Below are 72,089 nucleotides of genomic sequence, written 5' to 3'. Positions count from 1 at the left end.
CATGGATTTTTTGATTTGATACAACTCTTTGGCTTCAGACTAGACTGTTCTACTCTCATCAACTTGATGAGGCAGTAGGCCCATACTCAATGAGCCTAATGCTGACTCATTAAGTATGGTGCCTGGGTTAGGGAGAGTGCACACACACAATTATGTCATTTGGTTATAATATTATAGCCAAAACCATAGTGCTCATGCTTTCCCCCCTCCTAGGCAAAGTCCTCACACCTCACCAACATAATTCTATCAAGGGAAGGTCCATATATGATAACATTTTGGCAGCAATGTCGGTATTGAATATGTTGCTTTTACTAAGCAACAGTGTATCGTGCTACAATTAGATCTAGATAAGGCCTATAAAACATGATCACTTGGTCATTCATTGAGGACATCATGAATGCACTTGGCTTTGGGCCCCGGATGTGCCAACTCATCAGTACCCTATGTGATGTAGCCATTTGGAGCGTCTTTTCAATGAAAGGATTGTGGGAGACTTTGAAGTTAAAAGATCCATTAAGCAAAGCTGCCCTCTTGCCCCTCTGTTATTTGTCATTGGATCCCATCCTCTAGGAACACTACTCAAAGATAGTGCTGCTAAAGGGGAGATTCAAGGACTAACTTTACTTAACAATGACCATCTGTTGGCTAAGCTCTTTGTGGATGACTCCCTACTTTTCCTCAAAGTGTTCCCTCAAGTCATAAAGAATCCTCTAGAAATTGTGTAAGCATACGTCCTTGCCTCAAGGTCCCAGTCTAACATTGAAAAGTCAAGATTGATCTCTCTCTCTCTCTCTCTCTCTCTCTCTCTCTCTCTCTCTCTCTCTCTCAGAACGACACATTTGATCCATATTTGTGGACAAGGGAGATTGTGTCAAACAAGGAGATCTTTTGGGAGATTGTGAAACAAGGAGATCTTTCGGCACTTGGGAGCCCCTTTAGGGGTGGGTATTCTTGTGGAAGGTGTTATGGGGTGCTCTGCCAACAATAGGTGTAAATATTCAAGAAAGAGATATTGGGTCCGATCGATGCTCATGCTGCAGGATGGCTATAGAAGACCCTGCCCACCTATTCATGGAATGCCAATCGATCAGAGGCTTGGTAGGGAAGATCTACAAGTGGGTTCAAAAGACATGGAAGATCAGTTTCTTCAAGACTGATCTGTCCCTTCGTGGCAAAAAGATCAGAGTTCATGCTCTTATTATTTGCACCCAAACTTTCAGATACTTTTTTTTCTTCCATACATGGTCGGCGAGGATTCGCCGGGTGTTTGAAAGAGACCTTGCATTGGTGAGCTTCTTAGAGATCATTCAAGAAAGTAAAGTCACCATCTGTCTGCTTGGAAACAAACAAGACTCAAACAATTGGTCTAGGGTTACCCATGTTGTGGTGCAAGATGCAATATGTAAAAGATTGTTAGTATAGTACACTTTTTGTGGTCTTGTTAGCCTCGGGGAGAGGTCACCCAATTTGTAATCTTCAGTCCCTCAAGGCTCGGCTTGAGATTGAGGTTGTTGTGTAAGTTTTTTGAGATCTTAATACACTCACTCACCATTGTGAGTTTGGAAAAAAAAACAAGACAATAAATAACCATCTAGTGCTATTAAGTATGTATCCATAAGGCATTAATTTGTCAAATATTAGAGTAGGTCTGCCAAAAAAAAATTGTCCTGTGCAAATCTCAAGAGATCTTCTTGAGGCCTTAAGGGGAAAAAGGAGGGGGGGGGGGGGGGGGGGCGCAACAATGAAATTAATAGTTTTGGGTTTGGAGAATCTAAGCAAATGCTCGTTGGGGGGTTTAATACGAGAAGGCAAATCCTAGAGATCAAGGTGTCTCTCTCTATCTTTTTGATAAGTTCTTTTAGCTTGTTACTTGGTGAGCCAAAGGCTCTCTCTTCCATATCTCGACGCTGAAGCCACCACATGGCCAAAAAAACCACTAAAAACACTGGCGTTAGAAGCTATCGACATTGCCGTCAAAAGCACCCTGCATTAATTATAAAAGCACCCTATGCTACTTCTTTGCACTATGTGCTTAATCTTCTCCAGAAGCAGGTTTGGACCAGGTCGAAGCAGTTTAAAGCTTTTTTTGGTAGGTGCCAGTTTAGAGTGGAGCTTTTTGTGTAGATTACAGCTCGAAGAAGAGATTTTTGTGCAGGTTTGTCTCTATGAGAGAGAGAGAGAGAGAGAGAGAGAGAGAGAGAGAGAGAGAGAGAGAGAGAGAGAGAGAGAGAGAGAGAGAGAGAGAGAGAGAGAGAGAGAGAGAGAGAGAGAGAGAGAGAGAGAGAGAGAGAGAGAGAGAGAGAGAGAGAGAGAGAGAGAGAGAGAGAGAGAGAGAGAGAGAGAGAGAGAGAGAGAGAGAGAGAGAGAGAGAGAGAGAGAGCATGACCTTACACGTCTAAGCTGCACGTTGTCCTCACGCTGTGTATGGACATTGATTTGACTGTAGTATTTAGATATTTAGCAACAACAGTATACTGCAATGTTGCTCTTTAGGAGCTGCATACGAAGCAAGGAATGCTACTAGTGTGGATTTGAACCCACAACAATTATTGCTTCGAAGCTCCATTCTTGCCAATAACCACAATTTGGTGGCAGATCCTATGAGCAAAGGTCCATGTACACAGAGCTATCGGATCAAGTTCAGATGGTTGTAGATGGCAGACATCAGTTCGGTAGCCAACACAAACCCTCATTTTCCCTTGGCGAAAAGCTGCTCTAGGGCGGGCGGTGAAAATCTATTCATATCTTCTCAAAGGTCTTCTGTGCAGCAGGCGATCGAGGTAGAGACTCCATATAGCAGCTACAGTATGTCGAACAATCCGAGTGCAATTATCGGGACAAAGCGACTTAACATTACATAGCACAGGGCATGCTGCTGTTAATTTTTTGTCTAAGCACGAAACCAATTTGAGCGTCAAGAGGATTGCACAAAGTTTTTCTACTGTTGACTGCATTTTGCAACCTCAAGATTCTAAAATTATTTTATTTAGTTATACACTCAATATATCATATATATTGTGTTTCTAATGGATGGTTGTTGTGCCCCCTGCACACAAAAAGTGGTTATTGGAGGCCCAACATCGATAGATCTTTAGAGTTGTTTTTGTTGGAATTAGGGTTGCAGAGAAATGCACACAGCTTGGAGAAGATGAAGGAATCTCAAGGCACACAATAGAGAGCGTGTTACTTAATGTTCAATGGAAAGATAGATAGCCCTAGAGTGATGGGCGTATATACAATGCTCGGAGGAAAAAAACTCTTAAAGAGGGAAAAAATGCAGTGTGTTCACACGCATCACTACCACATGTATATGGTAACAAATCCCCCCTGGAGTGATGCGGTGAACGAGAGCTGGCACATGAGTAAAGGGAAGTGCCATGCCCTGAGGACATGATCACTCCACAAAGGGGAGTAAGCCCAAAGCTTTGTGGAAAGCTTCAAGCTTCTCACGAGACAATACCTTTGTGAAACGATCTGCAAGGTTGCCTATGTTGGAAAATAAGCCAAATTGATCTCTCCTGCTGAGAGCCTCTCCCTGACATAGTGGTAATGCACCTCAATGTGCTTTGTGCGAGCATGAAAAACTCGGTTCCTCGCAACTGCCAATGTGCTCTGACTGTCACTGTAGATAGTCTTGGTAGTGTCCTGTCCAACACCCAAATCAACCATAAGGCGTCTGAGCCATACACACTCAACCATAGCTGTGAAGACTGCCCTATACTCAGCCTCACAACTCGAAGTGGCCACAGTAGGTTGCTTCTTGCTCAACCATGATATACATGAACTGCCAAGCATGAAACAAAAACCACTTATGGACACTCGTGTGTCAAAACAACTAGCCCAATCTGAGTCCGAAAAAGCATGTAAGTCTGGCGGCAATGATCCCCCCTTGGGATAAAACAAGCCAAGATGTAAAGTGCCACTAAGGTAGTGAAAAATCCTCTTGACAACCTGCCAATACTTATACCCTGGGCTATGCATAAAATATGATGACCTGTGAGACTACAAACTGAATATCCGGCCTCATGTTGCATACATAAACGAGGCAGCCAATAGAAGTTTGGTAAAGAGTGACATCAATAGGATCACTAGCATCCTGTAGACTAAACTTCAAACCTATTTCCATGGGAGTGGCAATAGGTTTGCAATCCTCAAGTCCAAACTTACATAGCAATGTCTCTGTGTAACTTTTCTGACACAAAGCAATACCACCGTCACACTGCTTAAACTGTATACCCAAGTAATGATGCAACAGCCCCAAATATTTCATCTTGAAAGTAGCATTGATCAGCAAATCATCGACATAAAGAAAGGGTGGTCAGTGATCAGCAAATCATCGACATAAAGAAAGGGTGGTCCAGTGATCAACAAATCATCGACATAAAGAACCACAATGAGAAGTACATCACTCTCACGCTTTACATACAATGTGTTTTCTATTGGACTTTTACGAAAGCCTCGTTTGACCAAATGAGTGTCAGCTTTCTCATACCAAGCACGAAGATATTGCTTCAACCCATACAAAGCCTTCTTACATCTCACACTTTGTCCTCTTGTCCTTTTATGACAAAACCGCGAGGCTGTGTTACATAAACTTCCTCAAATATGTCACCATTCAAGAAAGCAGTAACAATGTCTGATTGATGTACATCCCAACCAAAATGAGTTGCCAATGCACATAGAAAATGCATAGTAGTCATACGACAAGTAGGAGGAGAACTCTCTTAATAATCTATGCCTTTTTGCTGTGCATAACCCTTTGCAACAAGTCGAGCCTTATGGCGATCGATCTCACCATCTGGCTTGTGTTTCAACTTGTAAACCCACTTCGTACCAATGGCCTTTTTGCCAGGAGGCAAATCACATAAAGTCCATGTGTCATTTTCTTTAAGTGCATCATATTCTGATTGCATGGTAACCATTCAATTTTCTAAATTCTGTGCTTCATCAAAAGACAGGGGCTCCTCAACATCATGTAAGCTAGACACAGCCAAAGCATAACAATCTGATGCATAAGATGCATGGCGAGATCCTGAATGAGCTCGACTAGACAAAGGTGCATCCAATTTACTATCACGCAAAATGTGAACCAGCCATTTTGGCATACCTCTAGCTTGCTTATTTTTTGCCCTTTCCTCATCAAGTACATCATGTACACCTGCATAAGTAATAGGCTGATCTATAACATTTTCAGAAACCCCCATAGGCTGTACATTTGCCTCATTGGAAATTACATTCGTATTTCCACCACTGAAAAGAGGCAACAAAGTGTCATAAATGTCTTGTGAGCTTACATTACTGTCTCTAGTACATGACAGCAAGGGCTGAACAGAATCTTCCACAAACACTACATCCTGTGAAACCAGAATACGTTTTGTTTGTGGATGATACAACCTGTAAACTTTGCTTTCAGCGCTATAACCAACAAAAATACATTTGAGAGCCTTATCATCCAATTTTCTGCACTGTGTTTGTGGCACCAAAGCATATGCCAAATAGCCAAAAACATGCATCTGCGCAATAAAAGGCTTTGTATCATGCCATGCTTCATATGGAGTAATAGACTGCAAAGATTTTGTAGGACACCTGTTTAGTACATAAGTGGCACACATGATGGCCTCAAGCCAAAACGAATGCGGCAAAGCTTGAGTTTTGACCATACATTCTGCCATTTGTGTAAGTGACGTGTTTTTCCTCTCAGTAACACCATTTTGCTGAGGTCTTTAAGGCATTGTACATTGGTGTTTTATCCCACGACTAGCTAGAAATGCATTGAATTCATGAGACATATACTCCCCCCTCTATCGGAACGGAGGGTGCCCATAGTACATTTCGAGACATTTTCTGCCGTAGCCAGAAACAGTTTGAAGCACATAAAAACTTTGGACTTTGCTTTAAGCGAAAATACCCATGCATGCCTGGAGTAATCATCAATGAAAGTCACGAAGTATAGGTAATTGCCCAAGGACGGAGTTTGCATGGGCCCAAAAACATCACTATGCACAAGCTGCAACCTGCATGTGGCCCTAACTGAACCATCCTTTGGAAACTTAGAACGCTACATTTTACCCAGAATACAATCTTCACAAACATGTTTGATAGGTGCTTCAAGAGGCGGCAAAGAAGCAACCATATCAGATTTCTGCAAACGCAGGAAACTGGCAAAATTCAGATGACAAAAACGTGCATGCCAAAGTTTTGCATCTGAAATAGCCCTTGAATCTGCAACAGCATTTGCAAAATTTTATCCACACTTGTCATAAAAAGTGAGCTCATACATCCCACGACACAAAAGGCCAGATGCAACAATTCCATCACCAAAACGGAGATCATGAACTGTACATCTGTCATCCACAAATTTGACTACAAGTCCAAGTCTAGCAAGTGCGGATATAGTCAAAAGATTTTTCTTGATCCTAGGTAAATAAAGTGCATCAATAAGTGTGAAAGAACTACCATTAGCAGTAGTAAGCACAATCTTTCCAACTCCCTGAACCGGATAAGAGGCATTGTTGGCACAAGTGACTCAATTCCCATGAGGGACAGACTCGAGAGAGGTAAACAATTCACGATGTGAGGTAATGTGCTTTGTAGCACCACTGTCAAAATACCACACATGTGAATCTGTAGCAACTACGAAGCATGCATCATGGACAACAGGATTGTAAGTGCACTCTGCACTAAAAGCCCATTCTACATCAACATAAGCATTACAGTCTCCTTTTACAGAAGACTCAACAATGGCTGCATGTGTAGTGGAACCAGCATTTGCAGTGGAACATCCCTCTTTCTTCTTAGCCTCTTTGGCCTTCAACTTAGGACATGACTTGATCAAGTGATCACTAGCTTTACCATAATGGAAACACATCTTCTTTTTGCCCCTATCACCAGAATTACCAGACGAAGTGCTGCCAATAGAAGCATTGGGAACATAAGTTTTGCCACTTGCAACAGAACCATAAGAAGTGGCTGCATTGCTGTTACCACCCTTTCTTTGAGAAGCAATAAAAGCCTAATCAACTGCACGCTATCTAGTCCTGTTTTTTTTGGAAAGTGACTCTTGCATCAGCAATGTGCATAATGCATCAAACTTGAAAACTTCTTGATTTCCTTGGGTCATAAGTCTCCAAGTCTGGTAGAAATCTAGTAAGGCATGAAGAACAGTCTGCACAAGGGAACTGTCTAAAATGACTTCACTTGGAGAAATAAGTTGCTCATTGATATCCGTGACGCTAGCAAGGAAAGTGTCCATATCATCTTCCTCATGCATAATCTTTGACTCCAACTCACTCTTTACGCTGTGAGCGGGATGAAAACACACACAACGCCTCTATAATGACCCGACACACACTCTTGGGAGGATACACACACACACACACACACACACACACACACACACACACACACACACACACACACACACACACACACACACACACACACACACACACACACACACACACACACACACACACACACACACACACACACACACACACACACACACTATGGGACACCACTCCGCTTACACAACCCACCTGGCCGAGACAGGGAACAGACTGATGGAGTGAGAGGAGAGAGACTACCCATTTACCCACTCCACACAGAGAGACACACACACACATACACACACAAAAAAACCTCAGCTCAAAAGAGGAAAATTTCTGATGTTTAGATACAACCGAGCTTGGGCCAACACCAATGGGGAAAATAGCTCACACAATATGGGGTAAAATATGCCAGATACAATCACAAATTGGAGCAGAAGCTTCGCTCATAGGAGAAACTTACACAACCAAAACAACAGAAAAACACTGAGGAATTTGGCAAAATGGACAGCGCCATCGCGTTCAGAACGGCCCAAAACCCCAGTCTACAATGTCAAAGTGCTCAAATCCGACCTCGGATGAGCAGTTTAAAAACAGGCTCCAAAAACAGCAAAAACACAGTTGCGGCTGTTCCTCTTCTTTTCTCCATGTTTTTTCTGGTATTCTCTCAGGTTTTTCAGTTCCCACACTTAGCTTTATTACTTGGGCACCCTTGGCCTTTTAGTTGACCTGAAACGGACCTCGAACATGCCAAAACCTGGCCTCGCAGTGCATAGTTGTCAACCTACTGCATTCATCCGCACACCTGCTACTCAATTTTTTTCAATAATGCATCCTACCACCACGTAAAGTGGCCCCAAAAGATGGTCCTCAAGATGACCTTTTACATAATTCATCACAAGAAAACATCCACGTTGTGCCCGTACTTATCCACGTGCAAGTATTGACCCCATTCGACCTCCTGACGCCACTAGATGCCATCTGACGCACCTGCTTACCTCATGTAACACCATAATGGTTTTTCATAGCTCTGGCTTCAACACTCTCTTCCCAAATGCTTGACACCTATTGCAATACCTACACCAATGGTGAACATCCTTGTGCAAACTAGGCCATACATACTCCTCTTGCAAGATCTTATGCAAGGTGATCTTTAGAGCAAAATGTCCGCCACATGCACCTTCATGATTCTCTTCCAACACTCTATAAAGCTCCTCCCACCAAGGTACACATCTCAACACGAGATCAGTCCCTTTCATGTACAAGACATCACCAAGAAATTTGTACTTGGATGCTCTACGCACAAAACCATACTTCTTAGACTTCTGAATGTCCTTTGGGATGACTCCTGCTAGCAAAAACTCCTCTTCTTGAGCCAAACTTTCCCGGCCATGATAAAGAGGTAAATTGGTCCTCAACACAAATAGATCCCCAATCATACCTTGAGCTGCTTCATGTGCCTCTCCATTTAGAGCACGTTCAATGTGTCTGATGCTCCATGCTTCGAACTTTTTTAACAGGCCTTTAATTCTGAAACACATTTCCTTCAATGAGGTGTTCTTGCTCTTCTACACACCCAACACTTGCTTCACAACTAACAAGGCATCACCTTTTATGCTCAACCTTCTTATCCCATGCTTCAAACAAATGTGTAATCCGCCTTCCAATGTAGCATATTCAGCCTCATTGTTACTATGTGCATCCAATTTGAACCCTCTCTTGCATACTAGCTTCCCCTCTGGATCATAAAGTGCTATACCCCCTTAATCCGCATCATGGCTCTTTCTGTATGAGCCATCAAAGAACAAAACATGTGCATTGCTGATCTGTGGCACTTCTTCAACTACCTTTCTCACCGCCTCTTCCTTAACAAGGAGGGGATTCTCCTTGTAGGTCAACAAATCAGCTAGGGTAGCTCTTGTACTGTCTTCCACTAGAAAAGAGAACTCAAACTCTTGCAGCTCAATTACCCATTTCTTGACCACATTTGACATGTTAGTCCCATTAATTAACTGTGGCAAAAAGGCATAACTCGTCAAGAAAACAAAAGGTCATGGTAGCAAGTAATGACGAAATCGTCGACAAGCAAATATGACACAGGCCATCACTAGCTCTACTTTCGAGAACTTTCTCTCTGCTACCAACTTCACTCGGCTTGCACAATACACTGGCCTCATATAATGGCTGCCCTTCCCATTTTGCAATAGCATGGCTCCAATGGCATCATCTCCTACTGATGGATTTACATAAAACACTTGCTCCCAATCAGGAGCCTGCATGGTTGACAACCCCCCTACACCTCTTTCACCTCTTGAAACACTTCTTCGAACTTGTCATCCGACTGCAATGGATCATGCTTTGCCACTTGTTGTAATGGATAAAGGAGCTGTGAAGAAAATGGAATAAACCGCGCCATGTACTTCACTTTGTGTATAAAGGTTGCCAATTGCTTTGTACTCGTAGGCGATGGAAGAAGAATAATAGACTTAACCTTGTCTGGATCAGCCTCAATGCCATTTTCTGACACCACATGGCCCAATAACTTCACCCTTGGCTGTGCTAGATGACATTTCTTTGGATTTAGTTGTCCTCCACATTCATCATATAGAGCCAATACCATCTGCAACTTCTCATGGTGTTTAGCCCTGCTGCTGTAGACACAGAAGTCATCCATAAAAGCTTTAACACAATTGCCAATGAATGGTTCCAATACCCAATTTTCTCTCTCTTGATAGAAAGATGGTCCATTTGACAACCCAAATGGCAATACTGTGTAGCAATAGCAGCTCCATGGAGTAATGAAAGTTGTCTTTGTTCGGTCTTTAAGAGCAATCTTCAATTGAAAATAGCCTGAAAAACCATCACACACATTGTACCTCTCATAACCAGCCACTGAATCCAAGATCTAATCGATGAATGGAAGAGGATATGGGTTCTTCTTAGTGGCTGAATTTAAGGGTTTAAAATCTACACAAATCCTCCACTTTCCATCCTTCTTTGGGCTGACTACTACCGGACTCACCCATTCTGTGGTCTCCACTAGGACTATGAACCCTGCCTTCAATAACTTGTCTACCTCTTCCCGCAAGGCTGCCATTTTCTCTTGACCCATCCTTCTTAGCGGAACAGATAAGGAAAACTAGCTAGCATGTGCAAATATATATCCTTCTCCATAGCTGAGAGGCCTCCATTGATCATTTGTGTCATCAATTACTACTTCTTTGACAATTCAACCTTGGTTAGCATCAGCCCTTCAATCACTTCATAAGGCCCTTCACTTTCATCTTCAACCTCATTTGCAAATGCAACGTCTAAACCAGACTCCTGGATTCCTTTGTCCATCAAAAGAAATGCAACATCAACATCCTCATCGCTGCTGGTAGTGCTATCACTGTCCTCATCAGACACTGTGGAATAGTCTTCATCACTAGACTCATCTTCATCTTCATAAAGCTCTTCCAATCGTTTCCTTATATCCATATTATATAGCTTCTTGGCACCTGTCTTTCCATAGAGGCTAATCGTACCACGTCACCAATCTTGAACAGCTCCCACTGCAGGTAACCATGGTCTGCCCAGGATAATAGGGTATGCTCCCAACCCCGCTGGCATCAAATGAAAATCAACCACTGCCTTTGCATCATATGCCTCCACTTCTAAGCTCTTTACAACACCCAAACATTTTACTTTTTGATGGTTTGCCAATCTGATCCGAAAGCCTGACACCCCAGTCACTGTAAGACCCATCTTTTCAACGCATGAGTGTGTTATGACACATATTTGGGCTCCACCATCCACATAACCTTGTCCCAAATTTTTTCTTTTATGTCACACATCTACTATTGGACAAATGTCTGGTAGCTCATCCATCACCAACACCTTCACTGAACCTTTCTCTGGCTCTTTCTCCATTGGGTTAACCATCCTCTTCCACTGTCGCTTCAGCTTAGGCACCATCTCTATAAGCTGCCCAAAAGTAACATCTACCTTCTTGCTTGTCAGATCCTCGTTCAAGTCATAACTTAATTGCCCATCCCCTAGTGGAAAATCTAAAATATGAAACTTGCTACGAGCCCTTCTTTTCCTCTTGGCCTTGACATCCTCGCCTTCATGGCTCTTTCCCTTCTTCTTACTAGGACCTGGGGCACTTCTTCCTTCCTTGTCCTCTGTAATCCTCTTCCCAATAGGCATCACTAATGTATCCTCTAGCTTTGATGCCTTCTCCAAGGTGACTACACTTAACACTTTTGTCTTTCCCTTTTCCTCCTGGGTTAATCCACTGGTTCCTTCTTCTCCTTTAATTTCGATGCCATAATCATTTGACCTAGTTAGCACCTGTCTTGGCAATGGATACATGTCTCCCCCCATCCTTGGTGGCTTATCACATTGCGGGCTGATGTGGCCCAACTCTCCGCAATTATAACATGTGGGCGTCTGCCTCCAGAACCTACCATTGCTTTGTCCAACACCATTCCTAGGTTTTTCTTCACCTCCTGGCTGATTTGCAAACCTCCCTCGACCTCGATTATTTCCCACTTGACCTAGCATGTTTAGGCTGAGATTCTTCATTAAATCTACCAGTTGCCTCATGTCTTGCCTTAGCCCATCATCTTGCACTGTTGTAGTGACCACTGCTGGCATAACATGAGGAGTAACATAAACCACTGGTTCATGATGAACCCCTGGCATGCGACCTTGTAAAGAGTCCATAGGCTGAAATTCATACCTCATGGGCAAAGACTCTACCCCTAACTGGCTCATTTTCCTCAGCTTCCACTCTTTGTTCCTTGCTACCTCTAGTTCATCTTCATATGCCCTAGGCTTCTTTAGCTCCACTCTCCAATGTATATTCTCCCAAAGACTAGCCAAGAACCTCTCCTTCTTCATCATGTCAGGCGGGGGTACTTGTGGTGCTAAGGCCTTGAACATCCACTCCCAAGCCAATGAAAACTTAGGTATGTACGCATCTACTGGCTCACCTTCCTTTTGCACCAAACCTTGTACTTCTTGCCACACTTTGTCAGGATCTTCTGTCTTCACAAACTCCACTTTCAATCCATGCCTTAATTTGTCCCAACTCAATCTTACAGGTGGATCCACCGCATGCAACTCCTCTTCAAATGCTTTGAACCAAACTCGTGCATCACTCTTCAAATAGATTTGGAGAAGACGTAACATCTACGCTAGGTCATGAATTTGGTTGCTAATGCAAGCAACCTCCATCTTTTCCAAAAAGTCTTCCACATCCTCATCACTTCTTCCATGAAACTCCGGATAAGAGAAAGCCATGGCTAACCAAGTTACGATGCTTTGAGAACCCCTTCGAATACACATGCAAGAACCAAAAAATTTTGATTGACTCAATTCCCAGAAACTTCAATGGAGCTCAACTTTAGATAAGGACAAACACATGCACATCAAATGAGTTTTCATAGTTAATCATCGGAATTACAACAGGCAAAGGACATTCCAGGATCTCTCTTAATCTTCTTGGCCCGAACATAAAGACTATGCGCTACTGGAAAAAAATCTTCCTAGACACATGAACATTTATCTGAATTCTTTGAGTTAAATGAAAAGGAGTGAATTGAGGGCCATTTTGATCATCCATTAAAGTCAACCATGTAGCTCCCAAGAAAGCACACCTGTCTTATCCTCTGATTTTGCCAAAATTTCAGCAGCATAACAACATAAATGGCTACAAAGACCAAAAAACCAGCCATCATAACTTGGAAAAATTTTGACAGAGTTTCCCCAGAAGTAGAGCAATAAGAACCCAAAATATAGACTGTATATGTACGCATAAACTGCCAACAATAGAACCCGAGCATCAAGTAGGAATCACTAGTACAGAGCCTATGGCGAGGTCACAAAAAGGGTGCTCCAGCTACCTATACCTGTGTGAATCACATGTACCTGTCCCTCTCCCTATAACTTGTAACCTGTAATCCCGAATCTCGAAGCTTGAAGCTCGAAGCAGAAGGCACTCGAAGAAGATCCTCCGTGGGGGCGCCAAAAGAATGTGAGCGGGATGAACACACACAACGCCTCTCTAATGACTCGACGCACACTCTTGGGATGATACACACAGACACACACACACACACACACACACACACACACACACACACACACACACACACACACACACACACACACACACACACACACACACACACACACACACACACACACACACACACACACACACACTATGGGGCACCACTCGGCTTACACAACCCACCTGGCCGAGACAGGTAACACACTGATGGAGTGAGAGGAGAGGGACTACCCATTTACCCACTCCACAGAGAGAGAGAGAGAGAGAGAGAGAGAGAGAGAGAGAGAGAGAGAGAGAGAGAGAGAGAGAGAGAGAGAGAGAGAGAGAGAGAGAGAGAGAGAGAGAGAGAGAGAGAGAGAGAGACACACCCAAAAAACTCAGCTCAAAAGAGGAAAATTTTTGATGTTTAGATACATCTGAGCTTGAGCCAACACCAATGGGGCAAATAGCTCACACAATATGGGTAAAATATGCCAGATACAATCACAAATTGGAGCAGAAGCTTTGCTCATAGGAGAAACTTACACAGACAAAACAACAGAAAAACAGTGGGAAATTTGGCAAAATGGACAGTGCCATCGCGTCCAAAACGGCCCAAAACCTCAGTCTACAATGTCAAAGTGCTCAAATCCGACCTCGGATGAGCAGTTTATGGCCAAAACAGGCTCCAAAAACAGCAAAAACACAGTTGCGGCTGTTCCTCCTCTTTTCTTTGGTCTTCTCTTAGGTTTTTCAGTTCCCACACTTAGATTTATTACTTAGGCACCCTTGGCCATTTAGTTGACCTCAAACGGACCTCGAACATGCCAAAAACTGGCCTCGCAGTGCATAGTTGTCACCCTGGTACATTCATCCGCACACTTGGCACTCAACTTTTTTCAATAATGCATCCCGCCACCACGTGAAGTGGCCCCAAAATATGGTCCTCATGATGACCTTTTACATAATTCATCACAAGAAAACATCCACGTTGTGCCCGTACTTATCCACGTGCAAGTATTGACCCCATTCGACCTCCTGACGTCACTAGATGCCATCTGACGCACCTGCTTACCTCATGTCGTCGGCCCGCGGATAGCTTCCTTGAGAAGTTTTACGTGCTACTAAATCCTCATTATTATAGAAAAAACACTCTGGTACTGGTAATAGTGAAAATCGATGCACTATGTACACCCTGTCCTACCTATACACATGTGGGCCCCACGTATTCACCTGGCTCTAGAAAATGGGCAATCCTTTATTCGATGCACCATGCATGGGTATGTACATATGCACAATCCCTTGCTCAAAAAAATTCCTAACAACGCAGTAAAGCAATTTTAGCCTCATTGCGACTTGCATAAATACCAGCCAAAATATCCCAAGTCTGTTTTGCAGATTTTACTGAACGGATGTGAGGAACAATGGTGCGCTTCACAGACAACACAATCAATGCATGAGCCTGTGCATCCTTTACATCCCAACGAGCTTGTTCTGCCGTAGGCAAAACAACTCTTATAGTAGCAATCCTTGCAGCAAGACCTGCAACATCCTCAACATCGCCTGCATCCTCAGAACCAGGACGTACATCAATGCCCTGCACAAAGAATATGTTGCATCATGTAAGCCCACATAGTGTAATTGTCCCCATCCAACCTGTCCTCAACAGCAAACATCTTGAACACATCTGTGTTGTTGTCAGCCATAGTAAATGTTGCACCTGATGTGAAAACTGCTCGAAAAGAAGAGAAAGGAAGCGAGAACAACACGTGCTATTTAACACAAATTGTAGAAGACTGTAAGGCACATGTTATGCAGAAAATGGCACTGACAAAAATTTTGCACAAAATGAGGAAATAGCCTGTGCAGGCCTGCCTGTAGTGGAAACGGAGGCCGAAATGAGCCCGAATCAAAAATATGAGCAGACTATGCACTATGAGCTGTCCCGAAATATTTGTTGACTTGTGAACGCTCGCCAAACCTCACTGTAATCGGAGAAAGTGAGCAGGCGTGTGCTAGAGCAGCTGGCGACTAAGCTCGGGAGGACGTAACCTGCTCTGATACCAATTGTTGGAATTAGGGTTGCAGAGAAATGCACATAACTTGAAGAAGACGAAGGAAGCTCAAGGCACACAATAGAGAGTGTGTTATTAGTGTTCAATGGAAAGATAGGTAGCCCTAGAGTGATGGGCGTATATACAATGCTCGAGGGAAAACACCTCCTAAAGAGGGAAAAAATGCTTGGGCGGTCCTAGTGTGTTCACACACATCACTACCACATGTATATGGTAACAGTTTTTTGCTCATTACTGCTCAAAGCACGGACTCATGGAAGTTCAAAAGCGGACGCTCAATGCAGAAAACAAATCTACTGCTCTTGAAAGTGGCATCGTTGTCAAAGGCATCAATAGATCTTTTACAACTGCTGGTGACAAGCTTGAGTATATTGTCTCTATGGCCAAAAAAACACACTCATTACACCTTCACCTTCGAGCATTATTGAAGAGAATTGCTACTTGATTGAGACCTTTATTGAAACCCCTTGGAAATAACATATGTCAAACGGACTGACAAATTTGGTGTCATGTTGCATTGAACCGCAAGTTGATGTGTTGAGAAGTATAACGTGGGGCATTTACAACTTCTAGTTGCTCATAGCTTGCCACTATGCCTAGTAGGCAACTGAATGCAAGGTAGTATGGGCTTCATAATTGCTAAATATGACAACGTCCTTGTCAATTTTTGGCTCTATTTTGAATGTGAATGATATCGAGCAAAATGACACCCATTCTAATGCTCATGAGCGTCACATGATAGTAGTTCGCCAGCTGTGTGTTTGGATTATTGATTAGCGGAATGAATATGGTGCCTTTCACTATGGGGACGTTGACCTCAACATGCTTATTATCATATGTAGTTAGGAAGCACGATATATAAAGGGGGTTAGTCAACAAGGAGGCAAGAAGATAGAATTGATGACCGACGCAGCTTACAGCACACACACACACACACACACACACACACACACACACACACACACACACACACACACACACACAAAAGGTAACATTGATTAGAGGACATAAAACATAAAGTTACATCTGTGTGTTTTGTGTATGGTAGGGAGGACATATATTCACAACATCGCATGTTGTAATTGCACAAGCGCGACTCCAGCTCGACAACACTGCAAGGTCCGTTATCTGCATCCAATTTTCCATGCGCATGCGTTTGCTTCGCGCAACACATAAACGCTACGGGGCAGGGCACAACTTCCGTTTCTTATAAATTTTTGGAGAGACCACAGTGCCATCTCTCCACCATACTTTTGTATGGCACCTCTGTATGACGTGCACTGTATACTTTGCACTTTCAGTTTGTGACGTTTCATTGCAAGACGATATGTTTAACTATTCACATTGTTTTTTTGTAGCTTGACTCAAATATTGGCTTGTACTAGATTGGACAATAAAAAAGCAACAACACAACATTGCACGTCAGTAAAGCACCTCATTTATTGTTGCAGTTTATTCATGCTTTATCTATTTACTTGTTGTAGAATTTTTCACATTACTTCCTTTGCTTCGGTTTCTTTGGATCTCTTTTTTAGAACTATACACTCAATGTCAATCAACATTTGTACATTTTAGTTACACAAGCAACTCTTTGCATATGGTTGCTAGCCAATGCATGTGATGTATTACAATAGTGGATACACAAGTAGTGAATGCATGTGGTGTATCACAGTAGTTGAGTTTACCTTGTGCATCTTTACTTCAGCTCTAAATTATTGATACCATACTAGATGTCTAAATAATTGATGCCATACTCTACATGTCCTCATTTCTGGCATACTAGGTGTCAGTACGAAGTTCTCAAGACTAGAAGATTATAGTCCAAGCATCAATAAGCTAGAGAGCAACCTGTAGCCAACTAGAAACTAGCTTATTGTCCATATGCTAGGTCATGGTTTGAAATTACTGCATTGTATAAAGATTGGAGCATGCAACATGACACCTTTGCTCGCAATCTAGAAATATTTTCCTCCTGCGTGGTGGAATACCTAACATATATAGCAATAAACCAGGTTGACAGACACATGATATAGACACTCTTGTTACCCTCACTTTTGTATTATTATTGGGCGCTTTGTACCATTGGAGCAGCAACAAAAAGATTTAGTTGCAGCATTGCATCTATAGTCCATTACTACTTCAAGATACCAACCACAAATCAACAATATCCCCTCTCTATCCATGAGACCGATGAGCAATATTTGGACATAAAAGAGGCATATATTAAAATTATAGACGAGCTACCAACCATTCGATGGAAAATTTATTTTTGAATACTTTTTGTTTGCAACAATTTACATGTAGCATGTATACTAGAAAAAACATTCATTAGTAGACATAGTAGTACAACCTCACTTGGATATAATCTCAACTGTAACCATCCCTATTATCTCTAATAATAGATGCACTTAACTTTCTCTCCTCCCATAAACATTACAACATTTTTCAAATGTATATCCCTTTCACGCAATGCCTTCAGTGCTAGATGCTAAATGTCAATTTCCATATGTCCTCTTATGATCCATAGATGTTGTATAGCAAGGCCACCAAGCAACACTAGTTCCATGTCTCTGTCTCTCTCTTTTCATCGCACACAAGGAGGTTGGTGCAGGGAACATAGGTCTCATGACTCGTGAGGTGGAGAATAGCGAGGCTATCCCTCTCTCATCTGTCCCCTTGCCGGAGTGTAGAGCGTGCATGAAGTGAGGCTAGGAGTGGAGCTCACAACTCTGGCAATCGCGAGTTGGACGCTGGAGGAGGGAGAGGGTAGACAATGTGCTGCCATATGAAGGAAGGTTGCGACAAATGCAGTTGGTGGAGGTGCGTGTGTGGTAATGCAGTCTCTCACTTGAAGTTTTTTTGGGAAGCGTGCAGGGACGTAGTGGAGGGCCATGGCCTACAGGACGGCTAATAGAACGATCCCACCGTCTTGAGCACGAGGGAAAGTGAGCAGCAAGGGAGAGAGGGGAATGTGTCAAAACGATCAATCGACTACCTGGCGGCAAGCCTGTGGAGCGCGTGTTCTCTCCACGGGGGGTGCAAGCAGTTGCAAGGGGTGATCGCTTCTGCAGGGCAGCTCTCTACAAGCCGTTGTAGGGCACAATAGCGATGCGCAACAGAGCAACCGGTACAGATCAAGGGGTACCGCATTGAAAGGGGAGACACAGGAGGACCACACGCATGAACAAGAAGGAAAGGGGCTTCCACGTGAACTTTTGTTGGTTTTGTAGCATAAGCAGGAGGAAATATGCTACATTAATTATGAGTAGTATGTGACCCATGCGTTGCTGCGGCCAAGAAAAGCATGGCCATTGGGTCACACACATACACATATTTTTGTGTATGTGTGCACATTGACACGCAAGCATGCAGAAGTGAGGAGGGTGGAATATAGTCTCTTTAATCACTCCACAAAGATGTGAATTTTCTCTCACACAGGTCTTGAGATAAAGACTTATTGACGAGATCTTTGATATCTATTTGGATTTTTCTTCTTACAATAAAAACACTCTTCTTCTTAACCCTCCCTATCTCTCTCTCTCTCTCTCTCTCACACACACACACACACACACACACACACACACACACACACACACACACACACACACACACACACACACACACAGAGTTTTGAGTTCAAGACTTGTCGAGATCTCTATCAATGAATAAGAAGAGGAAACTACAATAACCTTTGAGTGTGGTAGATTGGTTATCAGAGTCCCCTCTTAAATACTAGGTCTTAAGTTCATGACTTCTCAGATGGAGCTTTGATGTCTCTTGATGTGTTCTTATGACATTAAACTTCTCTCTCTCTCTCTCTACAACCTCGAATCTTGGCTAAGTGGATCTTTAAACTGTGTTGAAATTCTCTTTTGGTGGGTGGAATTCTTTTTTCTTTCTTCCTTCCCTCTCCCCCCCCCCCCCCCCCCCCCCCCCCCCCCCCCCCCCCTCTCTCTCTCTCATTCTCACACACACACACACACACACACACACACACACACACACACACACACACACATACTCACTCACACTCACATACACCTACTCACAAATGTTGGCATTCAACCCCTAGATTACCTCTCTCTCTCTCTCTCTCTCTCTCTCTCTCTCTCTCTCTCTAAGGGAAAGTGCAAGCTCATAGAGAGCTGTAATTATCTGTGTATGTGTGTGTGTGTGTGCACGTATACATAAGCGAGGAAATTGGACTATAGTCCCTATAATCACTCCATGTAGATAAAAATTCTCTCTCTCTCTCTCTCTCTCTCTCTCTCTCTCTCGATCAAGACTCGTCGATTAGATCTTTGATATCTAATAGAATTGTTCTTATAACATTAAATATTATTTTCTTCTTCCACCCTCCTTCCCTCCCTCTTTGTCTCTCTCCCCCCCTCTTTCTCTCTCTCAATGTCATCAGGTCATTATTCAAGACTCTCTCTCTCTCTCTCTCTCTCTCTCTCTCTCTCTTTGTGTGTGTGTGTGTGTGTGTGTGTGTGTGCAGGCGTGCATGCAAAAATCTTGGAATGTGGGTAATTCACCTTCAACACTTCTCATTGCAAGTTCTCAAATTTTACGGTATAAAGGATTGTGTATCGATCAGTGCTAAAAAAAACCAAGGTTGTGTAATTTCAACTACAATTTTTTAGGTTTACCTTTAAGTTCTAAATTTAAAGGCGAGAGAACCTAAAAAGCCAAAATAAACTAGCATAAAAACCTTCAAATTACCTCTAAGTTTCTCATATCTAAGAGCATGTTTAACAATAATAGTGATTTAGTATAACCCTATATGCATGGTTTCCAAGTTTGTGATAAATAGTATCGGGTGCCCTCAAAAAAACCACGCTTAGTATAATCCCAACTACAATTTTTTAGGTCTACCTCTAAATTTTAAATTTGAAGGCGAGAAAATCTACAAAGCTTACAAAATTTACGGTAAATACCTTCCTCTAGAACTTCTTACATCTATGAGCATCGTTCACAAAGAAAAGGATTTAGTGTAATCCCAACTAAATTTCTTTAGGTTTACCTCTTGATTCTAAATTTGAAGGCAAGTAAGCCAACAAAGCTTAGAGAAATTTAGTGTAAAAACCTTGAAGTCACCTTTAAAATTTCTCATATGCAAGAACGTGGTTAATGTGAGAACGTGGTTTATAATGGAGGTAAACGAATGTGTGCTCACCTTGCAAGGAATATGCATGCAGTGGAGATTGTCATGTTTCCCCAATGTGATTTGTCTTTTGTCAGCTATGGTCGGCCAACACAAACCGTCGGTTGTCTTCGAACACGACTTTGAACCTTTCTATCTACTGCGTATGGGAGCAAGATCTTGACGGGATAATTTTGCTTCCTCTCTCTCTCTCTCTCTCTCTCTCTCTCTCTCTCTCTCTCTCTCACCATACTACGTCTCAACCTCTCTTGCCTCTCTCCCTCTTTGTGTCTCTGTGCACTTGCAACATAAGTGGTCTTGCGTCCCTCCCCCCCCTCTAGTACTCCTAACAATGCACAAAAAAACCTAGGTTTAGTGCAATCCTATTTAGAGATTTATTGCTAAATTTTAAATCTGAAGGTGACAAAACCTACAAAATTTAGTGTAAAAACCATTGAAAAGAGTCAATTTACCTCCAAAAATTCTTCTGTAGGTTTTTTCAAGTTTTTGGAAAACGTATTTTTCGAGCATTGACTCTCTCTCTCTCTGTGATCTCTCTCATGCACTATTGACATCAGAATAGATGCAGGAGCACTGTCAATCTGTCACCTCTGTGTGTGTGTGTGCGCACGCTGAATGCTCTTCCCTGGGCAAGCCTTACCTTCTTGATTTGCAAACGTGGAAGCAGTCATTTCTATGCTTTATTTAAGGCCTCACCCACATTAATCGTGCAACTCATCTCACCCTACCACAAAAATGATATGCAACTATAACTCTCTCTCTCTCTCTCTCTCTCTCTCTCTCTCTCTCTCTCTCTCTCATAAAAGCTAGTATGTCACACTTATCTTCTATACTATAGAGCAACTGCACTTGGGACTGTTGGAATTAGGGTTGCAGAGAAACGCACACAGCATGGAGAAGACGAAGGAAGCTCAAGGCACACAATAGAGAGTGTATTACTTAGTGTGCAATGGAAAGATAGACATCCCTAGAGTGACGGGCGTATATACAATGCACGGGGAGAAAAACCTCCTAAAGAGGGAAAAAATGCACCGGCGGTCCTAGTGTGTTCACACACATCACTACTACATGTATATGGTAACAAATCCCCCCTGGAGTGATGCGGTGAACAAGAGCTGGCACATCAGTAAAGGGAAGTGCCATGCCCTGAGGACATGATCTGTCCACAAATGGGAGTAAGCCCAAAGCTTTGCGGAAAGCTTCAAGCTTCTCACGAGACAATGCCTTTGTGAAAAGATCTGCAAGGTTGTCTTGTGTTGGCACATAAGCCAAGCTGATCTCTCCTGCTGAGAGCTTCTCCCTGACATAGTGGTAATGCACCTCAATGTGCTTTGTGCGAGCATGAAAAACTGGGTTTCTCACAACTGCCAATGCGCTCTAATTGTCAGTGTAGATAGTGTTGGCAGTGTCCTGTTCAACACCCAAATAAGCCATAAGGCGTCTGAGCCATACACACTCAACCGTAGCTGTGAAGGCTGCCCTGTACTCAGCCTCACGACTCGAAGTGGCCACAGTAGGTTGCCTCTTGCTCAACCATGATATACATGAACTACCAAGCATGAAACAAAAACCACTTGTGGACACTCGCGTGTCAAAACAACCAGCCCAATCTGAGTCCGAAAAAGCATGTAAGTCTGGCGTCAATGATCCCCCCTTGGGATAAAACAAGCCAAGATGTAAAGTGCCACTAAGGTATCGGAAGATCCTCTTGACAACCTGCCAATGCTTAGACCCTGGGCTATGCATAAATTTGATGACTTGTGAGACAGCAAACTGAATATCTGGCCTCGTGTTGCATACATAAATGAGGCAGCCAACAACAGTTTGGTAAACAGTGACATCAGTAGGATCACCAACATCATGTAGACTCTACTTCAAACCTGTTTCCGTGGGAGTGGCAATAGGTTTGCAATCCTCAAGTCCAACCTTACATAGCAATGTCTCTATGTAACTTTTCTGACACAAGGCAATACCACCATCACACTACTTAAACTGTATACCCAAGTAATGATGCAACAACCCCAAATCTTTCATCTTGAAAGTAGCATTCAAATCAGCCTTAAATTCAGCAATATGTTTCTCATTTGGTCCAGTGATTAGCAAATCATCGACATAAAGAACCACAATGAGAAGTACATCACTCTCACGCTTTACATACAATGTGCTTTCTGTTGGACTATTACGAAAGCCTCGTTTGAGCAAATGAGTGTCTGCTTTCTCATACCAAGCACGAGGAGATTGCTTCAACCCATACAAAGACTTCTTACATCTGCACACTTTGTCCTCTTGTCCTTTTATGACAAAACCGCGAAAGCCTTGTTTGAGCAAATGAGTGTCTGCTTTCTCATACGAAGCAGGAGGAGATTGCTTCAACCCATACAAAGACTTCTTACATCTGCACACTTTGTCCTCTTGTCCTTTTATGACAAAACCGCGAGGCTGCGTTACATAAACTTCCTCAAATATGTCACCATTTAAGAAAGGAGTAACAATGTTTGATTGATGTACATCCCAACCAAAATGAGCTGCCAATGCACATAGAAAACGTACAATAGTCATACGACAAGTGGGAGAAAAAGTCTCTTCATAGTCTATGCCTTTTTGCTGTGCATAACCCTTTGCAACAAGTCGAGCCTTATGGCGATCGATCTCACCATCCGGCTTGTGTTTCAACTTGTAAACCCACTTCGTACCAATGGCCTTTTTGCCAGGAGGCAAAACACATAAAGTCCATGTGTCATTTTCTATAAGTGCATCATATTCTGATTGCATGGCAGCCATCCAATTTTCTGAATTCTGTGCTTCATCAAAAGACAGAGGCTCCTCAACATCATGTAAGCTAGACACAGCCAAAGCATAACAATCTGATGCATAAGATGCATGGTGAGAGCCTGAACGAGTACGACTAGACAAAGGTGCATCCAATTTACTGTCACGCAAAGTGTGCACCAGCCATTTTGGCATACCTCTAGCCTGCTCATTTTCAGCCCTTTCCTCATCAAGTACATCATGTACATCTGCATCAGTAATAGGCTGATCTCTAACATTTTCCAAAACCCCCATAGGCTGTAAATTTGCCTCATTGGAAATTACATTCGTATTTCCACCACTGAAAAGAGGCAACAAAGTGTCATAAATGTCCTATGAGCTTCCATTACTGTCTCTAGTACATGACAGCAAGGGCTGAACAGAATCTTCCAAAAACACTACATCCCGTGAAACCAGAATACGTTTTGTTTGCAGATGATACAACCTGTAACCTTTTCTTTCAGCACTATAACCAACAAAAATACATTTGACAGCCTTATCATCCAATTTTCTGCACTATGTTTGTGGCACCAAAGCATATGCCAAACATCCAAAAACACGTAGAAGGCTTTCTATCATGCCATGCTTCATATGGAGTAATAGACTGCAAAGATTTCGTAGGACACCTGTTAAGTACATAAGTGGCACACATGATGGCCTCAAGCCAAAAAGAATGCGGCAAAGCTTGACTTTTGGCCATACATCGTACCATTTCGTCAATGACCTGTTTTTCCTGTCAGCAACACCATTTTGCTGAGGTGTATAAGGCACTGTAAATTGGTGTTTTATCCCACGACTAGCCAGAAATGCATTAAAGTCATGAGACATATACTCCCCCCCTCGATCGGAACCGAGGGTGCCCATAGTACATTTCGAGACATTTTCAGCCATAGCCAGAAATTTTTTGAAGCACATAAAAACTTCGGACTTCGCTTTAAGTGGAAATACCCATGCATGCTTGGAGTACTCATCAACAAAAGTCACGAAGTACAGGTAATTGCCCAAGGACGGAGTTTGCATGGACCCACAAACATCACTATGCACAAACTGCAACCTGCATGTGGCCCTAACTGAACCATCCTTTGGAAACTTAGAACGCTGCATCTTACCCAAAATACAGCCTTCACAAACATGTTTGATATGTGCTTCAAGAGGTGTCAAAGAAGCAACCATATAAGATTTCTGCAAACGCAGCAAACTGGAAAAATTTAGATGACCAAAACGTACATGCCAAAGTTTTGCATCTGAAATAGCCCTTGAATCTGCAATGGCATTTGCAAAATTTTGTCCACACTTGTCATACAAAGTGAGCTTATACAGCCCACGGCACACAAGACCAGATGCAACAATTTCATCACCAAAACTGAGATCATGAACTGTACATCTGTCATCCACAAATTTGACTACAAGTCCAAGTCTAGCAAGTGCGGATACAGACAAGAGATTCTTCTTGATCCCAGGTACATAAAGTGCATCAACAAGTGTGAAGGAACTGCCATTAGCAGCAGTAAGAACAATCTTTCCAACTCCGTGAACTGGATAAGAGGCATTGTTGGCACAAGTGACTAAGTTCTCATGAGGGACAAACTCGAGAGAGGTAAACAATTCACGATGTGAGGTAATGTGCTTTGTAGCACCACTGTCGAAATACCACACAAATCTGCAGCAACTGACAAGCATGCATCATGGACATCAGGATTGTAAGTGCACTCTGCGCTAAAAGCCCATTCTGCATCAACATCAGCATTACAGTCTCCTTTTACAGAAGACTCAACAATGGTTGCATTTGTAGTGGAACCAGCATTTGCAGTGGAACCACCCTCTTTCTTCTTAGCCTCTTTGGCCTTCAACTTTGGACACGGCTTGATCAAGTGATCATGAGCTTTACAATAATGGCAACGCATCTTCTTTTTGCCCTTATCACCAAAATTGCTAGACGAAGTGCTGCCAGCAAAAGCATTAGGAACAGAAGTTTTGCCACTCGCAACAGAACCATAAGAAGTGGCTGCATTACTATTACCACCCTTTCTTTGAGAAGCAAAAATCCTGTTCAATTGCACGCTCCCTAGTCCTGTTTTTTCTGGAAAGTGACTCTTGCAACAACAATGTGCATAATGCATCAAACTTGACAACTTCAGGATTTCCTTGGGTCATCAATCTCCAAGTACTAGCAAAAGTCTAGTAGGAATCTGGTAAGGCATCAAGAACAGTCTGCACAAGGGAACTGTCTGAAATGACTTCACCTGCAGAAATAAGCTGCTCATTGATATCCTTGACACTAGCAAGGAAAGTGTCCATATCATCTTTCTCATGCATAATCTTCAACTCCAGCTCTTTACGCAGCAAAGCAATTTTAGCCTCATTGCGGCTTGCATAAAGACCTGCTAGAATATCCCAAGTCTGTTTTGCAAATTTTGCTGAACGGATGTGAGGAACATGGTGCACTTCACAGACAATGCAATCAATGCATGAGCCTATGCATCCTTAACATCCCAACGAGCTTGTTCTGCCGTAGGCAAAACAACTCTAACAACTGCAATCCTTGCAGCAAGACCTGCAACATCCTCAACATCGCCTACATCCTTAGAACTAGGACGTACATCAATGCCCTGCACAATGTTCCAGACACCCTTTGACACAAGAACATGTTGCACCATATAAGCCCACATAGGGTAGTTGTCCCCATCCAACCTGTCCTCAGCAGCAAACATCTTGAACACATCTATGTTGTTGTTGTCAGCCATGGTAAATGCTGCACCTGATGTGAAAACTGCCCGAAAATAGGAGAAATGAAGTGGGAACAACACGTGCTATATAGTAAGGCACTTGTTATGCAAAAAACGGCACTGACAAAAATTTTGCACAAAATGACAAAATAGCCTGTACAGTACTGCTTGTAGTGAAAACGGAGGCCGAAATGAGCTTGAATAAAAAATTTGAGCAGGCCAAGCTGTACGAGCTATCCCGGAATATTTGTCGCGACCTACGAAAGCTCGCCAAAGCTCACTGAAATCGGAGAAAGTGAATAGGCATGTGCTAGAGCAGCTAGCGACTAAGCCCGAGAGGACGCATACTGCTCTTTTACCAATTGTTGGAATTAGGGTTGCAGAGAAACGCACACAGCTTGGAGAAGACGAAGGAAGCTCAAGGCACACAATAGAGAGTGTATTACTTAGTGTGCAATGGAAAGATAGATAGCCCTAGATTGATAGGCGTATATAAAATGCATGGGGGAAAAAACCTCCTAAAGAGGAAAAAAATGCCCCGGCGGTCCTAGTGTGTTCACACACATCACTACCACATGTATATGGTAACAGGGACTGCCTTGCTTTGGGCTTGTACACCCATGCATGTCTCGGGCTTTTTGCCAAACTTCATCATCACCCTCATAATCATGCTCTTGCATACGCTCTACTTGATTTGAGCCCTGGCCTAGGTGTCATCCCTTGAAGTTATTGCAAACCCCTAAGAGCACAAACAGGATTGCAACACCGAGTCTATCATGAGAGCTATCATGTTGGCATTATAGGGCATTGTAGCAGATTAGGGAAAGGGAGTGGAGGCGCATGCAAAGAGCAACACCAATAGACAAACATAAAAATGGTGTGTACACTCTCTCTCTCTCTCTCTCTATGGTGATTAGCTTTTTGTTTTTTGGGAGGCACATAGAGGGAGAGGTGTTGGGGAGTGTGCACATAGGGGGAGGGTTGTCGAGGCGTATGCACATAGGTAGACTCGATGGATAAGGGTAATGGAATGGTAACATAGCTTGATGGATGAGGGTAGTGGGATGGGCTCCATATGTGGTGCAACAACTCAAGGTGAAATTTTGGCAAGATAGGTATCACATGGCCACATTTGCTCCTCCAGCTTTTGGTCTCCGTAGGCTTTGAGTTCCTTTTTCTTTCTTTTTAATGGCTACTAACATATAATGGTGAAAAGAGTCCCTTACTAGGTGTTAGTGTATGCTCATTCCAGTTGCGCTCATTCCATTTGGGAATAGGGATTTAATATTTATGTGGTCACTCCAAAAATTTAAGTGATCACAAAGCCTTAATTAATGTTAGCAACCATATACATTGGAGTTTTTAAAAAATTCGTTTATTTTTCCCTTCATCCTATAGTTTAAATGCATGACTTTCTCAACCTTAACAAAAGATTCATCTTACCGACTAGATGTTCATTCTAATGTCATTTTGAGTGATTACATGAATTTTAAATCCCTAGTTAAATGTTAGCGTATGCTCATTCCAGTTGGGAATAGGGATTTAACTCAATAAATTTAAGTGATCACAAAGCCTTAATTAATGTTAGCAACCATATACATTGGAGTTTTTACAAAATTCTCTTATTTTTCCCTTCATCCTATAATTTAAATGCATGACTTTCTCAAAGTTAACAAAAGATTCATCTTACCATCTTACCAACTAGATGCTCACTCTAATGTCATTTTGAGTGATTACATGAATTTTAAATCCCTAGTTGGGAAGGCTAGGATGGAAGAAGTCCCAACTCAAAGAAAAAGGTTTTTCCTACCCGCAAGGCCAAAAGGGTGCTATTTGCAAGGTTGGACCCTTTTGGGTTAAACCAAAGTTGTCATCATGGCCCATGTTGTTGCGGAGTTAATGCTTTATTCCTAAACACGAATGGTCAATATAAGTGCAATCTGAACCCCACCCAAGCTCCTTGCCTCAAGGCTCACCCTGCCACACCCTGCACGCACGCGCGCGCACACACACACACACACGTACACACACACGCACGCACGCACATAGAGAGAGAGAGAGAGAGAGAGAGAGAGAGAGAGAGAGAGAGAGAGAGGTTTGTCATGTAGATGACTGCACAATGCATACTCTCCCTGTTTCACTCCATCTCCTACCATGCATGCTAGGAGCTTGCACACAATATATAAATTTAATTACATAACTTTAATCAATATGTAGAAGCACATAAACAGGGCATCATGTCCAAGCATTTTTTTCTGAATTACATAAACTACATGATATGTGCATCAAGTCATTGGAATGATGAGCTTTCAATTTGAGCGATTGTTTCTTACACTGCATCATTAGGGAGTATGCATAAGATGGGCAGGGAAAGAACCTCAAAGATGTTTTTCCCATATGCAAAATGAGACTCTTCTCCATATCCAACCCCGAGTAAAAACAAAGGGTCCTTCAATGAGGCGGGGTATTTGAGTTTGAGAGAGAGAAGAAGAAGAAGTGGAGAGAGAGAGAGAGAGAGAGAGAGAGAGAGAGAGAGAGAGAGAGAGAGAGAGAGAGAGAGAGAGAGTGGAATGGGAGTCAGGTGCTCGACCGGTGGACCAACGGTTCTCGGAATCCTCAACTCAGTCGCCCATGTTGAGGCATGCTACACCAAATTTGTGGTCTCATTGGCCAAACACGACCAAGCTTGGGCTATCATGACCAAAGATATGGTTGATGCAGCTAAACTGGGTTCGAAAGGTGGTAAGCGGAAAGGAGTTGAGTTTCACGACAAACTCTTGGCCATTGGCCCAAGTATGGGGGGGAATTGGTAAGGAAGTGCAAAAGAGCAGCCGGGGGTATCTTTTCCTTTCTTTGTTTACACTTGGAAGGATAAAAATAAGATAACTATAGTCTCCATATCCATACTATCTATAATGGAGGAAGGGATTCCAGTCCCTTCCCCAGACACATGGGCCTCTTGGATAACTCCGGAGAGAGAGAGAGAGAGAGAGAGAGAGAGAGAGAGAGAGAGAGAGAGAGAGAGAGAGAGAGAGAGAGAGAGAGAGAGAGAACTTCTATGTTACCCACTCTGTCAGCTCCCTAGATGTTCTCATGATGTTACTCCATGTTGTATGCATCTATTTATGTGTGTGAGTGCGTATATTCTATGAACCCGTGTCAGCAGGAGAAAGATTCCGTAATCCGATGTGTCCGGCCATGATGGTGGCACTTGAGAGAGAGAGAGAGAGAGAGAGAGAGAGAGAGAGAGAGAGAGAGAGAGAGAGAGAGAGAGAGAGAGAGAGAGAGAGAGAGAGAGAGAGAGAGAGAGAGAGAGAGAGGGAGAGAATCCTCTGCTATCCGGCCATGACAGTGGCCACTGATAATTGGAGACTGGTAGAGGAGGGAGGGAGGGAGAGGCCTTATCAATGGCTAATCAGGTGAGAGGTTTTCAAGTGTGAGACGACGTTTATATTTATTTCACATGAGCATTGTTTCAGAGAGAGAGAGAGAGAGAGAGAGAGAGAGAGAGATTTTTCGGAAGCCATGTGGCTACAAAATGAGCCTCCGACTGTTGGAATGCCTCCTTGACTCTCGAGTATCTCCGTTTTGAGTGATGTTCCCCTCTGTCTCTTTAGGTTGTCAACAACCTAGCTGTTACGTGTCTATTGGACTCTGGATTCCTCACTGTCAAGCTTGCCCACTAGCTATTACATCCATTATTCTGTGTAAATAGTGTCCCGATTATTACTGCACAGACATCCTCTTTCAATTAATGTTTCAACTTTTGCCTAGGTTTAGGAATTGATGAGACCTTTGAGGTTGGTGGGTTAGCTTGAGCAGCAGCCCGCCCACATCCACAAGGAACTTTAAATCAATTCCTACATAGGCAAAACCTATGTATCTTGTAAAATGTATGTGTTCTACTAGTTATACCAAGCTGGATTTCCTATATATATCTAGGAAAAGGAAATGTCTACAGAACACGACGATTCTATATAGGAAAACAAGTGGATTATCTAGGTAACATACTATTCAATATAAGAAAATGATCGTACCTTCTATTTCCTATATAGGGTTAACTAGCACACTTCTATTAAACAATATTCTCTATATAGGAAATGTAAACGTGTATTTAACTACAATGTAGTCAATGTCCAAACTTTTATTATCCGTAAAAAAAATTCACCGGAGTTGTTCAACAATGAAAAAAAAGCACCATCTATACTACTTTATATAGCTTTAAAAATATCGAGTTGTGAGCGTTGCCATGTCACGAATGTGTGTACACCTCCTAGAGAGAGAGATGCAATACATCATGGATCAGAGCTGAGAGAGAGGATTTCCATATCTGTTACAACGCTCTCTGTGTCACGGGTCACAGAGAGATAGATAGATAGATTTTATTATCGTCCTCGGAGGTCAAATATGACCTATGGGACCAAAGTTACATGTGATGTAGTATGTGTATGGCTGATGAGTGACTCTCGATGCTCCAAAATTGTAGTGATGAGAGTCGCAATGGAGAGCCCACACTTTGGCTGGGAGAGGAAAGTGTGTAGGTCTAAGTTATGGCTGAAAATGTGAGAGAAGCAAGTTCGGATGTGATCAAAAGCTGAGCACTCTAGTAGTGTGTGGTACTCAGACTCTCGAACTTGCAGTGAGCATAATGTGCACAATCGATTTGACTCTTCTCCATTGCCCCAATGCCCTATCTCGCATCTAAGGAAATGGGAGCTAAGCCGAATTGCTACGATAGTGCGTATCGCGGACAAGGGAATAGGCTCAAGCATGTAAGTGTGAGTACGGTTTCCTCTCTCAGCGAAGAACATGGTTTTGTAGTTGGGGGCAATATAGGTGGTGTAATGTATGAAGCGTGACCCACCGGATTTCTCCCAAGCCGTAATACATTGGCGTTGTAGAAAAGCTTCATTCACTTGAGAGTCAATTGAAGCATCATGTAGCAAGTGTAATGCATCCCATCTCCCAAACCACTTCTTTATGTCTTGCATCCATCCCGTGCTCAAGATCTTGCTTTTATGCGTCTTTTGAACTTTTTTGCTTGCTTCCCATGCGATTGTAAGAAGTCGATGTGAGGGGTTTTGACGCATCTTTATCATGTACTCCACAACCCTTTCCATGCCCATAACCTCAATTGGAAGAGATCCCGACTCAAGAAGTAGGAGCATATATGGTGTTTGTGTCTTAACTTGGAGAAAGTTTGTAAGAAAACGCTTTTGGACATTCTCAAACTCTTTCCAAGTAGACTTTGAGATGCTCCCGCCCCACACTTCAACTCCATAAAGAAGAACCGGTGTCACCAATGCATCAAAAAGATACTTCTTGAGAACCCAACACTTGATGTTTCCCGCATTACACATGTTCTCAAATGCATAATATGCTCTCTTTCCCGCTTCCAAACGACGCATAGCACATTCATGCCACTTGTGATTGGATGGAACCTCAAGGCCAAGGTACTTAAAGCTCTCAACAACTTCAAGTGTCTCGTTGTTGTACACAATGCATGGCTTCTCCTTATGGTTGGTTTTCACAAGCATAACCTTTGTTTTGGATTCATTTACAATCAGCCCACTATGCAAGCAAAAGTTCTCAAGGACAACCATAAGCTTTTGTGCATCTTGTAAAGTCTGTGCTAGAAGCACTACATCATCCACATACAACAAAAGCATGATTACCGCATTGAAAATAGTGACCTCTTCAATGCCTTCTTCTTGCATAAAGTCAAGTACCATTTGTTCCAATTGATCGATGCATAGACCAAAGAGAGTTGGTGACAATGGACATCCTTGTTTAACCCCAATAGTGCTTACAAAAATTTCTGAAATTTCTCTTCCCATGCGCAATTGACAAATCACCTTCTCATAGATTCGAGAAACCGCAAGTATAAACTCATTTGGCACTTGGAGTTCTTCCATCCTTCTCCACAAATTGTTACGTGGAATCATATCAAAGGCTTTCTTAAAGTCCACAAAACAACAATACAATCGCTTGCCTTTCAACCGACTTTCCTCCATGAGAACACGAAGAGTGACAAGATGATCAATGGTGCTATGGCATCGACGAAAACCCGCTTGTCCCTTTGCACGCTTGTCATTCTCTTCAGCCCAATCACTCAATTTCATCTCCATTATGCACCCAAACAACTTTGCCATAAGAGACCCAATCATTATAGTCCGGTAGTTGCTTACATTCTTTACATCCCCTCCTTTATGCAAAGGCTTAACCCAATTAGTACTCCAATCATAAGGCATACCATGTTGAAGTGCAAGGTTGAACATATCACATATCCACTCATGGATAAAATCTCCCGTCCATTTGATCATCTCCGGCTTGATACCTTGAAGATCTCCCGCTTTGCGAGTGGCCAACTTTTCAAGCCCACCGCATACATCCTCAATAGTACAAAAAGACGGCATACATGGGAGTGAACCATGAAATGGCATTTTTTCAGTATTTGCTTGCTCATATAATTGCCTACAATGTGTGTACATATCCACTAGACTCAAGTTACCAAAATTCTCAACCCGCTTGCCTCTCAAGTTTCTCCAAAATCTTCCACATGCATGTGCCTTTTCTTGGACTTGAAATTCTTGTTGCTTTACTTCCCATCTTCTTCTCTTCTTTTGAATCAATGCATTGTATGCATGCAAAGGACTTTGATAGTTGTCTTTGTCCATAGTTGCATCAAGATTTATCAAGGACTTTCGAGCATCTTGACATTCTTTATCAAACCACCTTTTGCGTGATCTATCTTTGTTGATACCATGGAGATGCTTTATGGCAAAGCATTCTTCCGCACAAGAACAAATAGCTTTCTTGAAAGCTTCCCATTTAGTTTTCAATGGTGCATCACATTGAAGCTTTGTCATCCATAATTTTTGCTCAACCATTTCAATGTACATTGGTGCCCGTTTGAAATCCATACATAGTGATAACTTCTCTTTCCTTTGGCTGAGATTATCATGCTTAGTTGCTTCTCCACATGAAAGGTCAATACATAAGGTGCGATGGTCGGATTCCGGGGTCCATTGACCAAACATAAAACTCTTTATGCGATACATGATGGCTTCAGAGAGTAGCATATAGTCAATCACACTATCCCCATTATGTCTTCTACATGTAAATCCATTGGTTCCACTCCACAAAGATACACCATTGGCAATGAGCATACCGGTGCTATTACACATGTGTAAAAGTAACTTTCCATAGTGATCCGGCTCTTTCTCATCCATTGAAGTACGATCATACAAGTGAACTTCCTCCAACTCCCTTGAAATGTATGGCATATCAAATTGTTGAGTATCATGTTGCAATGTTTTTGTGCGAGCATTCATATCCCCAAATACAATAACATCACCTTCACCTTTGAAATAAGCAATGTCCTCTTCCAAATCAGAAAATGGTTGATCTCTATCCATGCAAGCATAAAAGGGAGAATAATGATGAGGAATGTAGCAACCGGCTACAAAAATGGGTGCTCTTTTGGTGTCATAATTTTCAGCCATACATAACGTTTGTACTTGTCATCTTTCACAATTGATACAAAATCTTCCAATCCTTTCTTAACCATACATGCTAACCCTCCTTGTCCTCTTCGTTGCTTGAGATTCTTTGACCACATCAATGAATGTACATTGTAATCCTCCAAGCCGTTAATCCTTTGTGTATCATGCTCCCAAGTTTCAACAAGAAGTACAACATCGGCTTTGCTTGTTAGTTCATCAATGCCAACCCCCGCATTCCATGGGTATCCATTACAATTCCAAAAGCATATTTTCAATTGTAACTCGGTCTCATAGGTCACGCATCCCTATTTGCTTGAGAGACTTGCCTCCTCCTTGGGCACATTTTCTTCATGAGAGATCTCCTTGTTTTTATTATTCTTTTCCTCATATGCCTTGCGACGCATATTTTGTTGCTTAATAGTGCGATCTTCACATACAAAACATTTTGTATCCCTCAAATAGATCCAACTATTATCAAGGATAATCTTTCGCTTGGTCTCATCCGGCATGGTGCATACAATTGGCCGTTCTCCCGAGCGAGGAGCTCCTTGCTTCCCCACTCTATGTGCTCCATAGACCATAACTCCAGACATGCCAAAGTGGGTTTTGAAGAAATCTTCAATAACAATGGCAAGAGAAGGAGGTGTCTCTAACTTCTCTTCGGGAATTCCACGAATAACAATGTTCTTGGAACATCGCTCCTGTTCCTTCAACTCCTCCACATCCACATTCTCAACATTCTTTGTTTGAACCATAGCTTGCATGAGTGAGGAATTAGAAACCACATTGCTACCACATACATCAGCCCAAGACTTGTTTGTGCATACATTTTTCATGTCGCATACATCCCGGCTCATAATGTCAAATTTCTCCTCTTTCAATACATGGTCATGCTCTACTTTGCTCATCCGCTCCTTCAAAGCATTCAAGTCCACAAGAGAGCGTTTACATTCCTTGACTTCCTCTTCAAGTTGCATCAAACGTGTTGTTTGCATCTCAAGTGTCCTCTTGAGATTCTCATTCTCAACCACAAGTACCCTTAGTGTGCCATTCTCCATTGCAAGTGCTCGTAAGTCTTCGCCTTGTTTGTTTACGGTCTCTTGCAATGATACCAAGTACGCCATGATCATGGTTTCCGATGTCGTTGGTTGGGTGGTTGTGTTGCTATCTCCACACTTAGAAGATTTTGGATCATTTTCCACAATGGTTGTGGACCTTGTTGAAGAAGAAGAACCCTTGCGAGTGCCGGAAGACATTGTATGTAAAATAGGAGATGAGAATCAATTTTGTTGAACCTGTTCACTTCGGAAATGCTGCTACAGAAACGCCTTCCATAACTCTAAAAAATTTTGTCTTTACATCAATGCGTAGAGAGAGAGAGAGAGAGAGAGAGAGAGAGAGAGAGAGAGAGAGAGAGAGAGAGAGAGAGAGTTTTGGAACGTAAGGTGAGCAACACTTTGAGTATGATGGCCATCTCTGAAGGTGAAATTAGGAAGGGAGGCTATGGTGCCTGCTGGATTGCAGGTTGCATAGATGGTAGAGAAGACCTATAAGGATAACGGTGATGATGATTGGATTATGTGATTTTTCAGGGGTATCTTGGTGCTCGACATCTTCCCTTTGTAAGCTTCATTAAACAAAGTTTATGAGCACAGCTCAAGAGGAAAGCAAGATGCGGAACTAAGAAGAATAGTGTGAATGCTAAAATGTAGCATTTTTATTTATTGACGTTACATTATCAAAGAGTAGGAAACAACTCATGTTTAAATGACATTTTGGATGACCCTGATAGAGATCTACGGTTTTTGAACCATGAAACAAATATACTGCAATTAATTAATCCATAAAGATGCAATGTTCTATGGTTTTCTTGCAATCTATACTACTACTTTATAGAGCTCAAAATATTCTCGAGCTGTGAGCGTTGCCACGTGTCACGAATGTGCATGTACATCAGAGAGAGAGAGAGAGAGAGAGAGAGAGAGAGAGAGAGAGAGAGAGAGAGAGACGGTACATCATGGGTGAGAGAGAGAGAGGATTTTGATATCTATTACAACACTCTCTGTGTCACGGGTCACAGAGAGAGAGAGGGAGAGAGAGAGAGAGAGAGAGAGAGAGAGAGAGAGAGAGAGAGAGAGAGAGAGAGAGAGAGAGAGAGAGAGAGAAAGAGAGAAAGAGACGTGTTTGTCATCTATGTACTGCTGCATGGTGTGTGTGTGTGTGTGTGTGTGTGTGAGAGAGAGAGAGAGAGAGAGAGAGAGAGAGAGAGAGAGAGAGAGAGAGAGAGAGAGAGAGAGAGTTTTGAAACATAAGGCACAAGCAAAACTTGAGTATGATTCTGCAAGGGCCGAAGCCATCTCTGAAGGGAAAATTAGGAAGGGAGGCTATGGTGGTTGCTAGATTGCAGGTTGCATAGATGGTAGGGAAGACTTATGAGGATAACGGTGATGATGACTGAATTGTGTTGATTTTGCAGGGCTATTTTAGTGCTCGACATCTTCCCTTTGCAAGCTTCATTAGATGAAGTTTATGAGCACAGCTCAAGAGGAAAGCAAGATGCAAAACTAAGAAGAATAACGTGAATGCTAAAATGCATATTTATTGACGTTACATTATCAAAGAGTAGGAAAATGCTCATGTTTAAATGACATTTTGGATGAGTCTGATAGAGATTTTACGTTTGTGAACCATGAAAAAAATACACTCCGATTAATTAATCCATAAATATGCAATGGTCAATGGTTTTCTTGCAATCTGTACTACTTCTTTATAGAGCTTAAAAAAATCTCGAGTTGTGAGCGTTTCCACGTGTCACGAATGTGTGTGCACATCCGAGAGAGAGAGAGAGAGAGAGAGAGAGAGAGAGAGAGAGAGAGAGAGAGAGAGAGAGAGAGAGAGAGAGAGAGAGAGAGAGAGAGAGAGAGAGAGAGAGAGAGAGAGAGAGAGATGCGATACATCGAGGGTCAGAGTGAGAGAGGATTTGATATCTGTTACAACGCTCTCTCTGTGATCACTCTCTCACTGGTGTGAGAGAGAGAGAGGTGTTCATTTGTTGCAGCATGGTGTGTGTGTGTGTGTGTGTGTGTGTGTGTGTGTGAGAGTGTGAGAGAGAGAGAGAGAGAGAGAGAGAGAGAGAGAGAGAGAGAGAGAGAGAGAGAGAGAGAGAGAGAGAGAGAGAGAGAGAGAGAGAGAGAGAGAGAGAGAGAGAGAGAGTTTTGAAACGTAAGGCACGAGCAAAACTTGAGTATGATTTTGAAAGGACCGAAGCCATCTCTGAAGGGAAAATTAGGAAGGGAGGCTATGGTGGTTGCTAGATTGCAGGTTGCATAGATGGTAGGGAAGACTTATGAGGATAACGGTGATGATGACTGAATTGTGTTGATTTTTCAGGTCTATCTTAGTGCTCGACATCTTCCCTTTGCAAGCTTCATTAGACAAAGTTTATGAGCACAGCTCAAGAGGAAAGCAAGATGCAAAACTGAGAAGAATAGTGTGAATGCTAAAATGCATATTTATTGACGTTACATTATCAAAGAGTAGGAAACAGCTCATGTTCAAATGACATTTTGGATGACTTTGATAGAGTTTTAAAAGTGTGAACCATGAAACAAATACACTGCGATTAATTAATCCATAAAGATGCAATGTTCTATGGTTTTCTTGCAAGATGTACTACTTTATAGAGCTTTAAAAAATCTCGAGCTGTGAGCGTTGCCACATGTCATGAATGTACGTGCACATCCTAGAGAGAGAGAGAGAGAGAGAGAGAGAGAGAGAGAGAGAGAGATGCGATACATCGAGGGTCAGAGAGAGAGAGGATTTGATATCTGTTACAACGCTCTCTCTTCACTGGTGAGGGAGAGAAAGAGAGGTGTTCATTTGTTGCAGCATGGTGTGTGTGTGTGCGCGCGCGCGCGTGTGTGAGAGAGAGGGAGAGAGAGAGAGATAGAGAGAGAGAGAGTTTTGAAACGTAAGGCACGAGCAAAACTTGAGTATGATTTTGAAAGGACCGAAGCCATCTCTGAAGGGAAAATTAGGAAGGGAGCCTATGGTCGCTGCTAGATTGCAGGTTGCAGAGATGGTAGGGAAGACTTATGAGGATAACGGTGATGATGACTGAATTGTGTTGATTTTTCAGGTCTATCTTAGTGCTCGACATCTTCCCTTTGCAAGCTTCATTGAACAAAGTTTATGAGCACAACTTAAGAAGAAAGCAAGATGCAAAACTGAGAAGAATAGTGTGAATGCTAAAATGCATATTTAGCGACGTTACATTATCAACGAGTAGGAAACAACTCATTCTCAAATGACATTTTGGATGACTTTGATAGAGATTTAAAATTCTGTGAACCATGAAACAAATACACTGCGATTAATTAATCCATAAAGATGCATGCACGTGTGGTTTTCTTGCAATATGTACTACTTTATACAGCTTTAAAAAATCTTGAGTTGTGAGCGTTGCCAGGTGTCACTAATGTACGTGCACATCCGAGAGAGAGAGAGAGAGAGAGAGAGAGAGAGAGAGAGAGAGAGAGAGAGAGAGAGAGAGAGAGAGAGAGAGAGAGAGAGAGAGAGAGAGAGAGAGAGAGAGAGAGAGAGAGAGAGAGAGAGAGAGAGAGAGAGAGAGAGAGAGAGAGAGAGAGAGAGAGATGTTAGTCATTTGTTGCAGCATGGGGGGTGTGTGTGTGTGTGTGTGTGTAAGGTAGTGACCTAGTAAGGTAGTGCTATATGAAAATACGAGTAGTGGTGGGAGATAGTTGATATAGCGAAGTGTGCCAAATAACTATAGACATGGACTACAATCATTTGAGGTATGGAACAATATTATGTTTTCGGTTCTTCTCGCATTGGCATTGATATAATTTATTGCTCCACACTAAAAGTCCTTGTACAGAGACGATTTATAATTTCATTTTCGACCTCCACATGGGCCAGGAAACCAATATTACATGATAACATTTTCAACCTTCACAAGTGACACAAACCAATAATACTTGAGAACCTTTCACTGACACGAAAATGACACTCTTGAGGAAAAAATAGAAATTAAGTCTCTTGCAGAGAATCGACATTGGGTGACGTTCATTGTACAAAGAGCACTGACACCCATAGGGAGTCGTCTTTGTAGTCAACCTATACTAGAGACATATTTGCTACTCTCTCTCTCTCTCTCTCTCTCTCTCTCTCTCTCTCCGAAGTCTTTGTAGGAAAATGAACACCAATCACAACAAGCTTAAGAGTCCACCTATACTACTAGAGACATATCTACTCTCTCTCTCTCTCTCTCTCTCTCTCTCACACACACACACACACACACACACACACACACACACACACACACACACACACACACACACACACACACACACACACACACACACACACACACACACACACACACACACACACACACACACACACACACACACACAAAGGCATTGGAAAATGAGTTTCTTATGTCGCAGGGACACTCCCAAGAGACCTCAAAGACTGAGGAAACCTCTCTCTATCTCTCTCATAATGCTACAATGATACTACTTATTTGCACTATCATTAGGCAACATGATATGCCAAATGATTCATACAAGGAAGGGATAATGACAAAATTAGATTGTAGCATTTCTAAAAGGCTTGACCTTCCAAATTAGGAAACAGACATGCATATTACGTGGCAACAGACATGCATATTATGTGGGATGCTTATGATGGTCAGTGGAGACCATCCTGCCCAATGCAAAATAGGACTCTTCAAGGACGGTGGCAAGGAGGGTTGTCAAAGAGACAAGCCCAAAGCAACTCTTGATGCTAGTAATTCAATGTATAGAGGGTGATATGTTTATGATGACAATAGACGACAAGCAAGATATCCACCAACAAAACGCTCCATTTTGGAAATGTCCAATGTAGTAACTCAGGCCAGAAGAGCAACCTCTCAAACTCAAAGAGAGACTAATCTTGCACATGCAGGACTATCTGGAGAGTCAGTGTTATGGAAGTTCTTGGACTTATATGGCTTTGACTTGTCACGTGACTTGGTGTATGATACAATGCATGTTCTTCCATTGAATTTGGTCAGTAAGTATACATCAAATATCATGCGAGGATTGCAAAATGAATCATAAAAGAAGGTGGATGAATGTTGCAAGCTTGTATACAAGCTTGCACCACCATCAATTCGCAATGGCAGGTGGCCACACACTCCTAGCAAGTACTTTAAAGGTTTTAAGGCAGAGGAAAATCAAAAATTTGTTCAGTGGTGTCTGCCATATGTATTGAGTGTCATCAACGAGGTATCAAGACCCATGTATGAGCTTGGTCTTCTCCTAATAGACATTGCCCACACATTTTACAATTTTAGTCGTGAAAAGGGCTGGACCAAGGAGAGTATCAAGATAATGCGATCATTGTTCTCATCTTGGCGAGTAAGGAGCGAGGAATTCTTTGGTCCAAACTCTTCACCATTGGAGCATGTTGCTGGGAATGGGGAATTGCTTGATGACATTATCAGGCATGGATCTCATGATGTATATTGGTGTTACATTTTTGAAATGATGGTCTCCATATACATGGGAGTAAAGACAAATAAAAATAATAATGAGATAACTGATGTCCACTTTTACGAGCGCATTTTGTTTACATGGGTTACTCTCATGCTTCAAGAGGAGAAGGATCGGTTCCTGCCGCACGAGAGGAATTTGTCATTCTTACATCAAAGGTTGATACTCCCATATGATTTCACTCTACTGCATCCTATGAGTCCACAATGCTCTATCTTCCATGCAAAAGGGCTCTTGGAACTCTCATCTCTAACAAGAGCCAGGGAGCTATGGCAGAAGATTTTGGCAGATTATGAACCGGCTTACTGCCACAACATGATTAGAGCCAAAGGGATTGGTATAACCAAGAAGAAACGCACAAAGAGATGCCTTTCAGATGAGGAGAAAAGGTACTTTCAACAACTGTGGGCGATGACAGTTAGTGAAGGTGATAATACTCTTGTCACAACCTACCAAAAGATACTTTACTAGGGTGAGGCTTTTAAAGTTGGTGATCATGTGACTGTAAAGCAGGACAATGGTGATATTGATGCTCTTCTTGTAGGGCATTGGAAGGCCAAAATAAAAACATTGTTCTCTGTCGAGCACAATGGTCAATATTATTTGTATTTTGGGGCAGAGTATTATAGACAATGCATATCCTCACACAATGGGGTTGACGAACTAATAGTTCATCATGCAACTGGAATGAGCATTGTACAACAACAAACTATGCCGTACACTTGGGATTGTGTAAGACCAATCTCATCTTTGATGCATAAGTTCATACCTCTTCCGTTGACAGGTAACAGGCTAGTAGCATATGAGGTGAAGGATTTGATTCAAAGAAAGCGGCTTACAACTCTCGGAGAGGTCGGACATGCACCCCCTTGGTTAGAGGCTGGTGATATCGTTCTAGCAACCAAAAGTGATGGTGAAGATGATCTTGTACACGCAGTTGTTAGAGAGATTGACCACCAGGGCAAAAAATGCAAATTAGCTTGGCTAGTACATGATAGTCTTGATCATTGTACATGGAGGATACAAAGCCTGCAGTATGAAGAGAGAGATTGGAACTCATGCAAAGTAGTGATACATGACTTTATTGTAGTTAGTAGGAGGTGCATGTCTTCAAGAAGTGGTGCACAATTAAATTTGCCAGTAGTTTGGAGATGCACAAGTGCTTAGCCTTTGATGTATCAAACATTAAAATACTTTAATTGATTGAAAAAAATATTTTGCTGTGGTTTTTAAGTTTTGTTTACACTTTATATGATTTAAGGTATAACTTGTGACATTGTAGCTATTACATGGCTTCTCCATCTGAAACAATGTCTCTCAAAGAGACAATAGCAATGCTAGAGAAAAGGGTAAAAGAGCTAGAATCAAGTGGTGGAGAGTCCTCTAAGGCTGATCATAAGAATAGTAAGGCAGTTGGAAGATTGTCTCAACGGCAAAGCAAGGCTATACAAGTTGCAAAGGAAGACAGAATTGAAAAACCAGTTCCGACATATGAGCAACTCTTTCGTTTCCCACTCAAGAAAAGTGATAGAGATCCATCACTCTTGTATGGAAAAGAGTTCCTTGCAAAGTATTACGCTGACAGTGTACATGAAATCCATTGCTCCAATCTAAGAACTGTTAGAGGTTGGATGAAAGCATTTGATTCCAAGCTTTGTGACCTACGGCACAATCTAGAGGGGAAGGATGAACTTATGAGCTTCATTCAAGAGCACCATGGTGAAATTGAGGAAGTGACGTTCCGTGGTGCAGAGTACCATTGGAAAGTGGAGGACATCTACACATTTTGCTTGCGTCACAGGCAAGCAAAGCGAAAGAATGAAAAGAAAAAATCAACACTGGTCAATACCACAAATTTAATATCTATAAGCCACATTATCATTATTTTTTCATTGCTTTTAGCTATCATAATAAGATTGATTATGTGAAGTTGTGCACTGTAGGGAATTGACTTAGTGAATGCAAAGGCGGAAGACAAAGAAAAACAACTTGGGGGAGTTTCTACATTCTTTATTTTTTTTGTTTATTTTTAATTAAAGTTATTTAGAAATGTTATACATGAATTGTAGATCGAGGAAAATCATTTACAACCTATCAATGAGGAAGTGTATCATCTTTGAGAAAGACTAGAATTATTCAGAGGCAATTATCATTGGCATGCAAGTTGAAGCCTTTCTAGATGTATGTCTTCTCAACTTATACTATGTCGAATTATTTTGTACACTTTCTTTAATCTAGTTATTTACTATTAGGATGTAGAAGAAGAGGATGAGGATTTAGCTTCAAATGGTTTTTTCTTGGCTCTTATTGAAGATGTCACAAAGGTATGTCTATGTTATTGTCCTTTAAAATAATTAAACTAGCTATGTATTTAATGTGTTTTATTTTGAGAACATGCAAAGGTTGATCTCATTAAAGAACAAATGGATTTTGAGAGCTCTCATGAGGAAAATCAAGTGGATGTGAGCTCTAGAAAGAGCAAGAGTGCACCTAAGGTTTACTCACATCTTTTAACTTTATATGCTTCATATCCTTGTATGCTTTGAGCTTTAACTTAACTTTTTTGATGCAGTGGAATCAAAAGATGATGGATATGATGCAAACTAGATTATGTAGATAGTGTTGGCATGCCTAAGCAGCCAAAGGCCTTATCGTTGTACTATTGATAAGGAAAAAGGACCCCATCGTCTGCAAGCAAGAGAGAAAGGCATCAAACATATATATATATATATATCTCTTCCTCTATACATATACATATATATATATATGTATATATATGTAAGGTTTATGTAGATAGTGTTGGCATGCCTAAGAAGCAGCTGGAGGCCTTATCGTTGCACTATTGGTAAGAGCGAGCGAGACCCGCCCTAGGTGGGTCGCACGAGATAGTTCATCTAATATTGCTAGGTTATGTTGCTTTTCTACCGGTTTTCAACTCACGTATTTAAGAGGGTTGTATGATACATGGGTACCCAACGGTGATGTACAAGAAATTACAACTCTTACCCTAAAACCCAATATTATCTTTGCGTACGTCCTAAAATCTCCATTCCGTGAAGAGGGACGGATTACAAGTGTAAATAATCTAGAAGATACTATCAGGGCCTTGTTTGGCTAGGATCGATCTATATATTTTGAACAATTTGGCACATATAGACAAAACCATTTTCTTGTGCTCATCGTGCTTTTGTATGGTTTGGAGAGGCTTATCCTACAACTTGAGAGCTTTAGCAGTATTTTATTTCATTGATTGATTTTTTGTTTGATACAATAACATAGCATATCCTATCAAATATGGTCCCATCAATCTAGAAGCCTCTTAGGCCAAGCTTTCATCTTCCTCATTATAGACTAAAGTTTTGGCACCAACATAGGTTCCTCTCACGACCTGTTAGGTTAGGAAAATACCTAATGCATTCCCCCACTAGAGAAATTATTTTTGGGGGCGAAATGATGCTCTTGTGGGATCTTTGTGCTCCTTGGGTAGAATCTCTAAGAGATCCAAAGGTTTAGATCTTGTTAACTTCAAAAGGGATATACAACCATTGCAAGAGCGAAGACAAAGAATATATGACTCATGCACCCCGAGGCTCCTTAAATTCCATAAGTGGGGTAGCTACTAAAATTAATATAGTAAACTATGTACCTTCCCAAAGTTATCTTCTCACTTTTTTCTAAGATTATTTTTCTTTGCGGGTCATCTATGGTATTCCAGGTGGTCTCATGCAATTGTAGACATCTTCAAGAAAGGATCTAACCGCAACAATGAACCTATTATTTCTATGACATGCCTTAATTTAAATCCAAAGAATGTGTTTAGATGATGGAGTGCTGGCAAGAAAAAAACATAGGTGAATAATTTCCCACACACTAGCGAGTGAGGAATTAATAATTTTTCCTCCTCTTCTCTTAATCAATCATATTTATTTAAAATCTATCGATCCAACTCAATAGGTAGATTCTAGCTCATCCTCAGATTCCTAGTCAGACGTGATATACCGAGTATGGTTTTCTGCAAAGTATTGGAGAAGAACATCGACCTTGGAGTAGATCCTAGCTATCACCCATGCCTCCTTTAGGTTTGAATCAAACGTTAGGAGAGAGAGAGTGAGGGAATCGAACCCTTGATATGATCGAGGTGCCATGCCAGTTTTCAAGACTGGAGTCTTAAAAACTCAACCATCTCTCCCAAATAGTCAAATTCTTCCTTTGAGACTTGAAGGAAAAGTGTAACTTAAGTCTACCAAATGATTAGGGGAGACAATTCAATTGCAAGTGAGCCATAAAAGTTTTTGATTCTAAGATCTATATGTATAAAGTTCTTTTTATGCTACCCTTGCCATGATACAACAGATGCAAAAAATATAGCTACATAAGATAAATATCCTCAATAGCAGGTAGAGTCGAGCTAACTTTTCTAGTTAGAAGTGTCGCAGGGTTTGATAAATTAGTCCTAGAAATAGATGTTTGTTTCTACAAAAGAGAACTTTGTAGCAGCTCCACTGGATAAGTGATATTGAAAATCAATTCCTCATGCGAAAGGAATCAAAATTATGACTACGGCTCTTTGATTTGCTTTATTTGCATTACATTTATACCAGTTGTAGTTGTTGGCATGTTTGTGGCATTTGCATCTCTTGGAGGATGGTCCAACAACATTAATATTATTTTTTTAGGGGCCTCGTTATGGATTGGATTAGTCTTCTCGGTGGGTATACCCAATTCCTTCATCTCTTAGGAGTCTATTTTGGTTATTTCTCTTGTAGCTTATCGATATGGGTGGGGAATTCAAATGTAAGACAATACAAATAGATGTTTCATTACCAAAAAGTAGGATTTGTGATTTGCAATGCATAACTCACTTTAAGTTGATTTAGTAAGAGGAAAAGAATGAAGTTATATTGTAGGTGATTTTAACTTTTTATTCTCATATATTGAGAAAAGTTTGCACTAAGAATTTGATTGGTAAAAGATGCAATTTAATGCATAAAATCTCAGGGGGTTCACTAGGGGGTTCACTATATGTATAAGTACCATACCACGTGCTTTCAAGAAATTATTCTGAAACCCCTTATCTGTGGGTCTTTGTAGCAATTGTTACCATATACATGTGGTAGTGATGTGTGTGAACACACTAGGACCGTCGGGGCATTTTTTCCCTCTTTAGGAGGTTTTTTCCCCCGTGCATTGTATATACGCCCATCACTCTAGGGCTATCTATCTTTCCATTGCACACTAAGTAACACACTCTCTATTGTGTGCCTTGAGCTTTCCTTCGTCTTCTCCAAGCTGTGTGTGTTTCTCTGAAACCCTAATTCCAACAATTGGTATCAGAGTAGGACACGTCCTCCCAGGCTTAGTCGCCAGCTGCTCCAGCACACGCCTGCACACTTTCTCCGATTTCGGTGAGCATTGGCAAGCGTTCGCATGTCCACAAATATTTTGGTTTGGGCTCATTTCGGCCTCCATTTCCATTACAGGCAGTACTGCACAGGCTATTTCCTCATTTTGTGCAGAATTTCTATCAGTGCTGTTTTCTGTATAACAGGTGCTTTATAGTCTTCTATGGTTTGTGCTATATAGCATAGCTTGTTCCCGCTCCGTTTCTCCTACTTTCGGGTAGTTTTCACATCAGGTGCAGCATTTACCATGGCTGACAACAACAACATAGATGTGTTCAAGATGTTTGCTGCTGAGGACAGGTTGGATGGGGACAACTACCCTATGTGGGCTTATATGGTGCAACATGTTCTTGTGTCAAAGGGTGTCTGGAACATTGTGTAGGGCATTGATGTACGTCCTGGTTCTGAGGATGTAGGCGATGTTGAGGATGTTGCAGGTCTTGCTGCAAGGATTGCAGTTGTTAGAGTTGTTTTGCCTATGGCAGAACAAGCTCGTTGGGATGTTAAGGATGCGTAGGCTCATGCATTGATTGCATTGTCTATGAAGTGCACCATGTTCCTCACATCCGTTCAGCAAAATTTGCAAAACAGACTTGGGATATTCTAGCAGGTCTTTATGCAAGCCGCAATGAGGCTAAAATTGCTTTGCTGTGTAAAGAGATGGAGTTGAAGATTATGCATGAGAAAGATGATATGGACACTTTCCTTGCTAGTGTCAAGGATATCAATGAGCAACTTATTTCTGTAGGTGAAGTCATTTCAGATAGTTCCCTTGTGCAGACTGTTCTTGATGCCTTACCAGATTCCTACTAGACTTTTGCTAGTACTTGGAGACTGATGACCCAAGGAAATCCTGAAGTTGTCAAGTTTGATTCATTATGCACATTGTCGTTGCAAGAGTCACTTTCTAGAAAAAACAAGACTAGGAAGCGTGCAGTTGAACAAGCTTTTATTGCTTCTCAAAGAAAGGGTGGTAACAGTAATGCAGCCACTTCTTATGGTTCTGCTACGAGTGGAAAAAATTCTATTCCTAATGCTTCTACTGGTAGCAATTCATCTGGAAATTCTGGTGATAAGGGCAAAAAGAAGATGCGTTGCCATTATTGTAAAGCCAATGATCACTTGATCAAGTCGTGTCCTAAGTTGAAGGCCAAAGAGGCTAAGAAGAAAGAGGGTGGTTCCACTGCAAATGTTGGTTCCACTACAAATGCTGGTTCCACTACAAATGCAGCCATTGTTGAGTCTTCTGTGAAAGGAGATTGTGTTGCTGAATGTTGATGCAGAATGGGCTTTTAGCACAGAGTGCACTTACAATCCTGCTGTCCATGATGCATGCTTGTCAGTTGCTGCAGATTCACATGTGTGGTATTTCGACAGTGGTGCTACAAAACACATTACCTCACATCGTGAATTGTTTACCTCTCTCGAGTCTATCCCTTATGGGAATTCAATCACTTGTGCCAACAACGCCTCTTATCCAGTTCAGGAAGTTGGAAAGATTATGCTCACTACTGCTAATGGTAGTTCCTTCACACTTGTTGATGCACTTTATGTACCTGAGATCAAGAAGAATCTCTTGTCTGTATCTGCACTTGCTAGACTTGGATTCGTAGTCAAATTTGTGGATGACAGATGTACTGTTCATGATCTCAGTTTTGGTGATGAAATTGTTGCATCTGGGCTTTTGTGCCGTGGGCTGTATAAGCTCACTTTGTATGACAAGTGTGGACAAAATTTTGCAAATGTTGTTGCAGATTCAAGGGCGATTTCAGATGCAAAAATTTGGCATGCACGTTTTGGTTATCTAAATTTTGCCAGTTTGCTGCGTTTGCAAAAATCTGATATGGTTTCTTCTTTGCCGGCTCTTGAAGCACCTGTCAAACATGTTTGTGAAGGCTGTATTTTGGGTAAGATGCAGCGTTCTAAATTTCCAAAGGATGGTTCAATTCGGGCCAGATGAAGGTTGCAGCTTGTGCATAGTGATGTTTGTGGGCCCATGCAAACTCCATCCTTGGGCAATTACCTGTACTTCGTGACTTTCATTGATGATTACTCTAGGCATGCATGGGTATTTCCGCTTAAAGAGAAGTCCAAAGTTTTTATGTGCTTCAAACAATTTCTGGCTATGGCTGAAAATGTCTTGAAATGTACTATGGGCACCCTCCGTTCCGATCGAGGGGGGCAGTATATGTCTCATGAATTTAATGCATTTCTGGCTAGTCATGGGATAAAACACCAATGTACAGTGCCTTATACACCTCAGCAAAATGGTGTTGCTGAGAGGAAAAATAGGTCACTGACGGAAATGGCACGATGTATGGTCAAAAGTCAAGCTTTGCCGCATTCTTTTTGGCTTGAGGCCATCATGTGTGCCACTTATGTACTTAACAGGTTTCCTACGAAATCTTTGTAGTCTATTATTTCATATGAAGCATGGCATGATAGAAAACCTTCTATTGAGCACATGCATGTTTTTGGCTGTTTGGCATATGCTTTGGTGCCACAAGTGCAACGCAGAAGATTGGATGACAAGGCTGTCAAATGTATTTGTGTTGGTTATAGTGCTAAAAGAAAAGGTTGCAAGTTGTATCATCCGCAAACAAAACGTATTCTGATTTCTCGGGATGTAGTGTTTGTGGAAGATTCTGTTCAGCCCTTGGTGTCATGTACTAGAGACAGTAATGTAAGCTCACAGCACATTTATTACACTTTGTTGCCTCTTTTCAGTGGGGGAAATACGAATGTAAGTTCTAATGAGGAAAATGTACAGCCTATGGGGGTTTCTGAAAATGTTTTAGATCAGCCTATTACTAATGCAGATGTACATGATGTACTTGATGAGGAAAGGGATGAAAATGAGCAGGCTAGAGGTATGCCAAAATGGCTGGTGCACACTTTGCGTGACAGTAAATTGGATGCACCTTTGTCTAGTCGTACTCGTTCAGGCTCTCGCCATGCATCTTATGCATCAGATTGTTATGCTTTGGCTGTGTCTAGCTTACATGATGTTGAAGAGCCTCTGTCTTTTGATGAAGCACAGAATTCAGAAAATTGGATGGCTGCCATGCAATCAGAATATGATGCACTTTTAGAAAATGACACATGGACTTTATGTGATTTGCCTCCTGGCAAAAAGGCCATTGGTACGAAGTGGGTTTACAAGTTGAAACGGAAGCCGGATGGTGAGATCGATCGCCATAAGGCTCAACTTGTTGCAAAAGGTTATGCATAGCAAAAAGGCATAGATTATGAAGAGACTTTTGCTCCCACTTGTCATATGACTACTGTGCGTTTTCTATGTCCATTGGCAGCTCATTTTGGTTGGGATGTACATCAATCAGACATTGTTACTGCTTTCTTGAATGGTGACATATTTGAGGAAGTTTATGTAACGCAGCCTCGCGGTTTTGTCATAAAAGGACAAGAGGACAAAGTGTGCAGATGTAAGAAGGCTTTGTATGGGTTGAAGCAATCTCCTCGTGCTTGGTATGAGAAATCTAACACTCATTTGGTTAAACGAGGCTTTCGTAACAGTCCAACAGAAAGCACATTGTATGTAAAGCGTGAGGGTGATGTATTTCTCATTGTGGTTCTTTATGTTGATGATTTGGTGATCATTGGACCAAATGAGAGACATATTGCTGAATTTAAGGCTGATTTGAATGCTACTTTCAAGATGAAAGATTTGGGGTTGTTGCATCATTACTTGGGTATACAGTTTAAGCAGTGTGATGGTGGTATTTTCTTGTGTCAGAAAAGTTACATAGAGTCATTGCTATGTAAGTTTGGACTTCAGGATTGCAAACCTATTGCCACTCCCATGGAAACAGGTTTGAAGTTGAGTCTACATGATGCTGGCGATCCTGCTGATGCCACTCTTTACCAAACTGTTGTTGACTGCCTCATTTATGTATGCAACACAAGGCCGGATATTCAGTTTGCAGTCTCACAGGTCAGCAGATTTATGAGTAGCCCAGGGTCCAAGCATTGGTAGGCTATCAAGAGGATTTTCGGCTACCTTAGTGGCACTTTACATCTTGGCTTGTTTTATCCCAAGGGGGGATCATTGCCGCCAGACTTACATGCTTTTTCGGACTCAGATTGGACTGGTTGTTTTGACACGCGAGTGTCCACAAGTGGTTTTTGTTTCCTGCTTGGCAGTTCATGTATATCATGGTTGAGCTAGAGCAACCTACTGTGGCCACTTTGAGTTGTCAGGCTGAGTACAAGGCAGTCTTCACAGCTACCGTTGAGTGTGTATGGCTCAGACACCTTATGGCTGATTTGGGTGTTTGACAGGACACTTCCAATACTATCTACACTGACTGTCAGAGCGCATTGGCAATTGCGAGGAACCCAGTTTTTCATGCTCGCACAAAGCACATTGAGGTGAATTACCACTATGTCAGGGAGAGGCTCAACTTGGCTTATGTGTCAACACAGGACAACCTTGCAGATCTTTTCACAAAGGCATTGTCTCGTGAGAATCTTGAAGCTTTCCGCAAAGCTTTGGGCTTGCTCCCCTTTGTGGACTGATCCTGTCCTCAAGGCATGGCACTTCCCTTTACTCATGTGCCAACTCTCGTTCACTGCATCACTCTAGGGGGGATTTGTTACCATATACATGTGGTAGTGATGTGTGTGAACACACTAGGACCGCCGGGGATTTGGTATTTTAACTTTTTATTCTCATATATTGAGAAAAGTTTGCACTAAGAATTTGATTGGTAAAAGATGCAATTTAATGCATAAAATCTCAGGGGGTTCACTAGGGGGTTCACTATATGTATAAGTACCATACCACGTGCTTTCAAGAAATTATTCTGAAACCCCTTATCTGTGGGTCTTTGTAGCAATTGTTACCATATACATGTGGTAGTGATGTGTGTGAACACACTAGGACCGTCGGGGCATTTTTTCCCTCTTTAGGAGGTTTTTTCCCCCGTGCATTGTATATACGCCCATCACTCTAGGGCTATCTATCTTGCCATTGCACACTAAGTAACACACTCTCTATTGTGTGCCTTGAGCTTCCTTCGTCTTCTCCAAGCTGTGTGTGTTTCTCTGCAACCCTAATTCCAACAGCAATATAATGTACCCTTTCCTTTTGAAATCTGTGATTTTTTCTCAAATTTTAAAAAATAATTTCCTTATATATATGTACCTTTTAAGAACTTCAGTCACCCTTCTGTTGAACTCATGTGATAGCTACAATTCTCCTAGGTGACCTCCCTAAGCGTAAAATGAAATAATTGCATATACAGTTGAGTGGTAAAATTTCTCACTGCCAAGGAGGTGAAGCGGATTTGATTCCCACTATCCACCTACTTTAGGAACAATAAAGAGGTTCGATCCCCCGAATGAAGAGATAGTATGAAACTCTTAACTAGAAATTTCCAAGTTTTTGCAACTCACAATTTTATTCAAAATTTGAATTCATCTAATTCATTGAATCAGGAGTTTCTCTCTATAGCTTGTTATAGCCTGACACATCCAACATATCTTGATGAGTCACGCATTGACAATCTTGAGTAAGTATGCCACTACTTAGTCAATAGCAAATAGGAGTATACAAGTTCTACAAAATTAAAAAAACTAGCCGATAACATTGCTTGGGATTATACATACTCGTTGTTTCTCGCCACTAGGATAGTATCCTATAGAAATAGATACGTGATTCTTACTACATCTCTTAACGCTTCCCAAAATCTAATACATTTGAGTTGGAGGCTAGTTAATTATCGATAAAAATCAGGAAGTGAAAAGATGGAAATCATAAAAATGAATTAAGCCACTATAGCTTGGGATGCCTTGACGGTGATAAACAACTTTTGGCATGTAGATAGTAGTATCAATACGCATGGAGATGTGTACATAAAAATATAGATATATGCATTTGAAAGCCTTACCAACTTGATATTGGGTTTCAAATATAGTAGACCATGTACTTGTTGTAAAATAGTAATGTTTTCATGCAATCCCCCAGGAAACCAGACTTGGATGTGGTGAGGTGCACTTTGTGCTATGTGAGTGCTACTTTAGATTATGCACTCCTTTACAGGGCTGATGTGGAGTTGCAGCTCTATGCCTACACCGATGCGGATTGGGCTGGTAGCACATACGATTCCAAGTCTACCAGCAACAAATTCATGTTCTCACTTGGGAGTGCAACTATCACATGGAGCATCAAGAAGAAACCTATGGTTTCTCTTTCAAGTACAGAGGCATAGTGCAAGGGTGATGTAGTGGCAGCGTGCGAGGTAGCGTGGCTAGGATTACTACTTCACGACTTTGGAGTACATGTACAGAGGCCGATTGTCATCTACTGTGACAACATCAACAACATACATTCGGCACAAAACCAAGTTTCATGCCAAGACAAAGCACATCAAGGTGCACTATCACTTCATCAGAGAGAGTATCTTAGCAGGTGACATTGACCTTGAGTACATGGCAACGGATGAGCAGGTTTTCGACATCTTCACGAAGACCCTTGGAGAGGAGAAGCTATGGAGATTTTGAGTGATTCTTGGCATATAGGAGATGGCATTCAGCTTGAGGTGGAGTGTTGAGATGTCAATCTCAACATATATGACTCTTGTATGACTACCACTGATAATCATTATCACTGGTGCGCCTTGGTGGATATGCATATGTTTGCCAGTGATACTACAATTGTACTACACCGAGTTGGTCCACCTACCAGAGTGATGGCACACTAGAGGTTTACACTACACCATTGTACTAGTTTCCTTTGTATGTTTTACTTTCCCCTTATGTTTTTTGGACCTCTTAGCTTGAGTTAGTGAAGAAGAAGAAGTACAATCGTTTGTCTCCATCTGTGTGTGTGTGTGTGTGTGTGTGCGTGCTTGCAAGAGCTCAAGCTCTCTCCTTTTTTATCTCCTAACCGTTTGTTGAAACTTTTGCAATGGTTTGAGAGTGATCTTTTTGTGGTTGGAGTTTTGGTGTTTTTTATGATCCTTTTTGCATCTTTTGGTGGTCGTTTTTTGCAATTCCAAGCCTTGATCGAATTCACTCACTTTGTAGTGTTTGCGAGTAGGCAAGTGCTTGTAGTTTGCAAAATTTTGGTACTTAAGCATTGAGATATTGTTTTTCACTGAACTCATGAGTGGTCTTGTGTGAGATGAATAAAGTAAGGGAGTTCCTTGTGTGGTGTAAAGGTACAAGGTTGTGTGAGTGTGTAGACAACAACTTTTGCTCCATCACCTTTGGGCGATCTTGCTGGGGAGCAGAAATTTAGTAGTGGTGCATACAAGTGAAGTAATTTTTTAATGAATTTTTATCATTCTTAAAGGGGAGGTGGTGGTTTGGTTGAAGCATAGGACTTCAAATTTTTTGGAGTTTCTTAAGTAATGGAGAGGTCACTTTGAAGAGATGGCATCTAGTAGGCCAACGTTTACAAGAAAGGAAGATGTGATGGGTTCAATTGATGACTTTGAGTGGAATACCATTGGCGTGCATATCATAAATGATGAGGCAAAGATTCATGTATTTCCTCTTGCACTAAAAGGGGAATATCATGAGTGGTTAAATGAAGGATTGGAAGAAGAAAAAATGCACATGGGAGTAGATGAAGCAAGAAAACTTTGACAGGTTGAAAAGAGACCGACAACAACGAAAGCGACAACAAAGTGGAGAGGATTGCAACAAGATTTCATGCCAACTTTCAAGTTTTTGTGCAACATTTCAAAGGGATTTGGGTGCAATTAGAGGTAGCATCCCAAGTACCTCCAAGGGATTTTTCAAGGTTTATCAATTTATAGACTGCTTGCATCCAAGTGTAAGGGAGAAAGTTGATCAAGAGGAACCTGTTACATTTGAAAGTGCAATGGAGATTGCCAAATCCAAGAGTAAAAAGATCAAACAAAGGTGTGATGCATGTTGAGCTAGTGGTATGTAAGCTTCATCGTCCATTGATCTTTCTAGGATGCAATCCTCCTTCACTGAGCTTTCACACTTTGAAGCACCACACATCCAAAGTTCTTATTTGGTTTGTAGCCATGCAGGTATCTCTTTCCCATTGACTATAGTAGAGTCAATTAATTTTAAAGGAGTTCTATTCACATCTCTATAGCTATGGTCTTTTATGCTTATTTTTGTGGTGATCTTTTTATGTCTCAAGTAGATATAGTCATCGCCCCACTCTTGAACCATCTTAAGTTGACGCAAGAAAGGTCTTCCTAAAATGATATCAAAATTGTTCCCTTTTTCAAAATATACTATTGCAAATGTATGTTCATATTCAATTCCACAAGAAGTCACAATAATTTGCTCTAGGATACCCAGAGGTTTTTTCGTGTATCCATCTGCAAGTTGCAGCTTCATTCTAGTTTTCCTAAGCGCTGGTCTACCCCATTTTTCCCAAATGTCTTTTGTGGCTATGGCTACTCCAGCCACACTATCAAGTAAAGCCAATGTTTTAACTCCTTTGTATTCCACAGGTAAGGTGGTGTTTCCTTCTTCTCCTTCGCAATATTCCCCCACCTTGTTTATTGGCATAGGTTTAGCGTTTGCACTTTCTTGTTGAGTTGTGTTTGATTGTTCATTTGAGGGTAGATCTTGAAGAGGTATCTTTAATCCCATATTCCCCAAATAGTTGCCTACTTCATCCCATACATGTGGTCTAATCTTAAGTATAGAGTAATGGTGCACTGTATTGGAGCTGACATCACCTCTTGCATACTCTTTGTATCCATCATCTTGGGTATGGCTTTCCTTTGAGATGGCACTACTCTAGTCTCTGAGTCTGCCTCATGTTCTCCTATGTATGAGGGTAAGGTCTTCAAGGACTGTGGTTTGCTTTCAATTGAAACTTCCGTCCCTGCATCTCCACTTAGAAATTGAATGTCTCCCTGATAGACTTCATGCCCTGTATTGACCTCAGTTATGGGAGCAGATTGGAAAGTCGCACTTCCATTTTTGCACTTCTAATTGCTTCCCACAATTCATTTGGCCATGGCTCATCTATCTCTGGGATAGGTGCCATAAATTGTGATCTTGACCTTGCATCATTAGTGGTGTTGGCCACTACTTGATCATCTAGTTGAATTTCTAGGTTGTTGGTTTCTTGTGTTGCAGTCTTTGCTTGCACATCCTTTTGGGATTCTAGCTCAATGTTTCTTTGAGTTAATGTTTCAACAACCTTTGCCTTAGGCATTTCAAATCCAACACTTTTTGGTTTTGTTCCTGGAGGTGGAATTGGTGCTTCAGGCTCCATCATTGCCTATGCAGTTTTTACCAATTCCTTACACATTTTCAACCTCTCAGTCTCTACGTCAGCAGGAGGATATTTCATCCCTCGTTGCTCTAGGGTTTGGTTGGGTTTCAATCTAGCCTCATATGCTTCCACTACAGTATCTAATGGCTCTAGGACTTTGTCTACCAACACAGATCCTCCGGAAGACGCCTTCCTTGGTTTCTTATCGCTCACCACCGTTTTATTTTCCCGTTCTTATTTTAACTGCTCCTTTGTCTCTTGTAATTCTGTTTGTAGTGCATTTTGATTTGTAATTGTTTTTGATTTAATTTTGTCTCTTTTGGCTTTCCAGGATTTTCTCCCAGTCCTCACTGACACACAAGTTGTTTCCCCTTGTTTGGGTTATTGATCTTTCTCCTCATTAGCTTGGTCCTCAGCGTTTTCTTTTGCTTGGGTTCTAGTCACTACTTTCACAGGAATTTTGGGTTCTGCCTCTGATCCACTTGGAGAAGGTAACACTCCCACAACATTCATTGTTGTTTTCCCCTGTTTGTTTGGGTGTTTTGGACAATTAGGAACAACGTGTGTAATGGCACACTCCAAACAATATCCAATTATCTCTACACAAGAACAATTCTTGGCCCAATGATTACCTCCACACTTGTAGCATGGTCCATCTTGTTGAGTCACTGGTGGCACAATTGATGGTTGTTCTTGCTTAGCCAGAATGGTCTCTGGTCTACGCTCTTGATTGGCTATGAACATCAGAGTGTCCTCATTCAATGAATATAGTTTTCTCATAGGTTCTTGCCCTAGCCTAGGTTGTGATACCTCAGCTCTTTGTAAAGCCCTTGATACAACCCTATTTTAAAATAATAGATGATTTGGTAATGGCATTTGTTTTTCTATTTGATGTCCAAATAGTATCCCCCTCGTGTAGGTTTGATTATAGTAGCACTCACTCATCTCATGATTGGTCCATTTTTGCTCAATGGCACACAATTTTATTCATTGTGCTACTTGCACTGCTAGCGCATCTAGGTTGTTCATTAATTGAGACACAACCACTTGCCTTGTGTTGGTTTCACTAGATGCTAAAGAAGCATTATCCAGAGTGATCTTTGTATCACCAATTTCCTCGCCATAGGCTTTACAATTTTCAACTAGGTATAACGCTTCTCTCGCGACATGTTCAAAGGAAGTACATCCTTTTAAGTGCAAATATTTCTTGAGAGTTTCATTTTTCAAACCCTCTATGAAGAGAATTGATAATCTTTCATCCTGTGGTAACTCGCGTTCCGGACATCTCTCTATATATTTTTTGAAGCGTAGCGATGCTTCCTTCACTCTCTCATCTTCTTTTTGCTTGAATGCATAGATTTGGGACACTGTGTTATGCTTGATTCCCCTTTTAGAGAACTCTACAAAAAATTCTTGCAACAGTTGTTCAACGTTTGAGAAGGCATTTTTGTCCAACGGTTGGAACCAATTCAATGCTATCCCTTCCAAGGTTAAGCCAAATCCCTCATACTGTGTATGAAAATAAATTACTTGTTCGGCTCTTAACACTTTTTTGAACAAGGATGCATGTACGTATGGATCCCTTAATCCATCATACTTGTTCTTGACACATTTGGCCAATTGATATGGTCTCATTAGTTCTGATTCAACCATGTATGTTAGCGTATTGGGGTCTCTCACAAAGACATCTCTGTTTGGTCAGATTTTCTAATTTCAGAGTCTTATGGCCCTTTTGCCAAAGTTATGGTTTTCTGGTGTTTTTGACTCTATCTTTTTCCCCAGATCTGACTGGAATGTGATTTACTTATCCTACTCCTAAGTACAGAAATGAAAGAACATAAGAAAATGAATCAAACAAAATAAACAGGATAAAAAACAGATGATGGATCAGTTTTCAATTAATACAAAGAAATTTGAAGAGAAAAAATGCTTAAAGCAACCTCACTCACAACTCCCTATATCTGTCAAGAGTAGATCTAGCCAGTCCACCGACCCTAGACTCCACTAAGCACTAAACCCCTGTCTAGATGCTTCACTGAAATGTAAATGGAATGGAAATTATCTTTTGGAACAATAAGAAAACTCTAAATATGCACTCGGTCACTCATCACCTAAGATTCAATCCCCGGCAATGGCGCCAATGTTTACGGGTCGCCACGACGGACGTCCATAGCATAGCCTTCAGGCATCAACATAAATATCAATACGATGGAAGCGACTCGGATGAGGCATGGAAACTCACTAGGGTATCAATCCTAATGAAGTGAACTTGAAGAGATGCAACTACTAACTCTACAAGGAAATCAAACACACTAAAGCCAAGTAATCTGCCTATGTCCTTCTACACAACTCTACAATCATCACGCCTGTTTACCATGCAAATCATTTCGGATTCGTACGAAACTTGAAGGGAAGCTACAGGGGACTATCAGGAGCATATCCTATCACTGTCACAACATTCTGGAGGGGTACACGAATCACGATCGTTCGTCCCAAAGTACGCAAAAACAATAAACGAATGATCCTAAAGGGTCATTTTCGAGTCCCTAAAGCCTCTCCTAGGGCCAAAACAACATAAAATATGCATATAAACACTCAAAATAGCGATTTAAGGCCACAACGGTTGCGTTTGATACGTACATCAAATCTTGAATGCTTACACTTGAATGAAAGAGCAGAGTAAGAAGAACACAATGCAATAAACAAAACTGAATTTGGATTACCGTAGCCACAATAGCGATGATTACAAGTTGGAGCCAAGAGGCCGCTCTCTGTGCGTACAGCAAAGTCACTTATCTTCAAAAAATAAATCCCCCTTTCCCACTAACCTTAGTGTATTATATACCTAGGGCTTTCTAAAGTGGCCGGCAGCCAACTTCTCATGGACCTTTACATACATCATTGGAAAAATTACATCTTTGACTTAGACTTGACATAGACGATCGTCATTAGGCTTTTACGGGGTTTGATGTATTAAACATCGGAAAAATAATGTGACCACATCAAAACTTTGGCCGGCTGACCCAACGGGCGCCTTGGCTAGGTGGGCACTTGTATGTTGTTATCACCTCCAAACAAATTTTCAGGGAGCTTTTGAGTGGTGGTGAGTGAGGTGAGGAATGTAAGTAAATTCCTTGTATTCTGTTGAGTTGTCTGGGTGTGTGAGTGTGCGCACGACATCTTTTGCTCCATCATCCTTTGGCGATCCCACTGGGGAGCGGAAATTTGCCGGTTGTGCACCCAGGTGAAGCGGTTTTGCTGTGAAGTTCGAGCTTCATTGAATTAAAGTGGTGGTTTGGTTGAGGTGCAAGACTTTAGCTTTTGTGGAGTTACTCACGCAAGAGAGAAGCGACTCTCAAGATATGGCTTATAGTCGGCGAGTGTTCACAGGGAAGGAGGATGTGAAGGATTGGATTGCGGACTTCAAGTGGAATTTTCTTGGTATGCACATTGTGAATGACGAAGCAAAGCTTCATGTATTTCCTCTTGCGCTCAAAGGAGAAGCTCGCGACTGGTTGAAGGTTTAGAGGAAGACAAAAAGAAAACATGGGAGTAGGTGAAGCTGGCAATTTTTGACAAGTTTGGGAAGAAACTAACCGTAACAGAAGCGACGACAAAATTGAGAGGTTTGCAGCAAGATGTTCATGCTAACTTTAAAGAGTTTTTGCAACACTTCCAAGTACTCCAGGGGATTTCTTTAAAGTGCGTCAGTTTATGGATTGTCTCCATCCAAGTGTAAGGGAGAAGGTTGATAAAGATGAGCCTGCCACATTCAAAAGAGCTGTGGAAATTACCGAGGCCAAGAGCAAGAAGATCAAGAGAAGGTGGAAGCAAGGTATGACACACGCTGAGCCAGTTGTGGTGCAACCAATGGTCCCTGTGGCAACAGATGATAGAGTGGAGCGAGTGGTTCAAGGTCCAGATCCTGTTATGGCTCGGGTTTTGCATGATCTTGCCGGTCAGTTGCAAGAATTAAGAATTAACATAATGAATAGGAACCAAAGAGAAGAGCGGCCAATTGCGAGAGGTAGGGGACGAAGGCTACAAGGCAGGTTCTACAATTGTGATGAATAGGGTCACTATACCCCTAATTGTTCTGAACCACCAAGAGAGAGAGGAGGGATATACCCCTTATATGGACATGGTCGAGGGAGAATAGAAGAAAATCATCAAGAGCGGGCACTAGAAGCACCAACGCCGCAACAACAACCGCAATCGTTGCCTGCAAATGGAGAAGGTAGGGCTATTAACGTTGTCAGGAGTTTTTTGGAGTTTGAGATTGTGCATATGTACATATCCATGCATGGTGCATCAAATAAAGAATTGCCCATTTTTCATAGCCAAGTGGTTACGTGGGGCCCACGTGTGTACAGATAGGACAGGGTGTACATAGTGCAGCAATTTTCACTATTATCAGTACCAGTGTGTTTTTTCTACAATAAGGAGGAGTTGGTAGCGCGTAAAACTTCTCGAGGAAGCTATCCGTGGGTTGACGACATGAGATAAGCAGGTGCGTCAGATGGCATCGAGTGGCGTCAGGAGGCCGAACGGGGTCAGTACTTGCACGCGGATAAGTACAGACACAACGTGGGTGTTTTCTTGTGAGAGTTATGCAGAAAGTTCATCATTAGGACCACTTTTTGGGGCCACTTCACGTGGTTGCGAGACGCATTATTGAAAAGAAATGAGTGCCAGGTGTGCGGATGATGCAAAAAGGTGACAACTATGCACTGCGAGGTCAGTTTTTGGCATGTTCGGGATCCGTTTGAGGTCATCTCAAAGGCCAAGGGTGCCCAACTAAGAAAAATAAGTGTGGGAACTAAAAAAATTGAGAGGAGACCAGAAAAAACGTGAGAAGAGAGGAGGAACACCGCAAGTGTGTTTTTGCTGTTTTTTGGAGCATTTTTTGGCCCCTAAACTGCTCTATCCGAGGTCGTGATTTGAGCACTTTGACATTGTAGACTGGGGTTTGGTTTTTGGCATGTTCGGGATCCGTTTGAGGTCATCTCAAAGGCCAAGGGTGCCCAACTAAGAAAAAATAAGTGTGGGAACTAAAAAAATTGAGAGGAGGACAGAAAAAACGTGTGTGGAGAAGAGAGGAGGAACAGCCGCAAGTGTGTTTTTGCTGTTTTTGGAATGCTTTGTTTGGCCCTAAACTGCTAATCCGAGGTCGGATTGAGCACTTTGACTTTGTAGGACTGGGGTTTTGATGGCGCTGTCCATTTTGCCAAATTCCTCATAGATTTTCTTCTGTTTTTCTGTGTAATCTTCTCCGGTGAGTGAAACCTCTGCTTAACTTTGTGGTTGTATCTGGTGTATTTCCTCAATACTGTGTAAACTATTTGCCCCATTGGTGTTGGGCTGAGCTTCATTGAGTCTAAACAACATCAATTTTCCTTCTTTGAGTTGAATTGAGAGTGTGTGTGTGTGAGTGTGTATGTGTGAGTGTTGAGTGGGCAAGTGGGAAATCTCTCTCTTCTCACTCCGTCTGTGTGTTTCCTGTCTCGGCCAGGCTGGTTATGTAAGCCGAGTGGTGCCCCATAATGTGTGTGTGTATCCTCCCAAGAGTGTGTGTCGGGTCATTATAGAGGCGTTCTGTGTGTTTCCATCGCGCTCACATTCTTTTGGCGCCCTCACGGAGGATCTTCTTCGAGTACCTTCTGCTTCGAGCTTCAAGCTTCGAGATTCGGGGTTACAGGTTACATGGTACAGGTTACAAGTTACAGGGTACAGGTTACAAGCTACAGGGACAGACACAGGTACAGGTGATTCACACAGGTACAGGTAGCTGGAGTACAGTGATATACTAGTAGTGATGTCACTTGCAGTTGTACACAGTTAAGGTAGGGTGACATAGCTGGTAGCTGGAGTGATATGGAGTAGTAGTGATGTCACTGCAGTTGTTGTTGAGATTTTTACTGTGAAACTGCCATTGTACGCATTTGTGGAGCCATACTGGTTGTAGTTGCAGTCCCACCATTCCTGAGACTTGGTCTGGAAGATAGTCATTTCTGAGACTTGATTATACGTGATTTGCATTAGCCTTCGTGTGGGTCGATAGCGTGAGGTTTTTATTGAGCTGGGGGATTCTCAAATGTGGAGATCCTTTCGGTGATACAAGTAGCTGGAGCACCCTTTTGTGACCTCGCCATAGGCTATGTACTAGTGAGTCCTACTTGATGCTCGGGTTCTATTGTTGACAGTTTATGCATACATATACAGTCTATATTTTGGGTTCCTACTGCTCTATTTCTGGGGAAACTCTGCCAAAATTTTTCCAAGTCATGATGGCTGGTTTTTTGGTCTTTTGAGCCATTTATGCTGTTATGCTACTGAAATTTTGGCAAAATCAGAGGTTAAGTCAGGTGTGCCTTCTTGGGAGCTTCATGGTTGGCTTTAATGGATGATCAAAATGGCCCTCAATTCACTCCATTTCATTTAACTCAAAGAATCCAGATAAATGTTCATGTGTTAAGGAAGATTTTTTCCCAGCAGCGCATAGTCTTTATGTTCGGGCCAAGAAGATTACGAGAGATCTTGGAATGCCCTTTGCCTGTTGTAATTTCGATGATCAACTATGAAAACTCATTTGATGTGCATGTGTTTGTCCTTATCTAAAGTTGAGCTCCATTGAAGTTTCTGGGGATTGGGTAGTCAAAAGTTTTGGGTTCTTGCACGTGTGTTCAAAGGGGTTCTCAAAGCATCATAATTTGGGTAGCCATGGATTTCTCTTATCCGGAGTTTCATGGAAGAAGTGATGAAGATGTGGAAGATTTTTTGGAAAAGATGGAGGTTGCCTGCATTAGCAACCAGATTCATGACCCTGCGCAAATGTTACATCTTCTCCAAATTTGTTTGAAGAGTGATGCACGAGTTTGGTCTAAATCATTTGAAGAGGAGTTGCATGTGGCTGATCCACCTGTAAGATTGAGTTGGGACAATCTAAGGCATGGGTTGGAAGTGGAGTTTGTGAAGATAGAAGATCCTGACAAAGTGTGGCAAGAAGTACAAGGTTTGGTGCAAAAGGAAGGTGAGCCAGTAGATGCGTATATACGTAAGTTCTCATTGGCATGGGAGCAGATGTGCAAGGCCTTAGCACCACAGGTACCCCCGCCTGACATGATGAAGAAGGACAGGTTCTTGGCTGGTCTTTGGGAGAATATACGTTGGAGAGTGGAGCTAAAGAAGCCTAGGACATATGAAGATGCACTATAGGTAGCAAGGAACAAAGAGTGGACGTTGAGGAAAATGAGCTAGTTAGGGGTGAATTCTTTGCCAATGAGGTCTGAATTTTAGCCTATAGAGTCTTTACAAGGTCGCATGTCAAGGGTTCATCATGAACCAGTGGTTCCTGTTACTACTCAGGTTATGCCAACAGTGGTCACTACATCGGTGCAAGATGATGGGCTAAGGCAAGACACGAGGCAAGTGGTAGATTTGATGAAGAATCTCAGCCTAAACATGCTAGGTCAAGTGGGAAATAATCGAGGTCGAGGGAGGTTTGAAAATCAGCCAAGAGGTGAAGAAATGCCTAGGAATGGTGTTGGACAAAGCAATGGTAGGTACTGGAGGCAGACGCCCACATGTTACAATTGTGGAGAGTTGGGTCACATCAGCCCGCAATGTGATAAGCCACCAAGGATGGGAGGAGACATGTATCCATTGCCAAAACAGGTGCTAACTAGGTCGCATGATTATGGCATCGAAATTAAGGGAGATGAAGGAACCAGTGGACTGACCCAGGAGGAAAAGGCATCAAAGCTAGAGGATACATTAGTGATGCCTATTGGGAAGAGGACCACAGAGGATAAGGAAGGAAGAAGTGCCCCAGGTCCTAGTAAGAAGAAAGGAAAGATCCATGAAGGCGAGGATGTCAAGGCCAAGAGGAAAAGGAGAGCTCGTCGAAAGTTTCATGTTTCAGATTTTCCACTAGGGGATGGGCAATTAAGCTATGACTTGAAGGAGGATCTGACGAGCAGGAAGGCAGATGTTACTTTTGGGCAACTTATAGAGATGGTGCCTAAGCTAAAGCGACAGTGGAAGAGGATGGTTAACCCAATGGAGAAAGTGCCAGAGAGAGGTTCAGTAAAGGTGTTGGCAATGGACGAGCTACCAGATATCTGTCCAATAGTAGATGTGTGGCACAAAAGGAAATTGATGGCGGGGCCGAAATATGTGTGATAACACACTCATGCGTTGAGAAGATGGATCTTACAGTGACTGGGGTGTCAGGGTTTCGGATCAGATTGGCAAACCATCAAAAAGTAAAATGCTTGGGTGTTGTAAAGAGCTTAGAAGTGGAGGCATATGATGCAAAGGCAGTGGTTGATTTTCATGTGATGCCAGTAGGGTTGGGAGCATATCCTATTATACTGGGCAGACCATGGTTACGTGCAGTGGGAGTCGTTCAAGATTGGAGACGTGGTACAATTAGCCTCTATGGAAAGACAGGTACCAAGAAGCTTTATAATATGGACACAAGGAAACGATTAGAGGAGCTTTATGAAGATGAGGATGAGTCTAGTGATGAAGACTCTTCCACGGTGACAGATGAGGACAGTGATAGCACTACCAGCAGTGATGAGGATGCTGATGTTGCATTTCTTTTGATGGACAAAGAAATCCAGGAGTTTGGTTTAGTTGCATTTGCGAATGAGGTTGAAGATGAAAGTGAAGGGCCTTATGAAGTGATTGAAGGTCTGATGCAAACCAAGGTTGAGTTGTCAAAGAAGCAGGAATTGATGACACAAATGATCAGTGGAGACCTCTCAGCTATGGAGAAGGATATATATTTGCACATGCTGGCTAGTTTTCCTGATTTGTTCATTACTTCATATGAAGAGATCAGAGGGTTCAAGGGTGAAGAGATGCATATAGAGCTGAAAGAAGGTGCTAAGCCAGTGCGGCAAAGGCTAAGAAGGATGGGTCAAGAGCAAATGGAAGCCTTGTGAGAAGAGGTGGACAAGTTGTTGAAGGCAGGGTTCATAATCCCTGTGGAGACCACAGAATGGGTGAGTCCAGTTGTAGTCAGTCCAAAGAAGGATGGGAAGTGGAGAATTTGTGTAGATTTTAAACCCTTAAACGCATCCACTAAGAAGAACCCATATCCTCTTCCATTCATCGATCAGATCTTGGATTCAGTGGCAGGTTATGAGAGGTACAGTGTGTGTGATGGTTTTTCAGGCTATTTTCAATTGAAGATTGCTCTTAAAGACCGCACAAAGACCACTTTTATTACACCATGGGGCTGCTATTGCTACACAGTATTGCCATTTGGGTTGTCAAATGGACCTTCCTTCTAGCAAGAGAGAGCAAATTGGGTGTTGGAACCATTCATTGGTAGTTGTGTTAAAGCTTTTATGGATGACTTCTGTGTTTATAGCAGTAGGGCTGAACACCATGAGAATCTGCAAATGGTATTGGCTTGATATGATGAATGTGGGGGACAACTAAATCCAAAGAAATGTCATCTAGCACAGCCAAGGGTGAAGTTATTGGGCCATATGGTGTCAGAAAATCGCATTGAGGCTGATCCAAATAAGGTTAAGTCTATTATTCTTCTTCCATCACCTACGAGTACGAAGCAATTGGCAACCTTTATACACAAAGTGAAGTACATGGCAAGGTTTATTCCATTGTCTTCTCAAATTCTTTATCCATTACAACAAGTGGCAAAGCATGATCCATTGCAATGGGATGACAAGTGTGAAGAAGTGTTTCAAGAGGTGAAAGAGGTGTTAGGGGGTTTGTCAGCCATGCAGGCTCCTGATTGGGAGAAAGTTTTTTATGTAAATCCCTCAGTAGGGGATGATGCCATTGGAGCCATGCTATTGCAAAAGGGGAAGGGCAGCCATTATATGAGGCTAGTGTATTGTGCAAGCCGAGTGAAGTTGGTAGCGGAGAGAAAGTTCTCAGAAGTAGAGCTAGTGATGGCCAGTGTAGTATTTGCTTGTCGACGATTTCGTCATTAATTGCTACCACGGCCTTTTGTTTTCTTGACGAGTTATGCCTTTTTGCCACAGTTAATTAATGGTACTAACATGTCAAATGTGGTGAAGAAATGGGTAATTGAGCTGCAAGAGTTTGAGTTCTCTTTTCTAGTAGACGATAGTACAAGGGCTACCCTAGCTGATTTGTTGACCTACAAGGAGAATCCCCTTATTGTTAAGGAAGAGGTGGTGAGAAAGGTAGTTGAAGAAGTGCCACAGATCAGCAATGCACATGTGTTGTTCTTTGATGGTTCATACAGAAAGAGCCATGATGCGGCTTCAGGGGGTATAGCACTTTATGATCCAGAGGGGAAGCTAGTATGCAAGAGAGGGTTCAAATTGGATGCTCATAGTAACAATGAGGCTGAATATGCTACTCTGGAAGCCGGATTACACATTTGTTTGAAGCATGGGGTTCGAAGGTTGAGCATAAAAGGTGATGCCTTGTTAGTGGTGAAGTAAGTGTTGGGTGTGTGGAAGAGCAAGAACACCTCATTGAAGGAAATGTGCTTCAGAATTAAAGGCCTGTTAAAAAAGTTCGAAGCATGGAGCATTAGACACATTGAACGTGCTCTAAATGGAGAGGCACATGAAGCAGCTCAAGGGATGATTGGGGAGCTATTTGTGTTGAGGACCACTTTACCTCTTTATCATGGCCAGGAAAGTTTGGCTCAAGAAGAGGAGTTTTTGCTAACAGGAATCATTCCAAAGGAGATTCAGAAGTCTAAGAAGTATGGCTTTGTGCGTAGAGCATACAGGTACAAATTGATTGGTGATGTCTTATACATGAAAGGGGCTGATCTTGTGTTGAGACGTGTACCATGGAGGGAGGAGCTTTATAGAGTGTTGGAAGAGAATCATGAAAGCGCATGTGGTGGCCATTTTACTCTAAAGATCACCTTGCATAAGATTTTGCAAGAGGGGTGTGTATGGCCTAGTTTGCACAAGGATGTTCACCATTGGTGTAGGTCTTGCAATAGGTGTCAAGCATTTGGGAAGAGAGTGTTGAAGCCAGAGCTACGAAAAACCATTATGGCGTTTGATGTGTTTGAAAAGTGGGGGATTGATGCAATAGGCCCGTTACCTATCACAAGCAGGGGCAAAAGCTATATTTTGATGGCAGTGGACTATCTTTCTAGATGGGCAGAGGCTATAGCAGTAAAACAGATCACTGCAAAGGATGTGGCAAAATTTGTGTATGATGAAATATGTTGCAAGTTTGGGGTGCCATTAGAGCTACTTTCAGATACGGGGCCAGGATTTAGAGCTAAACTGCTAGACTTCTTATGCGCAAAGATGAAGATTAGGCACCAACATACCACTCCTTATTACCCACAGTGTAATGGCTTAAATGAAAGATTCAATGGTGAGTTGGTACAGATTCTTTCGAAAGTGACAGAGCACCAAGGAAAGAATTGGGATTTGGAATTGCCTAGTGCATTATGGGCTTATCGTACTTCGGTGAAGACAGGTACAGGGTTTACTCCATTTCATTTGGTGTATGGAAAGGAAGCACTATTGCCTGTGGAGGTAGAGTTGCCTGCGGTCAAGATGTTAGAGAAGTTGATTGGGCCGCCTAGTGATGCATTCAAAGAGAGGCTCTTGCAGTTACAAGAGGTTCAGTTGGATAGGATGAGCGCATTGGAGCATTATGGGTAGATGCAGGATAAGGCTTTGGCAAAGATAAATGAAAAGGTCAAAAGTAAGGGTATCAAGAAGCATGACTTGGTTTTGCTCTACAACAGTAAGCTGGACAACATCTTCCAAAAGAAGTTTCAAATTAAGTGGGAAGGCCCTTTCAAGGTAGTGGAGTGTTTCTCGAATGGTACATATTAGTTGGCTAACCTGGATGGGGTTCTACATAAGTCAAGGGTAAATGGATTGCGTCTTAAATTGTATCATGCTAGATTGATGATGGTGGAGCAGGATGAGCTGTTTGTGGAGCAAGTGATGTCTGTGAGGGATGAGGAGACTTGTGATGAGGCGAGCCTCATATCTCTTTTTGCTGTTGCTGATCATGAATGATCTAGCAGGCTAGGGGATGGGAAAATTATGTCAGGAGTTTTTTGGAGTTTGAGATTGTGCATATGTACATATCCATGCATGGTGCATCAAATAAATAATTGCCCATTTTTCATAGCTAGGTGGTTACGTGGGGCCCACGTGTGTACAGGTAGGACAAGGTGTACATAGTGCAGCGATTTTCACTATTATCAGTACCAGTGTGTTTTTTCGACAATAAGGAGGAGTTGGTAGCGCGTAAAACTTCTCGAGGAAGCTATCCGCGGGCTGACGACATGAGGTAAGCAGGTGCGTCAGATGGCATCGAGTGGCGTCAGGAGGCCGAACGGGGTCAGTACTTGCACGCGGATAAGTACAGACACAACGTGGGTGTTTTCTTGTGAGAGTTATGCAAAAAGGTCATCATTAGGACCACTTTTTGGGGCCACTTCACGTGGTTGCGAGACGCATTATTGAAAAGAAATGAGTGCCAGGTGTGCGGATGATGCAAAAAGATGACAACTATGCACTGCGAGGTCAGTTTTTGGCATGTTCGGGGTCCGTTTGAGGTCATCTCAAAGTCCAAGTGTGCCCAACTAATAAAACTAAGTGTGGGAACTAAAAAAACTGAGAGGAGACCAGAAAAAACGTGGAGAAGAGAGGAGGAACAGCCGCAAGTGTGTTTTTGCTGTTTTTGGAGCATTTTTTGGCCCTAAACTGCTCATCCGAGGTCGGATTTGAGCACTTTGACATTGTAAACTGGGGTTTTGGGCCGTTCCGGACGCAATGGCGCTGTCCATTTTGCCAAATTTCTCATAGATTTTCTGCTGTTTTTCTGTGTAATCTTCTCCGGTGAGTGAAACCTCTGCTTAACTTTGTGGTTGTATCTGGTGTATTTTCTCAATACTGTGTAAACTATTTGCCCCATTGGTGTTGGGCTGAGCTTCATTGAGTCTAAACAACAGCAATTTGCCTCCTTTGAGTTGAATTGAGAGTGTGTGTGTGAGTGTGTATGTGTGAGTGTTGAGTGGGCAAGTGGGAAATCTCTCTCTTCTCACTCCGTCTGTGTGTTTACTGTCTCGGCCAGGCTGGTTGTGTAAGCCGAGTGGTGCCCCATAATGTGTGTGTGTATCATCCCAAGAGTGTGTGTCGGGTCATTATAGAGGCGTTCTATGTGTTTCCATCCCGCTCACAACGTCATTACCCTTGAGCATCAAGATGTTGATGTTTTGGCCAATAAGAGAGCTAGGCATGATAGGGAGAAAGAGACAGAAGAAGAGAGGGAAACAAGAGCGAGAAAAGGAAAGGCTAAGGTAGAAGACAAACCAGAGAGTAAGAAGAGGCGACGAAAAAGGAAAATTGGTCCAAAGGACTACACCCTTGGCCAAGGTGTTGAAGACTATATTGTCGATGATATACGAAATCAAAAGGCAAATATATCTTTTGGTCAGTTGGTGGCTTTGAATGCTAAATTGAGGAGGCAGTGGACCAAGTGTGTGAGTACGCGGCTTCCTTCCAAGAAGGAAAAGCATCAAAACATGGTGTCATCCTTGAGGGTTGGTCATCCAGTGGATATGGTGCCAATAGTTGAAGCTATGTTGGGACAAAAAAAGGAAGTGCAAGCATATGTGGATGGTGGTGCCCAGGTGTGTGTCATGAACGAGGCTATCATGAAGGAAGCAAAATCAAGATGTCAGTGAATGCTTTGATCCATATGAGGATGGCCAACCACAAAAAGGCAAGGTGTCTTGGAATAGCTGAAGATGTGAAGATAAAAGTCTTGGGGATTGAGTGCATGGTTTCAACCATTGGTGCTAAGCACGATTGGGGCACGGGCTTGATCACCATCCCCGACAAAGAGAAAGGAAGGACCATTGTCTACACAGCCCCTATTGGAGATGCAGGATATAGACTCGACAGAAACTACGTCATATGATAGTGATTCTTTGTCTACATCATCAGAAGAAAGTATAGAGGAAGGCTTGATGCAATTATGTCCTGATCTTTTTGGGATAAGTGTTGAAAAGGAAGCATTGGTGCATGATGTGAAGGTCAAGGAGGAGAAGGATAGTCTAAAAGCAGTTGTAGAGCCTGCCAATGTGAATGCAAGGAGCATGGTAAGAGAGGACTTGACAGAGAAAGAAAAAAGGAGTATGAAGACACGTTCAAGGAATTTCCAAAGCTATTCGCCACTATACAGAGTTGCAAGGAGCTAAAGGAGTCGAGCATAGAATCAATCTAAAAGAAGGTTCCAAGCCAAAGGTTCAAAAGCTTAGGAGGTTGGGGGTCATTCATGAGAAGGCACTTCATGAAGAGGTGATGAAGCTTTTGGAAGCAGATTTCATCTTTTGAGTGGAGAAGTCTGAATGGGTCTCTCCAGTTGTTATTGTGCCCAAGAAGAATCTAAGATTTAGGATATGTGTTGATTTCAAACCTTTGAATGCTGCCACAAAAAGAAATCATTATCCACTACCCTTCCTAGATGAAGTCCTCAATCAAGTTGTTGCAGGAACGTTACTCAATCATGGATGGATTTCTGGCTACTTTCAGATCTTGATAGTGATTGAAGATCGATTGAAGACGACCTTCATTACTCCTTGGGCTTGTTTTGCCTACAAAAGAATGCCTTTTGGGCTGGTTAATGCATATGCTACCTTCCAAGGACGGATGAATAGAGTGTTTGGTCCCTACTTGGGTAAGTTCATTCGTGTTTTCATGGATGACATTGGGTGTTATAGCTCAAGGATCACACATTTGCAGAAGGTGAGGTTGAGTTTTGAAAGGCTTCAACAAGAGGGTGGGCAACTCAACCCAAAGAAGTGTAAATTTGCTCATGCTAGAGTCCATTTGCTAGGACATGTGGTTTTCCCAAAATGGAATAGCATCTGACTCAGAGAAAGTTAAGGCTTTATTGCTTATGGATCTGCCCAACAACACAAAGTATTTGGCATCATTTGTTCATAAGCTCATTTACTTGTCACGTTTTTTTTGGATGCTATGTCAGTATGTGTATCCTCTCCAAAAATTGAGTCAAAGAGTTCAACGGTTTGAGTGGAATGAAGACATGCAACAAGATTTTGATGGTATCAAGAAGGTATTGTGTGCTTTACCAACAGTGAGTCCTCCCGACTTGCAGTTGATTTTCTATGTATCTATTAGTGTGGGGTCAGTAGCTTTTGGGTCGGTTCTCTTACAAAAGCAAGGAAGGAACTTCAAGCCAGTTTATTTTGAGAGCAAGATGAAGAATGTAAGCGAGTTCTCCTACACGGAAATGGAAAAATGGGTATTTGCCTTAGTTCTTGCTTGTCGTCACAGATTCAAAACCTATCTGTTGCCCCAACATTTCTATGTGCTCACCATATCAAACCTTTTTCCGGATGTAGTACAACATTTGAAGCCTAGCAAGCGCATCTTAAAGTGGACTTTGGAGCTTCAAGAGTATGAGTTCGCGTTTAAAGTGGATCATTTTGTTAAAGCTCACTTGGCAGACATAGTGGTACATAAGGGGTGGGAGCTTCCATCTTACCCAAGGGTAGACAAGGATGATCATGAAGAGGAAGTAGATATTACAGATGCGTATACAATGATGTTTGATGGTGCATACAGAAAATTTCTTCAAAAGGCAAGTGGTGGTGTAGTCATTAAGAACCCAAAAGGCGATGTAATCTTTTCTAGAGCTTACGATCTTGATGAAGTTGAAAGTAACAATGACGCTGAGTATCTCACGCTTTTCCTTGGGTTGAAGCAGTGTGTTGATTTTGGATTGAAGAGGGTCATTGCAAAAGGGGATGCATTGCTAGTCATGAATCAGTTGCTTGGTTTGTGGAATGTTAAGAAAGACAATTTGAAGAAGTGGTTCTATGGCATCAAGAAGCTTTTGCATGAGTTTGATAAGATACAGTTTAAGCATGTTCCTCGTGAGCAGAATAAAGAAGCTGATGATTTGGCTAGGGACAAGCTGGATGCCTTGGTAGCTTCTTTAAAGGTCAGGGAAGCCTTGTATGCAGGAAGGGAATCATTGAAAGATGTAGAAGTATTTCTTGGAAAAGGGCAATGTCCAGAGGGCATGTCAAAGGTTCGGCGTAAGAGAATAGTTGCAAAAGCAAGAAACTACACATTGGTAGGTGAAGATCTCATGCTTTATGGCAAGGATAGCATTTTGAGAAAAGTTACGTACAAAGAAGAAATAGACTTGATTTTGGAGCACTTCCATGAAGAAACAGGTCATCAAGGCAAAGACCGGGTTGTCTTTCGTATTTTGAGAGCAGGTTATTGTTGGCCCTCTATGATGAGAGATGCTTATTTTTGGTGCAAGTCATGCCATGACTGTCAAGTGTTTGCAAATCAAAAGATTTTGGCTGAGCCTCACAAAGCTATAATGTCTTTTGATGCATTTGCAAAATGGGGAGTAGATGCTGTAGGTCCAATGCCGAGGACCAACAATGGCAAAAGGTATATCCTTGTGGCTGTGGACTATTTGAGAAAATGGGTGGAGGCAAGAGCAGTAAAAGATGTAACAGTAGGAAAAGTGGCCTCTTTTTTATATGAACAGGTGTGTTGCAGGTTTGGAGCTCCTATGGTTATCATTTCTGATCGCGGACTAGGGTTTAGGGGAAAACTTGTTTCTGCTCTCATGGAGAAAGACAATTCAGCATAGGCATTCTTCTCCTTACTACCCACAATGCAATGGATTGGTTGAGAACTGCAATGGTCAAATTGTGAAGATGCTATCAAAGTATGCTAGAGAGCATCCTAAAGAGTGGGACTTGGACTTGGAAAACTGTTTGTGGGCTTATAGAACTGCGTATAGAGTGTCAACACAGTTTACACCATATGATCTTGTTTATGGAAAAGAAGATCTTATGCCCATATAAGTGCAGTTGGATGCCGTGAAGTTGTTGTGCAGAATGCAAGGTGAGCATAATGACAAGCTGCAAGAAAGAATTCTTTCTCTAGAGTTGTTGCGAATGAATAGAGAGAAAGCCAGTGATTATTATCTTCAACAAGCAGAGACAAGGATGGAGAAAATGAATAAGAGGCTGCCAGAGAAAGAGATCAAAGAGGGAGATCCGGTGATGAAGTATGATTGTCGCTTGGATTTTACTTTTCAAAAGAAGTTGAGGGACAAATGGTTGGGTCCATACAGAGTGAAGCATGTATTTTCTAATGGCACATATGAGTTGGAAAAATTATCTGGTGATCGTTTGTGCTACAAAATAAATGGGTATCAATTGAAGAAATATTCTATGAGGG

General features: G+C 42.0%; 1 protein-coding gene and 1 pseudogene across 1 annotated transcript; both read left to right on the top strand.

The window, feature by feature from the left end:
* The first annotated feature begins 39,543 nt into the window (after positions 1 to 39,543).
* LOC147438780 (uncharacterized) lies at positions 39,544 to 41,083 on the top strand (annotated as a pseudogene).
* A 412-nt stretch (positions 41,084 to 41,495) lies between these two features.
* On the top strand, positions 41,496 to 42,134 carry LOC147438779 (uncharacterized). The gene has a single exon (XM_086483929.1). The coding sequence runs from the start codon at positions 41,496 to 41,498 to the stop codon at positions 42,132 to 42,134; it is 639 nt and encodes a 212-aa protein (XP_086340055.1).
* Positions 42,135 to 72,089: the final 29,955 nt, after the last annotated feature.

This window comes from Adiantum capillus-veneris, chromosome 16, assembly GCF_014529385.1.
Source record: "Adiantum capillus-veneris isolate H3 chromosome 16, ASM1452938v2, whole genome shotgun sequence".
In the NCBI taxonomy this organism is placed as follows: domain Eukaryota; kingdom Viridiplantae; phylum Streptophyta; class Polypodiopsida; order Polypodiales; family Pteridaceae; genus Adiantum; species Adiantum capillus-veneris.
Note: the sequence above shows the minus strand (reverse complement) of the source record. Positions and strands in the feature narration are given on the sequence as shown.

Bases quoted from the DNA above. Each gene is read 5' to 3' on its own strand.
- LOC147438779 (XM_086483929.1), top strand. From the start codon at position 41,496: ATGGCTTCTCCATCTGAAACAATGTCTCTCAAAGAGACAATAGCAATG.